General features: G+C 29.1%; 2 protein-coding genes across 2 annotated transcripts; one reads left to right on the forward strand and one right to left on the reverse strand.

Annotated features, from left to right (window-relative positions):
• Window positions 1-15,504: 15,504 nt before the first annotated feature.
• Window positions 15,505-18,521, reverse strand: LOC135954335 (uncharacterized). Its single transcript, XM_065504457.1, has 3 exons — window positions 17,639-18,521; window positions 17,281-17,562; window positions 15,505-16,928 (listed from the first exon to the last, which is right to left on the reverse strand). The coding sequence occupies exons 1-3, from the start codon at window positions 18,519-18,521 to the stop codon at window positions 15,505-15,507; spliced, it is 2,589 nt and encodes an 862-aa protein (XP_065360529.1).
• Window positions 18,522-45,451: 26,930 nt separating this feature from the next.
• On the forward strand, window positions 45,452-48,010 carry sit (stuck in traffic). Its single transcript, XM_065512770.1, has 5 exons — window positions 45,452-45,593; window positions 46,307-46,497; window positions 47,134-47,208; window positions 47,285-47,584; window positions 47,653-48,010. Exons 1-5 carry the CDS (start codon window positions 45,533-45,535, stop codon window positions 47,908-47,910), a joined length of 885 nt encoding a protein of 294 aa, XP_065368842.1. The 5' UTR covers window positions 45,452-45,532; the 3' UTR covers window positions 47,911-48,010.
• The last annotated feature ends 24,079 nt before the right edge of the window (window positions 48,011-72,089 follow it).

The following is a 72,089-nucleotide window of genomic DNA, read 5'->3' on the forward strand; positions in this document are numbered from 1 at the left end:
ATTTTTTTTTAAATATTTCTTTTTATGAAAAATTTTTTGTTTTAAATAAGTTTAACTTTTTATAAGGAGTTGCACAATATAAATTTTGATAATAATATTTTGAAAGTTTTTCCTAAATTGCATTTTTTTAGGGGGTATGTATAGTTTTCTGTTGCGACTGTATATGTATACCAACATAGAGTCGAAAGTCTTTGATGCTAGTACTCATTACTCTTTATTAGTTTTTATAATTTAATTATAATTATTAATTTTAAAAATAAATAAAATATGTTTTTACTGAATGAAAAATTTACCACGCCCAAGAAAAGGAGCTCGGTATGTGATCACCAAGGTTGCCAACTCTTCAGCTCAGAAAATGGCTAGATTTTGAATTAAAAATGGCTAGAAATGGCTAAAACCCAAAAATAACTGAATACAAATTCATAAATATTACATTTCTTGCCCCCATTACCACGGAGTCTGGTTATGTGTTAACTAATAGTTATACTGACAGTTTTGAAAAATAATTTTTACCGACTTCGTAGTAATGGAGTTTAGTAGATTAACCCCCACTTTTTCAATCTCCGGTTATCGTTTTTCGTAACGATGATATACTTCCAATTAATAGAATTTTTGTATGAGAACTGTCAGTATATCAGTCACGATGAAAAATAACCAGAGATTGAGAAAATGCGGATAAATATTGTAATATCAATATTTTGTTTTCCTTTTTGATAAATTAAACATATTTCTGGGCACTTACATTCAAAATCGGATCCATTGAAGAAATGTAAAATAGATTTTTGAATATGCCTCATGTGTTTGCTTTGGAAACAATTTCGAAGCCTGTTTTCATAAAACTAATAATATTCTCATCAAATCATCAACAGACGAATTTGTTTAAAAATACTGTTTCTTTGTCATTTGATAAAAAATAATGTCTTATTTTTAAAAAATTCCAAAAATGCTCAAGATAAGTATAAAATAAGAAAGGCTAAGACAAAATAAAATGGCTAGATCTTCCGGCTAGATTAATTCTAGCCATTTTTTTATGGCTAAATGAAAATAAAATCGCTAGATCTAGCCGGAAAATGGCTTAATTGGCAACCTTGGTGATCACCAGGGAAACCAAAATATGTAAATGCATGTTTTTTCTGGTGAGTCTAATGAGCACAAGGTTCGCAAAAATAAATCCTCTCACCAATACACTTACTCTCACCAACACATTCAATTCTTTATTTTATTCAGTGCACCTACAAACACACAAATACAAAAACTGAAAAAATAAAGAAAAAGTCATACACCAGTGCTCATGCGTATTCCTAGTTGTCTCGTTGAGTGGACAACGACTAATAAATTGTAAGAGCATAAGAATACGTGTGATTTTATTTTCCACAATTGTGGCAAGGCGAATTTATACAAGGTGCTATCAGTTCTACAAATACAACAATTGGTCTTAACAAATGTCAAAAAACAAAAATGAAAAAATAAACAAATATGTATTAAAACTTAATGTAATGTAGATAATTGTATAGTGAGGGCTTTACTTATTTATGTAAAAAATAAATATTTTGTTAATACGATTAGAATATGTAGATATTTAAATATAAAAACAAGCTTTGACAACTGTTAAAACCAAAAAGCGAAAAAAAAAATTATCAGCTGTTTGACTGACTCCACCTTGTATAAATTCGCCTTGAATTGTGGTATGGGCTGTTCATTACTGCTATAGAGTCTATAGTATAGACCAGTGATGTTCATCCCATACAACAATTGTTTAAAAAATGTAAACACATTTGTTACGCTCTTTTAAAGAGCGTAACAAATGTCTCATTTTTTAAAGAAATTCATTTAGCATTGTTGTTGGTTGGTTTTTGGATGAAGCATAGCAAATACACGCGTTTCAATTACAATTGAACACAAAAAAGACAAAGTCAAAAATAAATAAACAATTTGAGAGAATTTAGTCCGTATAATGTATTTTCTTTCATATCCTTACAATTTATATTACATTCATTTAATAAATTGGTTATATCTGGCAAAAATTCTAAATCTAAACATTCTTTCTTTTGTTCTTATTTTAAGTGTTTGACATTATGTTTGCTGGGTAGCTCTCTCACCAATACATCTTCATTTTTATTTTTGAACATCACTGGTATAGAGCAGCGAGCTGCAGTGAGCTCTCAAATGAGCTCTCTTCTTTTTATTTTCACATGTACGCAAGCACACACATTGTATAAAAACAGTCAGTCTCGCATGAGCATTGATAGAAGCAGGTTGTGTTACGCTTTTATGTTTGTTTATTTCATTATTTCAGCTATTTGTTTTTGCCACAGAATAATTCTCAACTAAAACCTGTAGTGGTGTGAGTTTGCATTTCGCTGCTATAGAGTGAATGAGAATTACAGACACTCATAGTGCATTTACACCAGTGATGTTCAAAAATAAAAATGAAGATGTATTGGTGAGAGAGCTACCCAGCAAACATAATGTCAAACACTTAAAATAAGAACAAAATAAAGAATGTTTAGATTTAGAATTTTTGCCAGATATAACCAATTTATTAAATGAATGTAATTTAAATTTTAAGGAAATAAAAGAATATACATTATACGTCCGAAATTCTCTCAAATTTTTTATTTATTTCTGACTTTGTTGTTTTGTGTTCAATTGTAATTGAAACGCGTGTGTTTGCTATGCTTCGTCCAAAAACCAACCAACAACAATGCTTAATAAATTTCTTAAAAAAATTAGACATTTGTTATGCTCTTTAAAGAGAATAAGAATATGTGTGTTGTTACTCAGCGCGAAAGCACAATGAAATGAACATCATTGATTTACACCGAAGCGAAATCTACTACATATGAGATTTCGAGCCAAATCTAGTTATTTTGACGAGATTTCCCATATGATTTCCCAAATGAAATCTACTTCGTGACTAGATTTTGGGGAAATCTCCTCAAATCTACTCAGTACCAAGTGATGCAACCGTGAATTTCTTCATAGCGGACTAAAAAATACAGCACTGTACAAGTAAAATTTGACAGATACAAATAAAAAAAATAATATAAAAAGTGCGAAACTATTTTAGCGTTTGATAAATATTTTCAATGGATGCAAATATGAATAAAAGTTAAATTTATAAATTATAATACTAAAAATTTACTTATTTACTGCGGGTTTTGTTAGTCAGCTGTTTTTGTTATTAAATGAAATCTTGCTAAATGTCAGAAAACAGCGGTGTAAACGATATAGATTTTGAACAAGATTTCAATTAAAATCCACTAGATTTCGCCTCGGTGTAAATGCACTATCAAGCTTTATTTGTAAAAATATCAAGGCTTAAACAAAACATCAACAATAAACAGTGAGTTTATCTTTTCTTACATTTTGGTTTTTATTTATGTATTTACATATATTATTGAAATATTTAAAACATTTTTAGAACACTGAAAATATTGTTAAGCGTTCTGAGCATAAGTATTTTTTATACAAGACTTTTAAAATCAACAAGTTGACAACACCGTTAGTAAATGTCACGTAGAAACGTAAAGAAATTCTGTTTTTAACAGGTTCAGACGTTACAGTTAAGTTACATTTTGTCACTATAACTGCTTTAAATACTTTACACACAATAGAAAGGAGGTTACATTACAGTCGGCTAATCCACTCTTCAGGTTTTTGACAACAGATTTAGGTTCTTTGTCTCTCAGTAACGCTTCTATGTATATTTTATTCTATGACTAAAGATTCATTGTACATATGTATTTTAAAATCAAATGTAAATCAAACATAACCAAGGACAGGACAACGTCTGTTGGGTCAGCTAGTGTCCTAATATATCACCGACTCTTAGACATTCGGCACAGGTCTCTCCCTGCTGGTTGGTTACGATAACACAATAAACATAGCATACAGAGTTGTATTATTTTAGGAATTTTTTTGCTTGAAAACCTATAAAAACCATTGTGAAATATTAAGACATTATGTCAATATGACATGATAAGAGACCTTGTTAATTGACCAAATATATATGTATATAATCATATGACAATAACCCACAATTTCCATAAACTCAAAACAATGCCGTAGTGAGAGAAATAACCAGTCTGAGAGTCAAAAAGAAATATACATGTCACTGACCTACTCTGTGGTTAAAAAGAAGTCGATCTTTAATTTTAAAATTTCTCAAAGGTTCATAGACATAGATAGGCACTGTTTCTTAGTTGCCAAGTTCAATACCAAGTACAACCAATCTTCATAACTGTATAAACTATTGAATTAGATTTCAGGTATGATCAACATCACCAAATGCGGAAATAACATTGACCACAGTTAAAATACAAGAATGGTACACTTAAGCAGCGAATGTATGTATGCATACATATGTACATACATACATATATCTAAATATGAATACATTTTGTGTTAAAATTATAAAGAAACTGCAAAACAAAATGAGAAAATAATAAAGAAGGTAAGTATGGCTGTGTGTATCTACAGTTGTGTGAAAAATAATAGAGCCACCTTATGTTCTAAAAATTTAATGTTTTTTTAACCTTGTAAAAAATATTTTTAGAAAAAGTTTTTTTTATGCATTATTAGTAAGTCTCTTTCTTATTGTAATCCCGTTATTTTTTGTGTAATTGAAGCAACATTTCTAATTATATCAGTGTTTGTATGTAAATTGAAGAAAAACAAGTGTGAAATAAAATAGAGCCAATTTTAAAGTTAAAAAAAATATTAAAGTAAAAAGCAACTTCTTTAAATTTTTTTTTTTTTGAAAAAGTGTGTAAAAAGGCAGACTATCTTATTTCTATTATAATTTTAAAAAAATATTGAAAAATTACTTAACAGAATGGGCAGAGGAAAACACTGTAGCGTGGAGGCCCGAAAATTGATAAAAAAGCTTCATCGAGAAGGTAAATCTCAAAGAAAAATAGCTAAAATTATTGAATGTTCAAAGAAAATGGTAGAAAATGCTATAAAGTATGAAGAGAAACAAGAAACAAGAGGAAGAAAAACCAAAATGCCTGAGACTTTAAAACGAAAAATACTGCGTCAAGTGAAAAGGGACCCCTTTATGACGTCATCCGCCCTTAAAAAACAATATCAACTTGATATGGGTACTTCAACAATACGGCGTATGCTCCTTAATAATGGTTTTAAAGCAAGAAGTGCACGTAAAGTGCCTTTTCTTTCAAAGCGCAACATAAAACAAAGACTTGCATTCGCAAAGGAACACATAAATTGGCCCGTATCTAAATGGCGTAATATTTTGTGGTCGGATGAGACCAAAGTAAATTTATTTAACTCGGATCGAAGTTCTCTTCAAGTTCGGAGACCCAAAAATAAAGAATTGAATCCTCAATGTACCATTAAAACCGTTAAACATGGAGGGGGTAATATTATGGTATGGGGATGCTTTTCATATTGTGGAGTCGGACCCTTATATCGCATTCAGGATATAATGGATGCAAAATTTTACACAAACATTTTAAGAGAAGTCATGATGCCTTATGCTGAGTGGGAAATGCCGCTTGAATGGATATTCCAACAGGACAATGATCCTAAACATTCATCGAAGTTGGCAAAGGCATGGTTCAGGGACAATCATGTGAAGGTTTTGGGATGGCCTTCACAGTCACCAGACCTAAATCCCATCGAAAACTTGTGAGGCGAGGTTAAAAGATGTCTCAGAGGAAAGAATCCATCAAATAAAGATGAGCTGTGGACAATGGTTGAGTCTGCATGGAAGAATATTTCAGTAACGACTTGTCAAAAGTTAGTCGACTCTATGCCGAAGCGATGCTTCGCAGTAATAAAAAATAAAGGCAGTTCTACAAAGTACTGAGGTAGTATAAGCAGTTACGTAAGCAATCATTTTATTAAACATATTATTTCTTTTTTCTTTTTAGTAATTTTAGGAGGTTTGTTTAGATGGCTCTATTTTTTTTCACAGAAAAAATAAATGAATATACCGATTTTTTTTATTTTAATTTTTAGGGCAATGAATTCAAATATTTAATTTATGTTTTTTTTATACTATAATAATACCTAATAAAAAACAACAAAAAAGTTTAAAGAAAATTATTATCTGTCTAAATTTTATAAGTTTGAAATTGAGGTTTGGGGGTGGCTCTATTATTTTTCACACAACTGTATGTATATGTTAGGGTATCCATTCGATAAATGTTCGTTCGAATTATGGAACAATTTCTTACGAATAACAATTTGGCATATTTTCTTAAATTTAAAATTATAGAACTTTTATATCGTAAAATGTTAAATATTATTTTACCGATTATATCTGTAACGGTATTTTAGCGGTAACGGTAATTGCAGTTATATCGGTAATGGTAGCAAATCGATTTTAATTGTAATCACACATTAAATATTGCGATTACGATTAAAAAATATGAAGAACCCAGATTTTATTATAAACATACATTTGAAATATGTTGCACTACATTTTGACGTTTATCATGATAAAAATTTATCAAGTATAGACAGGGGGTTAAATTGTGTTCGTGGAAGTAGATGTTTAACCGTTATGTGTGTGACAGGGTCCCCCGGTAACTATTTGTAATTTAATTGCAATTTTATCCGAGGAGCTTGACACTTTCTGATAACTCATAACTTGTTGTTACATTTATTTTTTACAATGGACACTTTTATGTCTCGCCTTGGGGGAGTGGTAAATCATTTTATATTTTGCACCCTTAACAGGTGAGACCCAAAGTGGCGTGTAATTTAGCTAATTAAGCGTAAAGAGCTTTATTTACAACTTTGGTATCTTTGGTGACCCCCACTGAAATTTTCCGGCAAAAATTTTCGTAGAATATTTGAATCCTTATATGTCCTTTTTATTTATTTTTATTTTTATTTTACTTATTTATATTTATAATCAATGCCCTTATGGGCCAAATGATTAATGAAATCTCTTATACGGAAGAATTATTGAATTCTTAAATACAACAATATTAATACTATGCTGTATAACTTCAATGTTGTTAGTAACAGTAATTATTTATAATTCATCGAGAATAATTTTGAAAGGACTTTTTTGATTTCCTCAAAAAAAGGGCCATATTGACCCCTAAAGATAGGAACTAGAGGGTTAAGATCTTCCACAAAAATGATCCCCATAAAATTCCATAATATAAATCTGATCATAAGAATTCTCTCAGATAATTCGGTCAAAAAATTAAAACTGACCCACTGTAAAAAAAATTCAGACCAGATAATCAACATGCTCTTTTAGAATTATAGAGTCACTATTCTGTTCCAATCAAAAAGTCTCAATTTGTTGGACAGTGTTATTATAAACAAGTAAGAGTGCTATATTCGGCTATGCCGAATCTTATATACCCTTCACCTTTGTTGTGGATGCATTATTATTTTTTATAATTAGTATATATGTATGTACATTGCCCACTTTCAGCGTACAGCATCCTAAATTTATCAAGAACACAAAAAACAACAACAACGCCAAACGAAACAAAACACCAAAAGAAAAAACAAAATACGCAAGGCAATGAAACCAACACACATCCAAACATGCGTTTAATTGTATAAAAAACAACAACGCCAAAAGAAACAAAACACAAAAAAAAAACAAAATACGCAAAGCATGCACATCCAAACATACGTTTTGTTGCTTTTTTGTCAAAGCATGCAATACATTGTGTTTTTTGATGAAATTTTCAGAGGTTGTCTCGGATTTTTGCTCATATCTCCATTATTTATGGACGGATTTTGCTGATTTTAAATCAGGGAAAGGCAACCTATACTATTGCATTTTACGATTGTATTAGTTATACACTCTCTCCGCTCTCACCAGGAATCGGTGTTGCCAGTAAACTTTCGTCGCTTTTCCCCAATTAAAAATGTAAAATCTCATATTGTTCATCATACATCTTTAAATGTTGGGACATATTTTTTTTCACTGGCAACGCTGATTCTTAAATTGTGCGATAAAAAACGATACACAACCTGCTTGTTTGAGTTCTCAAGCTAGACTGATTAAAAGTTGTTTATTTCTCTACAACAGGGAAAGGCAACCTATACTATTGCATTTTACGATTGTATTAGTTATACACTCTCTCCGCTCTCACCAGGAATCGGTGTTGCCAGTAAACTTTCGTCGCTTTTCCCCAATTAAAAATGTAAAATCTCATATTGTTCATCATACATCTTTAAATGTTGGGACATATTTTTTTTCACTGGCAACGCTGATTCTTAAATTGTGCGATAAAAAACGATACACAACCTGCTTGTTTGAGTTCTCAAGCTAGACTGATTAAAAGTTGTTTATTTCTCTACAATGCGTGTGCACACGTACGTAAGAGAAGAGTTAATGAAAAACGCGGCGCCCATGTTTTGCCTTTCCCTGCTCTACAATGCGTGTGCACACGTACGTAAGAGAAGAGTTAATGAAAAACGCGGCGCCCATGTTTTGCCTTTCCCTGTTTTAAATAGAAAAATTCTCGAAAGTATGTCTGACAGAATTGTTGAAGATTTGGATCCCGGAGATATCTGGGGCCTTCTGAAAATTGATTTCAACAGACAGACAGACGGACATGGCTTAATAGACTCCGCTATCTATAAGGATCCAGAATATATATACTTTATAGGGCCGGAAAATTATATTGTGGAAATTACAAACGGAATGACAAACTTATATATACCCTTCTCACGAAGGTGAAGGGTATAAAAATAATAATGCATCCACAACAAAGGTGAAGATTCTGCAAAGCCGAATATAGCACTCTTACTTGTTTACCATTCACCTTCATGAGAATTTTTTTTATTCGATTCGAAATTTTCAGAAGATGGTTTGTAAAGAAAAAAATTACAAATTCCGGCTAAAACCGGATTTATTGAGTCCAGAACGGCTGGAGCGATTTGGCAGATTTTTTTTATTCGATTCGAAATTTTCTAGAGATGGTTTGTAAAAAAAAAACCAAAAAATCTGGCTAAAACTAAGTTTTTAATATATTGCTTCATTTCCACTTCTCATTTTTCATAATAAGAGACATTTTTGGAGAAACGTGAAGAACTAACACCAAAGCCTCCTTTTCACTTGTAATTTTTTTAAGTATGAGTCAATTCTAGGAAAACTCAATGAACTAAATGTGACTACCTCCTTTTCACTTCTCATTTTTCTTAGTAAGCTAAATTTTTTGGAGAAACTTGAAGAGGTAACAACACTGCCTCTTTTTCACTACTCAATTGTTTTACTTAACCCTCTAACCGGCTAATTTTATTTTGAGCGAATAAAATATACCAGGTTATTGTTTGAAAAAATAAAAAAATCGTTGGATTAAAAAAAAAACAAAAGACAAGTTCCTGTTTAACACAATAAGTAAATTGTTTGTCTCTTTACACATATTTAACGTTATAACGGGAAATATAAGCAAATAAAGAAGCATTACATACATTTAACATTCCCCGCCTAAAGGCAGACTTGCCAGTTAGAGGGTTAACCTACGCCTAAACTTTAGAAAGTTCCTAATTAGTGATACACACAGAAAAAAATTATTGTAAAAACGTCGAAAACAAGGTTGAATCAACATTTTTCAACTATGATTTTGCTTCAAATTGCTACAAATTTTCATTAAAATTTTTTCAAAAACATGAAAAATTTCTAACAATTTGTATTATTTCGTAATAGTTTTTTGCATAGTAGAAAAATAGAAGGTAGTTTCATTCTCTCTTTATTTTTTAAAATTCTACGTCTGACATGCTTAAGGATTTTGACGTTTTCGTTAAAATAGCAATACCATATTAATTAAAAATTTTCCCATATATTCTTTAAAGTTTGTGAAAAAATTAATACATAATTTTCATTAATTTGAAAAATATTAAAAAAAATATAAAAAATATTTACTATCAAATTGGGATCAAAGGTAAGATTTTCATTTTCAAATATTTCAAAACTAATTTGTGAACATTATTTTAAGATTTAACAAACATGAGTTGCATTTTCCCCAACTGCGAAAATACCAAATATTTTTGCAAAAATTCAAATGTAAATTTTTTTAAAGTCCCTACATTACCTAACAAACGACAACAGTGGCTGGATGTATGTAAAACTTGCGAAGAAGACCTGACGATAGAGGTGTGCTCCGACCATTTCCTTAAAAGCAATATTTCAGTTAATACATTAACATACAACACAACATACTTAATACATTTTTATTTAAATACTAAATTATAAATTACACATTTTTTGTAAAAAAATTCTCTAAAATAAAAATCATTTTTAGGAATGTGGCAACGCTTTTTATAATGCTCACAAAATAAGGAAACTTCAAAAAACCTTATTTGAAAAAAAAAATTTGATTGAAACTACCTTCTATATTTTTATCATGAGTTAAAGTATACTTCTGACGCTGAAGTCGACTCTAAATATAAAACTAGCTGAAGTTGTTTTTAACTCGTTTAATCGCCAAGTAAAAACGTTCGTCACAAAAGCTTAATACTCTGTTCATTAGAGTGCTCCAAGATTGTATGGACGAAAAAAACTTTCTAGGTACAGGCCGTCCCCCCCTCTAGAATTGTTCTATGTATTGTAGAAACACGTTGTGTAAAATATTAGGATGATAGGATAACGTTAACTGGTGGCGCAACGACGCTGAAGTTTTGAGGTGCATTTACAAGGGGAAAATATGCAATTTTTTCAGTTTTTGTAAAAATTTTGCATTAAATAATGACTTTTACAATTTAATTTAAAAGAATCGAAATGTGTACGTAATTGTCGTTATAATAAGATATAAAAGACTAAAATTGGTGAAAAAATGTTAAAGTTATTAAAAAATCGCCAGGCCATTAACGTGTCTCAGGCCACTAGAACAAGAAATTTATGAACAAAATTAACATATTTTGAGAAATATTAAAATAAAAGCTTATTTTTACTTAAAATATATCCATATTTACTTTTATATGAATTTTTGTCCTCGTAGGATACCGTTAACCTATTCGCAGGTATGACCAAAAAAATTAAATTTTTTTAACGGCAGTTTCAAAACTCCAATTTCAAATTTTTAAACATTTTGTTAAACAAATTTCAGAATTTTTTGATCATCAAATGGGGATTTATTGACAACATAATAGGGAATAAAAATGTGAAAAAAGTATGTCAATACCTCCCATAGTTTTTCCGTACCTGCGATATAAATTTTTCGATTTTCGAGAAAAACTAATTTTTTGGCCATATTTTGGGGAATGACCAGAATTTCCTTACTGTAATGATTTTTAAGTAAAAGCTATTCAGAATAATATAGTCCAGGTAATTTTAAATATAGTCTGAAAGTTTTACTAAAATCGGAAAACTTTAACCCTTAAATCGTGAAGGTCAAAGGTAAATTTTTTCAATATTTGGAATTTCTCATGAAAAGATAGCGAAATATTATATATTTTTGGGCCGATTTTGATGAAACTTAAGAAAAATATAAAATGAAGTCTAGTATTTACAATAACAGTACAAAAATGGAAATTAACCCTTAATAGCACTTGGGGTCCAAATGACCCTCAACTTTTAAAATCACGAAAAACACATTAATTTTGACCCCAAGTACTCTTAAGGGTTAATTTCCATTTTTGTACTGTTATTGTGAATACTAGACTTCATTTTATATTTTTCTTAAGTTTCATCAAAATCGGCCCAAAAATATATAATATTTCGCTATCTTTTCATGAGAAATTCCAAATATTGAAAAAATTTACCTTTGACCTTCACGATTTAAGGGTTAAAGTTTTCCGATTTTAGTAAAACTTTCAGACTATATTTAAAATTACCTGGACTATATTATTCTGAATAGCTTTTACTTAAAAATCATTACAGTAAGGAAATTCTGGTCATTCCCCAAAATATGGCCAAAAAATTAGTTTTTCTCGAAAATCGCAAAATTTATATCGCAGGTACGGAAAAACTATGGGAGGTATTGACATACTTTTTTCACATTTTTATTCCCTATTATGTTGTCAATAAATCCCCATGTGATGATCAAAAAATTCTGAAATTTGTTTAACAAAATTTTTAAAAATTTGAAATTGGAGTTTTGAAACTGCCGTTAAAAAAATTTAATTTTTTTGGTCATACCTGCGAATAGGTTAACGGTATCCTACGAGGACAAAAACTCATATACAAATAAATATGGTTATATTGTAAGTAAAAATTAGCTTTTATTTTAATATTTCTCAAAATATGTTAATTTTGTTCATAAATTTCTTGTTCTAGTGGCCTGAGACACGTTAATGGCCTGGCGATTTTTTAATAACTTTAACATTTTTTCACCAATTTTTGTCTTTTATATCTTATTATAACGACAATTACGTGCATATTTCGATTCTTTTAAATTAAATTGTAAAAGTCATTATTTAATGGGAAATTTTTTAGAAAAACTGAAAAAATTGCATATTTTCCCCTTGTAAATGCACCTCAAAACTTCAGCGTCGTTGCGCCACCAGTTAACGTTATCCTATCATCCTAATATTTTACACAATGTGTTTCTACAATACATAGAACAATTCTAGAGGGGGGGACGGTCAAAATTCGCAATTTTATTTTTTTGGAGCATTCTACTGTTCATATTTGCGAAAAGTTATGGTTTTTTCATGCGAAAAATTTTACATGCTGTTTGACAGCTAGCTGTTCGTGCGAAAGAAGTGCAGCGTATATTATTTCGTGTGGAAAAATAAGGTTGCCAGATGTATTTCACATGTTTTCCACAATAAAAACAGAGTACTGCTTTTGCGAAATTATTTCGCATATATTTCATTCCAACTATTTTATAAGTAGTTTGACAGCATTTCGCACGAAATTTTGAACAGAGTACCTAGCTAAAGTAAAAAATGTTTATATTAAAAGATATTGGCAAAGATTTTGCAATTATTTAACAGTTATCAATAAAATTCTTATTTTTTTAAATGCAAAAATTAAAGAATTAAAAATTCTTGATTGAAATATTTAAAAAACGAAAGAAAGACTAAAAACTTTAAAAAATATGGCAATGTTTAAAATCTTATGTTATTGCAAATAGTGTCGTTAATCAGGAATTGTTTTCGTGAGTTAGCTATTTGCAAATAAAAAATTAATTAACATTTTATATGGCTAATTTTTCTACTTTCAATATATTTATTTGCGAATAAGTCGTGCGTATAAACGTAGTATATGTCAGCTGTTCAGCGGTGCCACTTGTCTATATTTTGTTGTATATTGGATGAAAACATTTTCTACATTTGATAAATACTAAAATTCATATACAGATAGATATGAATTTTAGTATTTAGATTGTTTGCTTGTCCTAAATATTAATATTAATGGTAGAATAACCGTACAAAATGTATGGATTCTATTTCTTATTGTATCACATATAATAGATATATATCACTACTCCCATTATTCCCGCAAATATTTAAAAAGCGGCGGAATTGCTCATGCTAAATTTGTGGACTATAGCTATTATAGTTTCCTAATGCCCGTAATTTCAACAAATAGATATCTATTAGTGCTTAGTTACTTATGGAGTAAAAATATTTGGTAATTTTAACCCGTAGATATTGATTTGAAATCAATGTCAAGTTACCGTTTAGGTAAATTTATCTACTGGTTATTTTACACCATAGATACCTATTATATATTTGTCTATAGATCCTATACTAATAATAATAATCATACATTCACATTGTAACGACTCTTTTGCTGTCTCTGCGGAAATGGGACGCTGGTGTTTTGCTACGGCATTAGCTCGCAGGATATATGTGTTCTTTTCGTTTCCGTGAGTTCGTTACATTATAAAAATCCGTGCCATATTTAATAAAAATAGTTTCCGTTTAAAACAAGTAAGAAAGTATGGTCGGTCAAGCCCGACCATATAATACCCTACACTAAATAAAAGAGCAAAAACATTTTTCTTTTAAAATTTCAATAATTTATATTTTTGAGTGATTTTCGGAAGTGGGCCTAACATGGGAGCTATGACCAATTATGGACCGATCACCATGTAATTATGTCGTGTTATTTATGTCTATATTAAAGTTAGCTATGTTGAATTTTGTGTGTATACCAAAATTTTTAAGCGATTTATGCACGTTAAAGTGGTTTTCGGAAGGGTATATATGGGAGCTATGACTAATTATGGACCGATCGTAACAAAATTTGGTGACATGAATTTTGTATATACAAAACTTATTTGGAGCGGAATTTGTGTAGATACATATATAAATTCAACATTTATGACCGATTCCAATTTCGGAAGGACATTTGTATGGGAGCTAGGTGAAATAATGGACCGATTTCAGTCAATTTCAATAGGCTTGGTCCTTGGGCCGAAAAAATTATATGTACCAAATATGATTGAAATATCTTCAAAATTGCGACCTGTACTCTGCGCACAAGGTTTACATGGACAGCCAGCCAGCCAGCCGACCAGACGGACATCGTTTAATCGACTCAGAAAGTGATTCGATCGGTATACTTTAAGGTGTTAGACTAATATTTTTGTGCGTTACAAACATCTGCACAAACGCATAATACCCTCCCTGTTTATACCAATTATGGACTGTATATGGACTGTAATATTCATAAATTAAACACTCTTCCCTTAATATTTTTAAGTAATTCATTTATTCAACAATAACAAACACTTGTCAAGCAGACAAACAAAAAAACACTAGAATAGCAAAACTAAAAGGAGAACAAAAACATAAATTCATTATACATTGTTGCAATAAAATGTTAGTAAATAAATCAAAGGGACAAAAGGGATACATCATGTATATTTTATTAATAGTTAGTTATGATGACTCCAACATTCCGGCCCACGTTGAAAGGGTCAGCTTTCAAGAATCTAAAAAAAGTGGACAAAGTTTGGATATTGGACGTTTCAGCGACCCGTTCTTAATCCTAATAGTTACAACTCGGACCAAACCGTCATTGCCAGGATGTGTCAAAAGTATTCTGCCCATCAGCCATTGTGCGGGGGGCATGTTGTCCTCTCTTATTAACACCATGTACCAACTTGAAGATTTTTAGAATTTTGGACCCATTTTGGTTTCCTTTGTAGTTGACACAGATACTCTTTCGACCATTTTGACCAGAACTGTTGAACAAGATGCTGCATATATTGCCATCTAGTAAGGCGATTAACGTTCACATTCATCAAGTTTTCTTCTGGTATTGATACCATCGGGCGAAGAATCAAGAAATGTCCGGGAGTGAGTGGATCTTCATCGCCTGCAAACTTCAAGCACAAGGGACGTGAATTTAAACAACATTCTATTTGACATAGAAGTGTAGATAGCTCTTCGTAAGTTGCACTAGTTTCAGGTGAAATTTCACTGATTTAACGCCTGCCTCCCAAATGCCGCCAAACGTTGGACCTGAGGGCGGAGTAAAGTGCCATTGAATTTCTTGAAAGGAAAGCTCCTGATTAATATTCTCAAAGTTATCATTCAGAAATTCATATAATTCCTTTAGTTCCTGGTTACATCCCACAAAATTTGTACCGTTGTCTAGGCTTACCACGTCTTGATACAAACCGTCGTTGCCATAAATGCTGCTGCAGAAAGCTCCGTCACTGCTTCTAGATGAATTGCCTTAGAACTTAGGCAAACAAATAGGGCAATCCAACATTTATAATTCTTGGAACCGCGACCTTTCCAGGATTTTACCAATGTTGGTCCGGCAAAATCAACTCCCACTCGTTCAAAAGTTGGACACGGTTGTACACGATAGATTTGCCTAAACCTCATGCAAGTGGTACATTTATAAACTGTTCCTTTGATAAAATAAATGACGTCTGGTATCCAATATTTTAAACTTAACAAGTACTGTAACTGCCTAGTGCCGGCATGAAGATGATGTAGGTGATAGTGTCTTACGATAAGAGAAGCTAAAGGATCATTTGCATGAAGTATGAATGGATGTTTTTGGTCGTAGTTTATTCGGGCATTTTCGAGACGGCCTCCTACACGCAATATACCTTGAGGGTCCAAAAAAGGTGTAAGCTCAGCTAGTTTATTTGTTCTTGAAATATATCCTTGGGTAGCCAAAATACGTTTTTCATTATAAAAGAAATTATCTTGAGACAATTTTACCAATGATAAGTGAACAGCTTGAAGTTCTGCCGTAGTTATGAACCCTCGAATTCGTTTAGAGGTGTCGTCTTTAATTTTACAGTTGTTAATAAAACATAGAACCAGAGCCATGATTCTAAGTAGGTTATTGAAATTCGAATAACGATCGGTAATATTAAATTCGTCAGCATTGTGAACAATTGCTGTAGAAATGTTCTTTCTTCGTTTCAAATCTGTATCATCATCCATTTCAACTGTTGATTGACAAGGAAGCGTAGGATTTTGAAGAATAGGTGGGCCTTGCCACCATAATCTATTATCCATAATATCGGAAGATGAAACGCCTCTAGTGGCCAAATCCGCTGGGTTAAATTGTGGTGAAATGTGTCGCCATTGAGTTGCGGGTAATTTGTCGATAATGTATGATGTACGATTCGCAATAAAAGTCTTCCATCTAACAGGATGATCACTGATCCATGCCAGAACTACTGTTGAATCAGTCCAACCATAGGTTGGCACGTCGTGGAATCCAAATGTATTCTTTATCTTGGCCATAAGCTTTACCATAAGATGCGCAGCGCAAAGTTCCAAACGTGGTAAACTTATCTGTTTTATAGGAGTTACTCTAGTTTTTGATGACAGCAAACAAGTCGATATAGTACCATTATGTTTAATTATACGTATGTATATAGAAGCTGCATACGCCAGTTGTGAAGAATCAGCAAACCCGTGGAGTTCTATAATATCTCCCATCTGAAAGTTGAACCATCTAGGTATTTTTAAATCTTTGATGTGCTGCATATCATTCTGTAGATTAAGCCATTCATTCTTTAGAGGACTGGGCAAATCCTGATCCCAACTTACGCCTTTAAGCCAGAGTTTTTGCATGAATATTTTCAACTTTATTATCACTGGTGATAGCCACCCAATGGGATCATAAACCTTAGAAATGTCAGGAAGTACCCGTCTTTTGGTTATATATATTCACAGGTTAAAACCTGCACTTGACAATACGGAACACAGATTCCTACGCATTGAGTTCGCCGTTTCAATGTCTGGGGCACAGGACATATAATCGTCAACGTAAAAATTGTTGTCAATTTCATATGAAACATCTGGATGTGTTGTAGAGTTATCAATTGCAACCTGTTTCAAGGTACGTGTTGCCAAGAATTGTGCTGCGGCAGTTCCTTGACAATACGGAACACAGATTCCTACGCATTGAGTTCGCCGTTTCAATGTCTGGGGCACAGGACATATAATCGTCAACGTAAAAATTGTTGTCAATTTCATATGAAACATCTGGATGTGTTGTAGAGTTATCAATTGCAACCTGTTTCAAGGTACGTGTTGCCAAGAATTGTGCTGCGGCAGTTCCATAAGTAATAGTTCGAAGCTTGTATGTTTCAGGTTCTTCAAATGGTGACTTTCGCCATAAGATGCATTGGTATGGCCTGTCTTCCGGGTGTATCAACACCTGTCGATACATTTTCTCGACATCTGCAATAAATCCAATTTCGAATTTCCGAAATTTTAGTAAAATCATAAATAGATCATTTTGAATGGTAGATCCAACTAACAGTCAAATCGTTTGAGCTCTTGCACGAAGCATCAAACACAACACGTAGCTTGGTGGTAGTGTTTGTTGGCTTTAGGACGGCGTGATGAGGCATATAATAAGCTGCTTTGACGTCATTTGATGTAGCTTCCATATGGTTCAGCTCCTTGTACTCGTCCATGAACTTTAGAAATTCAACTTTTAGATCTTCATTCTTCATAAACTTCCGTTCCATAGATTGAAGTCTCTTTATTGCCGCAAGTTTAGATTCCCCAAGTTCTATAGAATCGTTTTTAAATGGTAGCCTCACCATATATCTTCCATCATCTAGTCGTTGAACAGTATCCACGTAATGTTTTTCGGCTTTTTCCTCATCAGGGCTAACAATCTTACCTTGAAGAATACATTCCTCAGTCTCCCAAAATTTCTGTAGATGAATGTCCAAACTTGGATACACATGAGCCACAAATGTCGATCGTACCGGCTGTTCAATTATATCTCCCATAACAATCCATCCAAAAATTGTGTTCACAGCAATGGGAGATCCACTTGGGTGTGTATGTTGCCCGTCTAAAATGCAATGTGGAAATACGTTTGCTCCCAAAATGATGTCAATACGATTCCTTTGATGAAATGCTGGATCCGCGAGAGGAAGATTTCGGAAATAATCCAAACTTTTGCCCCTGATAGTATCAGTAGGAAGGTATTGGGTCAGATTTTGCAAACAATAAGTTTTAACCAAAAGTGTCCTGTTGTGCTTTTCAGCAAATATTTCCAGTTGAACCTTTCCCTTAGTATAATTTGGTTTTTCTCCACCAACACCGTACAGTACGGTATTATCATGCGATTTCGGTAGCTGCAATCTCTGAACACAAGCACTGAGTCTATGAGAGGCCGACATGGTTGAAGGTTGTTATATTTATCGCGTACCATCACAATTGCCGTTGGTAAAAGTGTTGTCCCATGATTAACCTGTTGGCTTACGTTACCGATTGTTGACCGATTTCGGAGCTAGGAGGTTGTCAACCATATGAAGTAGTGTGTTGTGTTTTATACCACACACTTTACAAGGACCTGATTTACATTCCCTCGAGATGTGCTTACCCTAGAGGCAGTTAAAACAAAGTTTGTTCTTAAAAATAACTTCCTTACGCTTATCAACATCCAACGCTTTGAATTGTGAACAATTGTATAAGAAATGGTCGTCATTACAAATTGTACACGACTGATTTGCAGTAGCAACATTTGCGATCTTACTTTTACGTTGGAATTTCATTGATGCATTAGCCTTCTGTTATTTCTCCACTTCAACTACACGATTTCTCAAAAATTTCAATAATTGCGGAAACGTTTGTATTTCGCCCTCTTTGCGCTGTCTGCGCCAAAGTGTAATTGTTTCTGTGTCCAATTTCTTCTTCATGTGAAACATCAAAACATAATCCCATGAATCAAGAGAGCCCTTTAGAGTCTTCAAAGCATTGTACGCCTCAACTGTATTGTGATAGAATTTCTTAAAATCTGAAGCCGTTGCATTCTTAACATGCTTTTGATCAAAAAGGAGTTCCAAATACTTTTCCACAATCATCTCGGAGTTGTCGTAATTTTCATTTAGAAGCTCCCATGTAACGTTGTAATTGTCATTCGTAGGCGTTAGATGTTTTATGACCGTAGAAGTTTCACCCTTCAACTTCATTTGTAGATATTCAAGCTTCTGAACATTCGATATATTAGTCCTCGAATCTACCATAGACACGAATAAATCCCTAAAGCGTATCCAATTTGGGAGATTCCCATCAAAATCTGGTATTTCTATTGGAGGTAAACGTAGCTCGGACTGATTAGTGCTTGACAGTTGAACATTTTGAGCTGTAGAATTTAAACGCATATCAGTTACGGCCGAGAGTGTTGCCGACATTGTCTCCAGTAAAGATGTCGTAGTCGACTGCTGCTGAACAATCGCCTGTATTGTCACGTCATTGTTGTTTGGGCTGCTGGAAGCTGCACCCTCAATAACTGTTCTATCCAACGTTTCATTTGACTGGGTAGACCAAATAGTTCTTATTGCAAAATAAATATCCTCAATCTGTGTTCTGTATTGATCCTCTTTAATCTGCTCATCATCATTCTCACACAAGGAATCAATTTCATCTTGGCAAATCTCATAGCATTTATAAATTTCCTCAAGTTTATCAATACGTACTTTTATTTCATTTTCAAACCATAGCAAACGATTATTAATGTCCGTTAATTTATCTATCAAAGTCACAAACCACTTCAAATCAAATGCAAGTTTAAAGTTCACTGCTCTTCCAAATATAGTAATAGATGCACTGCTTTATTTTCATCTTTAGCAACACTAGTTTTCGGTCTTCAAATTAAAGACTTTAATTTTTCTTTTCTCTTTAGCACACTGTTGCTATGTTTTCCCGTACTGTTACTTTTCTTCAATTCTAATGATCTTCATTCACATTTATGTGTGTTTATATGTAACTACAAAACTTTCATATTGTATTATTGCCCTTATTTACTTTGTCTTATGTTTTTCTTTTATACATTCAACAATAAACAGCACAAACTACCGACGCGACGGCGAGAATGTATACATTGTCTCATTAGAACGACAATTGCGTACACATTTCTATTATTTTAAATTAAATTGGAAAAGTAATTTTTTAATGGCAAAATTTTTACAAAAACTGAAAAAAATGCATTTTTTCCCCTTGTAAATGCATCTCAAAACTTCAGAGGGCTTGCGGCACGTCTTATCCCCAACCGATTTACCTAAAATTTTTTCAGGATGATTTTTTTACTAATGTTCACCAATCTGGAGGGTGAGAATGGCCAAAATCCAACTTTCGTTTATTAAGGGCCACCCTAATGTACACAAGTATGTATATCTTCTTATTACGATCGCAAACAATAAAAAACCACGACGTACCGGCGACGCGTATGTATGTCTTTTACTACGATTTGTTCGTTCGAAACTTCACCGATATTATCCGGTTCTGAGGACCAAATGTTTATACCAAACCGGTTATGGACTGTAATATTCATAAATTAAACACTCTTCCATTAATATTTTTAAGTAATTCATTTATTCAACAATAACAAACACTTGTCAAGCTGACAAACAAAAAATCACTAGAATAGCAAAACTAAAAGGAGAACAAAAACATAAATTCATTATACAGAGTTGCAATAAAATGTGAGTAAATAAATCAAAGGGATAAAAGGGATAAATCATGTATATTTTATTAAAGTTAGTTATGATGACTCCAACACTCCCCACTATGGTGGTGTAGGGTAAAAATTGGGTTGTCTAGCGAAAACAGCTCGACCTTTGATGGAACGTTCTGTTTTTTTTTATATTTTGTTATGACTCAGGAGAACTGATTCCGGGACTTAGGTATTTCAGACAAGCTGCCCACCCCTATTGGCTTGTTTCAACCAACCATGATATCCTATTATAGCCTATACTGTTGTTAGGATATCCCCTATTTTATTCCTCACCACACTTTCTTTTCTACATCGCTACTCTTTCCAGTCTTAAGGAATGAATTTAAAACATTTTAAACATCATTATCTACTGTCAACAAACATATATATTTACAATAATTGATATTAACAAAAAAATTAGGGTACATAAAGTAAGTATAATAGCATATTTATAAATTTGTTTTAATTTGTTCTCATAAAAAAATTAGTTTTAATTTAGTTAAATCTAGTTTTTTTTATGTAGTTTTGTTTTATTATTGTTTTAGGTTATTATATTAATATTGATTATTAGTTTTATTTATTAATAGGTTTTTTTTTTTTTTTATAATCAATATTTATATTATTTTTAATTATCGATATGATTATTTTTTTTATTTGTATATTTATTTATATTTATCAATATTTATATATTTATATCAATATTTACATATATATATTTATATCAATTTTTACATGTATATATTTATATACATTTTTATACTATTTTTTTTTTTTTGATATATCATTATTATAATCGGTTATGATTATTATCATTAACAATTATAAGTTAATATATAAATATATATATATATTGTTTTGCTAATTTTTTTTTTACTTATTCTAAATATTTATTCTCTTATTAATAATTATTACAAAATATTAATATGTGTTATACAACAACCATAGCTTTGTATTTTGCGCCGTGTGCTTGGGGTCGTTGTCTTGTGTAAATATAAAGTTATCGGAAATACCCATTTTTTGCACGCTGGGATGAAGATTTGTTTTTAAAATATCAATATATTTCTTGTGATCCATTATTCCATCAATTATCTGCAAATTTCCAACTCCAGCGGCGCTCATACATCCCCATACTAGTACCGAACCACCTCCATGTTTAAATGTTGGACATACATTTTTTTCTTTAAACTCCTCATTCGGCTTTCTCAATACTCTACATCTCCCATCGTTTCCATACAAATTATATTTGCTCTCATCCGTAAAAACCACTCTGTTCCAAAAGTCGTTAGACTTATTTCGGTGTTTTTTGGCGTAATTAAGTCGCTTGGTCTTGTTTACCTTGCTTATGTATGGTTTTTTTACGGGGAACACGACTGCTATACCCGGCCTCATGAAGCATTTTTCGTACTGTATTTGGACATACGCTTTTGTTGGAGTTGTTGTTGATGGTTTTAGTTATTTCTGTTGCCGGGATCTTAGGATTTTAGGAGCATGAGGACGTCCACATCTTGGCATATTCACAATTTTCTTCGTTTTGTTATACTTGTCCACAATCTTTTTTATAGTAGAATAAGGTCTTTTCCCTATTTCGCCAATTTTCCGCAGCGAGTTATTCGATTTTCGCAAATTTATTATGATTTTACGTTCCGATTCAGTAGTTTCTTTACGTTTTGGTGACATGTTTAAACTTTTTAAAAAATCTCAACTTTTTCTGAAAAAATAAAATGATTTGACGTCTTTTGCTGTAGCTTTTGTGGAATTTCTGATTTTTTGTTTTTGCAAAATGTTATTTGTTTTCAAATCAATGCTTGTTAGTGATGAGCACTCACTTTTTGAATTAAAACAAGTAAGAGTGCTATATTCGGCTGTGCCGAATCTTATATACCCTTCACCAAATTATACTTCAAAATTTTAAATATTTTTAGGTAAACAAAATTTAATTTTTTTTTCAGTTGTTTTTTGAATTTTTTGGAAAAAAATTTTTTTCGATTGTTATTTTAATTTTTTTTTTTAAATTTAAATTTTTTTTTTTTAAATTTAAAAATTTTTTTTTTTAAATTTTAAAATTTTTTTTTTTTTTAAATTTTAAAATTTTTTTTTTTTAAATTTTAAAATTTTTTTTTGTTTTTTCAATTTTTTTTTTTTTTTAAAAAAATTCGGGTTCAAAATTTTTTTCCCGATTTTGACCCATTGTAGGTCCAACTTAATATGGTCTTATATACGTCGTTGCAAATGTCTTTGAAATATCTATCATTAGATATCCATATTGTCTATATTAATGTCTTAGTAATCCAGATATAGGTAAAAAAATAGGTAAAAAATCGAGGTTGTCTTGGTTTTTTCCTCATATCTCAGCCATTTGTGGACCGATTTTGCTGATTTTAAATAGCAAAATTCTCGAAAGCATGTCTGACAGAACTATTGAAGATTTGGATTCTGAAGATATCTGGGGTCTTCAGAAAACTGATTTCAACAGACAGACAGACAGACAGACGGACAGACAGACAGACAGACGGACATGGCTTAATCGACTCTGCTATCTATAAGGATCCAGAATATATATACTTTATAGGGTCGGAAATGAAAAATGTAGAAATTACAAACGGAATGACAAACTTATATATACCCTTCTCACGAAGCTGAAGGGTATAAAAAAGTACTAAATTAGTTTTTTGTGCTAAAATTATTCGGATTAACTGCAAATTAAAATTTTAGGTTAGTAATTTTAATAAGGATTCATGAAGGTATTTAATGACCAGAAATGGCATCTTAAAATATGTGAGGTTGAGCACTCACTTTCTGAGTCAACTGTATTTAGAGTCGACTTCAAGGTCAGAACTATACTTTAACTTGTCTATGATAGACCTAAAGTCCAATCTTAAGTAAAGTCGAGTTTAATTCTCTTAAAATGTACTTTATTTTTGACTATGATTATGGGCCATTGTATTTAAATCTGATTTTAGTATAATTTATTACTTTTTTTTTATTAAACTAAAAAATATATATGAACTCTACAATATATAATATTACGATATATATTTTCATATTCACTCGCTATAATTATAAAACTTTAATTCGCTATAACTTTTCTATATATGAAATTTATCGAAACTATAAAGCAACAAGTAAGAGTGCTATATTCGGCTGTGCCGAATCTTATATACCCTTCACCAAATTATACTTCAAAATTTTAAATATTTTTTGGTAAACAAAATTTAATTTTTTTTCCAGTTGTTTTTTTCATTTTTTGGAAAACAAATTTTTTCGATTGTTTTTTAAATTTAAATTTTTTTTTTTTCAAATTTAAAATTTTTTTTTTTGTTTTTTAATTTTTTTTTGTGAAAAAAAAATTCGGGTTAAATTTTTTTTCCGATTTTGACCCATTGTATGTCCATCTTACTACGGTCGGAAATGAAAAATGTAGAAATTACAAACGGAATGACAAACTTATATATACCCTTTTCACGAAGGTGAAGGGTATAAAAATCTATAGATTACACCCCCCCGCTAATAGCTAAATAATATTTTTATACCCTACACCTTCGTGAGAAGGGTATATATAAGTTTGTCATTCCGTTTGTAATTTCTACATTTTTCATTTCCGACCCTATAGAGTATATATATTCTGGATCCCTATATATAGTGGAGTCGATTAAGCCATGTCCGTCTGTCTGTCTGTTGAAAACAATTTTCTGAACACCCCAGATATCTTCGGGATCCAAATCTTCAATAATTCTGTCAGACATGCTTTCGAGAAGTTTGCTATTTAAAATCAGCAAAATCGGTCCATAAATAACGGAGGTATGAGCAAAAAACCGGGACAACATAGATTTTTGACCTATTTTTGATCTATATGGATTACTAAGTCATTAATATAGACAATATGGATATCTAATGATAGATATTTCAAAGTCCATTGCAACGATGTAGATAAGGCTATAGTAAGTCAAAATCGGGAAAAATATTTTTTTACCCGAATTTTTTTTATCAAAAAATTTTTTTGTCATAAATTTTTTTTAAAAAAAAAAATTAAAAAAACTTTTTTTTAAAAAAAATTAAAAAACAATTTCGAAACAAAACTTTGTAAAACAATTCAAAAAAAAAATTAAATTATGTTTACCTAAAATTATTTAAAAAAATTTATTTTAAAGTATAATTTGGTGAAGGGTATATAAGATTCGGCAAAGCCGAATATAGATCTCTTACTTCCAATAAAATCGTTAGATTTGACGACTAAATAAATAAATTGGCAACAGTGTGCAATTTGTTTTTTATTTTTTTTTCGAAAGATTGAAGAAATAGCTGTCTAAAATATGTGGGACACATAGGTAATAAGTATGAGGCGGATTTTCATGCATTTATTATTGGAAAATATGCGCCAAAAATATGTTTTAAAAATACCAAAATATGACCTACAAATTTTAAAAATATGCACTTATATTTTTGTGCAGAAACATAAAATTAACTATGGATTGCGCAATGTTCAAAAAATACACAACAGTGTTCGCAGCATTTAGGACTTTTTAAATTTAAGCAGGAATTAAATAGTTACAGTTTTAAAATTATAATTGTTCTTCTGAGAAAACGATGGATATATTGATTATAAGATCTTGGTATGAATACTTGTTTAAAGCCATAATCTTTAAGGCATCTATCTAGTGACTTGCCTTTCAAAATTATCCATATTTTGATCGTTCTGTAAAGTAGCATCCAATCTTAATTTTCATCTCCTAATGACCCAGTAATTAAGCAAGTAGTAAATGTATCCTTTATAAACAGTAAATATCTATAATGTTTGATAACTTGGATGACTCCATATGACACGTATTTGCTATTTGTAGTGCAGAGAGAAGTCAATTGGTTACTTTAAAGACAATTGTCACATAAGTGTATCTAAGTAATCTATAGTGTAGTTACTTTAAAAGTTAATTGTGTAGTACATCTGTCTCTAAGTAATCCAAAGGGTCAACTGATTCTCTGCTTAGGACTTGCACGTGTTAAAATAACTACTCACGTAGCATTTTATGTAACTAGTTGTCACCCTAAATGATACGTAAAATCACCAGTTCATGACAGTCTCCTGAAGCAGTAACTGTGTATGTGAAGCTACAAAATATTTCGATAACGAAATCTCTAAATCGAAATTGAAAAGAAAATAAATATGAATGTTTTTGACACATTTAATAAATTTTTGATACATAAAAAAACTCTAAACTTTTTTGAAGCTAAGTGATTTGAAATGATAATTTTCAATTGCTGATGGAGAAATGAAGAAGACTTAGGCCCTAATTTTGTAAATCACTTCACAAAGTGATATTTATATGGAAAGCAAAAACAAAATTTCAAAAATTTTAAAAATTTGTTTTTGTTTTATATACAAATTCTTAACAGAACAAACGCACCAAAATTCAAACGTTGATTTGCCTTTCATAATTTGAAAATATTGTATATAAAACAAAAACAAATTTTTAAAATTTTTGAAATTTTGTTTTTGCTTTCCATATAAATATCACTTTGGTGACGTGATTTACAAAATTAGGGCCTTAATGCCAGTTTATTAATGTCGAAAGATGTTAGTTGATAACATTTAATGCTATTTCTATAACAAATTCGACAAAAAACTTTTTGTACAGACAATATGTCATTGACGACATAAAATATTAAAAATTTCTGTAATATGCATATAAATATGCATTTTGAAGTTAAATATAACCAAATATGCATTATCAATAAAATATGCAAAAAAATATGCCCTAACAAATCGATGCCATTTTACTGCAAGATATGTGATTCGGATAGATAATTAGTCCACATTGTATTTGGACGTTCGAAAAAAAACATACATTTGCATATAAATCCGCCCCTAGTAATAAGTTACATGGAAGAGAAAAACACCTGCTTGTCCAAAATGTCAAATTTTGACTCCCTCTAACTCAGAGAGTTCTCCACCGAAAAAATTCTCTGTTGAAAAATCGTATCTGAATTACTATCCAATAGAACCTTGGTGCAAATTTCACCCCGATCGGAATACAGTAGTTTCTGCTTAATTGTCCCCCGCTTTATTGATTTGCCCGCTTATTTGATCAAGAAAAAACGCTAAAATTAAATTCCATACAATATATTCAATAAACTTTTCGTTTAATTGAGTTCGTTTATTTGCGTTACCCTCTTAATTGACTTCTGTATTAAGAATTTATTTTTGAAAACAATACAAAAAAATCCGAAAAATTATCAAAAAAAAAAGTCGATTGCAAAACAGAAAAGTTGACTTGTAATCCAGTCATTGAGCAAAACAGGTGAAAATTGGTAAAAATTTTAATTTTTGCGTTTTTTAATGCATTGTCGGGTAGGTATATTCTGCCTTTTTTTCTCCTATTCAATATGTACCACTTTGCTTAAAATATAGAAAAAGTAATAAAAATCCACCTTGAGCAAAAAAAATTCGCATGGACATTAAATTATTACGGCAGCCAACTTAACAAAACTAATGATGCAGAAGAGAGTCGTAATTCAGCTCTGGGTGGAGAAAGAGTTCGCGCGTCATTGCCATTATCGCTTAAGGGTAATCAGGCCGTCCCTTTTTCGCTGCCTTCGAGAGTTTTGCGGCTCGCTCCCGCATTGGTTAATGTTTGGCGTCGTGTGACTGTACAGCGTTACGGTTTATCGGGGTTTTTGCATTGACCACATGCATTAATTTTGGTTGGTTGGTTTACGTGGTAGTTCACTACGTGCGAACAATCAAGTAGAGTCGAAGGGACCCCGTTTTGATGAGACCACACCACTCGTCAGATGTATTGTCGTTTACATCGCAATGTAACTAAAAAGTTAGCTAGACCCAACCTGTAGCTGTGAGATATCTTAGTAGGTCATTAAGTTTAGACCCGGCTACCTCACCAAGGTTGGTCAATGTATAGTTGCCCATGAATTTATGTCTCTTGACACTCAGAGCTGGACATTCGCAGAGAAGGTGGAAAGTCGTTTCCTCCTTTTCCCTATCCTTACAACTGCGGCAATGGTCGTTAAAGGGGAGTCCCAGGCGATTTGCGTACTTGCCTAACGCCCAGTGTCCCGTTAATACTGCCATCAACCTAGATATATCCCTTCTATTCCGGGTTATCAGTTACATAGTGCGTTTTTCGTTAAAAGATGGCCACATCAACTTGGCTACCCTACATGTGTCTAAATTACGCCATCTAGTCTCAGCCTTTGTAAGAAAATGTCTGAAGATGATACCTTTAATAGTCCCCAGTGGAATTGCTACTGAGACCGCATTGGAGATATCTAAGGCAGATCCCACTCTGGCTAGTTCGTCTGCCTGTTCATTACCGTAGTGGTCCCTGTGCGCAGGTACCCAAACCAATGTAATATCAGATAGACGACCTAGCCTTGACAGAGAGTTCTTACATTGCCTAACTAGTGAAGATGAATTTGTGTAGGCATTCAGCGAGAGAAGTGCCGTCTGACTGTCGACAAAAATACCTATATTGCCGCGGGTGTTATGATCAAGTAGTATATTGCAAGCTGCCATGATTGCAAAAATTTCCGCCTGGAAAACACTACACTCATTCGGAAGACGATACGAAATACCTATCTCGGGTTCATCACAGAAGACGCCAGAACCAACACCACAGCTCATTTTCGAACCGTCTGTATATATCCTAGTGTCATATTTGTACACGAGATTACCCATACCCCACTCACTCCTAGAGGGGATTAAGACCTTGAATACCCTATTAAAATCTGTAGATGGAGTAATATAGTCAGATGGTTGGAGAACGATCGAAGGCAACTGGCTAAAAATCCCCGCGTGCCCATATGTTCTCGATCTCCAACAGCCAGATGCTCGAAGCCTCACTGCGCTACAGGCAGAGGTGGCCATTATGTGAAGGTCTATTGGCACAAGGTGCAATATAGTGTTCATTGCCTCTGAAGGACTAGTTCTTAGTGCGCCGGTTATACCAATGCATGTTGATCTCTGGACTTTGTATAGTTGGTCTACGACATACTTCCTTTTAGTTGCAGTCCACCATACAAGAGATCCGTAAGTAAGAATTGGACGTACTATAGCCGTATACATCCATTTAACTATGCTGGGACTACCTAGATATTTTGCATTATTTGAAAGGGGGATTTCGCAGTTTTTCAACCGTGGAAGTTTGAAGCTTGGAATATTGGTCTTTGTTGTGAAAAGTACGAGTTCCGTTTTGCTTGGATTCACCCCAAGACCACTTGCCGTGGCCCAGTTATCGAGCAACCCTAAAGCAGTGGACATAATATCACTGATCACGTTCGGAAACAGACCTGATACGAGTATCACCACATCGTCCGCATAAGCGACAACTTTTATCCCCAAATTGTAGCTAATTTTGGTTACGATTAAATGAATTAATATAACTCATATGGAATTACTGGTGGAGTACCAAACAAAGACCATAGAACTCAGGAGTGGAGTTCAGTAAGGCCGGCTTCCTATACGAAGTTATAGCTATTTCTTCAATCTTTCGAAAAAAAATATTTAAAAAAAAAATAATAAATTTATAATATTTTTTCCCGAAATCAAAAACTTTTTTCACTTTTTTTTTTTTCAATATGGGACCTTTTTTGTTTTTTCTTAAAATAAAGCTTAGATATTTTCCTTGAATACCTATTTGGTCGCTTAGTGGTATGCGAGTTTGATATCTATCAAAAAAATGTTTTGTAACTCAAAACATGCAATTTTTGACTTTTTTTTGCAAAATCAAAAACTTTGTTGACTTATTTTTTCAAAATGGACCCTTTTTTAATTTTTTTTTGCTCAAAAGAAAGCTTGAACATTTTCCTTTTTATTTGGTGGCTTAGTGGGATGCGAGTGGGATATCTTTCAAAATAAATGTTTTGTAACTCAAAACATGCAATTTTTTTTTTTTTTCAAAATCGAACTTTTTTTCCAAAATGGGCCCTTTTTTAAATTTTTTTTTGCTCAAAAGAAAGCTTGGGTCTAGTCCTTTAAGATCTATTTGGTCGCTTAGTGGGATTCGAGTGGGATATATAGCAAAATAAATGTTTTGTAACTCAAGATATACAATTTTTGATTTTTTTTTTTGGCAAAATCTAAGTTTTTTTCATCCCACTAAGCGATCAAACAGGTCTTCAAGGAAAATATCTAAGCTTTATTTTAAGAAAAAAAGGGCCCATTTTGACAAAAAAAAGTTAAAAAAGTTTTTGATTTCGGAAAAAAAATATTAAAATTTTTTTATTTTTTTTTTAAATATTTTTTTTCGAAAGATTTAAGAAATAGCTATCTAAACTACTTGGAACACATTTTGCTAAGAACAATAGGTAATAAGTTACATGGATGAGAAAAATCACATGTTTGGCCAAAATGTCAAATTATGACCCCCTCTAACTCAGAGAGTTCTGGACCGATCTTGTTGAAAAATTTTGAACATCGAATGAAGACATCGATTTTAAAAGTTGGTTCACTTGACGTGAAATCCCCCATATACATAAGTATGTAGATCTCATTTTTATGTAAAGTTAATTTAATTTTTTCCTTTTACCTTTTATTTACTTTTTGTTATTGTTTATTTTAAGAAGTTATTGTTCTAAACATTGTTTCTAATAAATGAATTAAAACAAAATTGGGGTAATGTAAAATAATGCATTTTATTTCTATATTAATATATGAACGTTTAATTGATGCATTGGAGCAATTAAACGGTGTCTTTTAATTGAGTTGCTGAATCAATTAACAGAATATCGGGTAAATTTTTTTTCGGATAATTGCAGCAAAAACTTAAAACTTTTTTGAAAATCAATTAAGCGAAAACTACTGTACATCGATTTCAAAAGTTGGTTCCCCCATATATAAAACAAAAAAAGTTTCTACCTACCTATGTTCGTTCATTAGAACGGATTTAGTCACCTAAAACACTGCATTGCTTTTCGGTTCACCGAAAAAAAATTCAAAATTTTTCGGGACTAGTCACAATGTATCAAATTGATATCAATAAAAAATGTCGCGTTTGAAAATAATCTCTTCACTTTTTATTAAATGCAATGTATTTAAAAGAGTAATACCAAAGAATGTATATCCACATATTTTCTTTGGTAATACAAAAAAAAATTGCAGTAAAAATATTATTTTATCAAAAAATAAAATTTAGGGATTTTAAAAAAATGTTTGCCTGTATCAACCAGATCAGTTGCGAGTAACGGAGGGTTAAATAGTATAAGCAAGGCTTGAAGATTGAGAGGAAACCACCTCCTACACCGAGATTATGATTATAAACAGTTTTCTTTTAAAATTTATATCGGAGCTATGACAATCGTTAAAAAATTTGGTAACATGACTTTTGAATATATACATATAACTTATTTCTATTGAATTTTATTGGAATACTAAAATTTTTTAGAGATGTATGCTAGTTAAAGTGATTTTCGGAAGTGGGCTTTACATGTGAGCTATGACTAATTATGGACCGATCGTCACAAAGTTCGGCTTATATAAAACTTATGTGTGCTGAATATGGTTTAGATATCTATGTAACTAAGATATTTATGAGAGCTTAACTATTTCCAGATAGTCCAATCGTTTAAGGCATGAAACTCTTAAAAAAGAGTTTTAAATACCCGTCATAAAAAAAACTCATTTGAGGACTTTTATTTTTTCCGTCATAAAATAAAAGTCATTTGATAAGTTTTACTTTTCCCGTCAGAAAATAAAACTCCCTTCGATCAAAAAATTAAAACTTTGACCCACTTTAAAAAAAAAATTCACACCAGCTGGACTATGAGTTTATTCTACATAAATGTCCTTTCAGAATTATACGGCGCTATTCTGTTCCAATAAAAAAGTCTCAACTTGTTGGACAGTGATATTAAACATGTTACAGTTTAGTTTATTTTTTAGTAATAAACCGATATCATTTGGTTTCTACATACAAATTATTAAATTGTTATAATAGTAATGAAGAAGAGCATCGAACCACCAAATGATTAAGAAAAATATTTCGCAAAAAAAACTATTTGATTCTTGACACCTATAACTTAATTGCTCAAGACTACGTTAAGAAAGAAGCATGGTCAAAAGAATGATTGTCAAAGAATCTAATCAACAAAAGGTAAACCCTATGAAACATTAAAAAACACACATCCATGCATACATCCATACATAAATACATACATACATTCACCCATACAAACGCACCTGACATTTATTTTTCGAATCTAGCTGTGTTTGATCATTTCAGCCACCATGCGATTGAATACTTAGTAGAGTAGATTTTTGACGGAAAGCTCAGTTTGTGAAGAGATTTTGTTGGAAGCGGATGCCAAAGGTTTCGAGTGTAGTAGACAAGAAAAAAAAAAACATAGAACAAAACTCATTTCAAAGGTGAGCACATATAACTCGACATTTAGATCAAGGATTCGGTTAAAATATAAAAAAATTAGATCAAGGATTCGGTTAAAATATAAAAAAATTTGTGTTTGAAGAAAATAAAATGTGTTGGATTGATTATACATACTATGTATGTATGTACATCAAATTTAAAGTGAAGTTATTCAATATCGAGCCAAGTGAAACAAATTGAATAACTTCAAAACGACAGTGATAAAATAGTTTAAAATAAAGAAATAAATCTATAAATAATGTTTAAAATTACATGAACAAATAAATATCAATTGATCGTAATTCTATTCTACATTCATATGAACATACATACCTGTACATTAACATAAATACTCGTATGTATGTATGTACCTCTCTACGCACATGTTTTGGGAATTTGTGGTTTTTGTCTTAAATTAATTTACAAAAGTGAATACCAAAAATTATAAATTCTTACTTAAGATTAGCCATCGAACCGTAAGCAATAAAATTATTAATGTTTGAACACCACTAGACAGCAGATTCACAAAGCAACAAGTAGTTCCATTAGAGCTTGCATGTGTGACTAGTATCTATGTGACAATCAATGACTTGACTATTCTTTTACCATATTTTGTATGTATAGATGTGTGTATCTGTGTATCTACAAATATGGCTTTTATACGTCGCTATAGATACAAGGTCATTCCGTACAAGTTATGAACTAATTTTCATTAGATATTTAAGCTGCAAAGAAATATTAATTAATGTACATACGTACACATTGTATGTATATGTATATACATATGTACATATAGATATATTGATTTTCGGCAGTTTATTCTACATTTTTTTTTTCATATAAAATTCATTTATTCAAACATGTAATTATTACAAAAATTGTATTGCCTCAGCGTTCATAGGACATTATTGAGGACTACAAACTTAAGAATTTATAAAAAATAAAAAAATATAATAGATAATAATCATTATTACAATAGAAGTACATACATATTTCTAAATTATTAAATAAATATTATTTAACTTTTTTTCTAAATCGAAATTCGTTGGATATTTTTTATAGCTTCCGGTAACTTGTTATATTAGAAAATACCCATATGTTCTACTCTTTCTTTTGTTTTTTTCTAAACGGCAATTAACTACTCTTAAATTACTTGCATTTCTTGTATTAAAGGCATATTTTGATTTCATGAGAATATAATAGTATGATGATGAATATTATGTATAGGTTTACAGTAGAAGTTGCGTTTTATTTAAACGAAAAAAGACATTGGAAGATTAAGTACTGTTTTCAATGCTTTATTCTGAGATCTCTTCAGCGATTTCAGCTCTCTACTTCATATATATACATACATACATATTTATTATTCGAGTGATCGATTAACTTTTAAAATTTCCTTGATTATTCGAACGAATAACGACTAACAAAATAAAGAATAAAATCAAACATTTTTCAATAATTTGTTTCTTAACAATGAATAAATTACAAAAATAATATATGGATGTAGAAAATAATAAATTATAAAATATTTCAGTAAAATAGATTTTAAATTATATATAAATTGTTTATTATTAATTGGAAAATCATTCTAACTAAATTGCAGACACTTTGACCTATGCTGGGTTTTCGTTATTAAATTAGGTTTCATTTCGATTAATCGACAATTGTTGACCGAATTAATTTTAAAAAATGTTATTCATTCGAAAAAAGAAAATAAATTTTTATTCGAATAACAACTAGGGTTTTTAATTTCCCGACCGGGAAATTTTTCTGTACATTCCCGGGTACCCGGCTATTCCCGAAATATATAATAATACTGTAAATTAGGAATATTATAGCCAAATTTCATATAAAAACTTAGTGTTATAATTTATTAAATATCAGAGCTTCGAATTAATTAATAAAATTTGAGCTTAATTCGCTAAAATCCTAATCCGTAATTAAGGAATGTCAGCCTTTTATTCCTTAAATGCATTCCTAATATTTAATTTTTTAGATTCATTCCAAAGCCTTTGTTTAAACTGAATTAATTTTGAAGTTAAAAGAATTTATTCAAACTTTGAATGATTAAATTTTTGTTAAATCAAATCATTTACAAAATTAATTGAAAAAATTGACTTAAGAAGAAAAATTTAATAAATTTATGAAGCTATTTTGTTATGGATTTGAAGAAGAAATTTTAAGAAATTATAATGATTCAATAAGAAATAAATTCTATAAATAATGAATTCACTTTTTAAATTTTCTTACGAAAAACCCCAAATAAATAATAATAATAAGCGGTCTATTATTATTGCCAAGATATAAGCAATAAACTGTAAAAACTTTCCACTGTTTTTTGGTGAAAAAATAGAGTTATAACTTGTTTGCTATGTATTTTCGTCAGTTTTTAATTCCCGGGATTCCCGACTAAAAATCCCGGGAATCGAGTAGTGAAAAATTGGCAAAATTCCCGGGAAATTTGTACAGGGAATTCCCGGGATAAAAACCCTAATAACAACCCTAAAATGTATCAAACATTTTCATAAAAAAATTATTTTGATGATATGAAATTGCGTATTACATATGTTCATTTTCATTTATAAAATTTCCAATCTTTCACACATTTTTAAACAATTTAGTTGCAAAATAGGTACATAACGGTTTTAATCAATAATTGGTGTGTACGTACAAATTAAGCTTAATAACAACGTATATTTTTGTTCTTTTGAATTCTTTAAAATACTTAAAAAACCTAACACAAACATTTATTTGTACCTCTATTAACAATAAAAATTTCACTTAATTAAAAGTTAACCAAAATTATTTTTGTGGTTTAATTTAACTGGAAAACTTAATGGTAGCAAACACAATGTGACATATTTCAGTAAGTGCTAATTTTAATTTAAGTTTTAATTGAGGGGCCGCAGAACAAAAGCTACTTCTTCAAATTTTTAAACAAATTGATTTTTATGTATTTTTATAATACTAGTATATCCCGGTGCACTTCGCTACCCCTATCCTAGTAAAATTAAACTACTTACAATGGTATGAAAATTACACATGCAAAATATTGAGAATCTCTCAATTACTGTTTACTTGATATTCAAACATTAACTAATTTGGAATGGGAGATACTACTTCACTGTTCTGATCCAACCCATTTGTATGTATTTTATGTAAAAAAATTGTCTCATATTAAGCTTCACTTTAACTTTCCTTTATATGGGAGGCGTCATTCCAACTAAGCCGATCATGTTTAGCTAAACTTTGTAAAAGGATCAAGAATAAATTCGTTTTTAATATGGAAATAAATTGATTGATATACATTTTAAATACTTTTAGAATTATAGTTCTCCAGATATTCGAAATTAATTATTTATTTTGTATGAGAGGTGTCACCACTAATGCAATCCCGAACATTTTCAGCCAATCTCTTTAAAATGGTAATAACAAAGTTTGAAGAATCATGTAATTATAACTTTGTATGGGAGGTGACTCACATCCTTTTCCGACCCTCCCATTTTGGTTCCCCAGACATTCGAAATTAACGAATTAATTAAAGCTAACTCCGCACAGTAATAAGAAATTAATTCTTTTATACTTTATAATTGTAATAGTTCTCCAGATATTCCAAATTAAATAGTTACTTTGTATAGGATGTGCCACGCCCACTATTTCAATCTCGAAAAATTTCAGCGAAACTATGTAAAATGATAAAAGAGCCATATAGACAAATTTAGAAAAATCTTGAAATTATAGTTCACAAAATATTTAAAAATAACTATTTACTTTGTATGGGAGGTGACTCGCCACCATAAGCGTAGCTATACTATTATTCTGGGGTGGGCAAATGCCCTTCCCGAATAGTAAAAATAAACAATTTTTTTTATAAAAAAAATAATTTTTTATTAAAACAAAACTAAAATATCACAAAAATTCAGTTTGCTAACATAACTATTTCATTTTCAATATTTAAAACTGCTAATTTATTTTATAAAATATTTTTATAATTTTTTTTATATTTAAATGGGGTTTTTTTAATTTACCTCTTGATCTAAACTGTTATGTTATGTTCCTTATTATATTAGTTAGACAAAATAATATTTTTGAGTTTAAACATAATATTTTTGAGTTTAGATATAAATCTAAACTCTCTATATTTAAAAATGGAATATTGTATACATATATGTATATTAGAGTTCAAAAATAATGGCGTCCTTTTTTTTGGAAAATTTTCACTCCTTGTGGTGGTTCAACACATCTAAAAACGCGGATTTTAAGCACATTTTTCTGTAGAGCAAAAACGGTTGAATATATTGCAAATCTGATTTCACCAATGGATTCTGCATCAAAAATTAATACAATTGTAATTTTATAAATAAAGAATTGAATTGAAAAAAAAATGCTAAATTTGAAAATCGTTCCTGAAGCATTGCACTACGTAACCATTATTTTATTCTACGCATAGCTGAGAAACTTCTTTCGCAACTAGCAGAACTATTAGTAACATTATTATTATAATAGTTCAGCTAGTTGCGTTAAGAATGTTTGCTATGATAAGAAGATATTTTTGAACACGAATCCACAATAACTAAGTTTAGCGTGTCGTATAAGCAATGAACCAAAATGGCTTGCGGATTTTACTACTTAAATATTAACTTGTAAAAACAAAACATTACATGTGCTCCGTTGTACGATTGGCATTGGAATATTTTTTAACTTTTTGGTTCCAAAAACCCCATGATAAATGTTCTAGGGCACAGGAATCTCTTAACGGAAAAATCTACAAATCCAAAAAAATCTTTTTGCGACTTTCCAAATTTTTATCTGGGGTGGGCAGACGCAAGTCTGGGATGGTTTAGCCCACCCCAGCACCCCCCTATCTACGCCAATGCTCGCCACCTATTCCGATCCATCTCATTTTTGGTTAAACTTCATGCAGTGATAATAAATTGATTCGTATAATGTTAAAGCCCGTCACAATTATAGTTCTGCAGATATTATAAAATAACTATTTACTCACAATTACATATTGAGAAAATAAAAAAAACCTTCAAAATATTTCTTTCAAGCGACTTTAAATTATTAAAATATTCTTCATTGTTTTCTATAATAACTCTCACTTAAAACAGAGCGAAATCAATACTGTTTAATTGTTTCTCTTCTTTATTTACAACAGCGTTGCTTTGTTTACTTTTTAGCTTAAGGTTCACATGTTCACGTTTTTGCATATGTGTTAGTAACATTTTTAAACGCGTATAACTCCTAAAAAACTAAACCGATTTCAATACAATATATATTCTGCACTTCTGTGAATAAATCCCTTTAAAATGGTATATTTCTTTCCCAAATTGAATGTATAATGTGAGCGTAAAAGGGGTCTAAAGAAATCGACTTGCCTATTAATATTATGATTTGGGTTGAAATCTTCTAGAATAAATCAATTTCCAAAATTTATTAATTTTCGAAAAAGTATCTACTTTTTGTTCTGCGGCTCCTCAGTTGTTAATGGGCCCTTATTTAAAAATTATCTTTTGAAGTATGTCCACAGTTATTATAAGAATAAAATATGTATGTATATTGTATTTCAAAATAATTGAAAATATTTCATGAAGAATTTTATTGCGTTTGGTGAGTGAACTTTTTTAACAACCGCGAAAAAATAATACCGTGGTTTTTCATATTTTTTAATGCTCTATTCGACTATGCAGTGAGCCTCAAAAGTGAGTATACACCAAAAAATATTTGATTTTTTTTAAGATAATGAAAATCATAAAATTTATTCATCGTTTAAAATTGTAATGTTTCGGTTTGTTGGAGATTGAGTTGAATAATAGATTCGGTTGTAAAAAAAATTTAAGTCGGACTATAATGATTTTCATGATCCTAAAAAAAATCAAAAAATTCGCTGGTGTTTACTCACTTTTGATGCTGTGTATGTATGTATGTATGTATGTATGTATGTATGTATGTATGTATGTATGTATGTATGTATGTATGTATGTATGTATGTATGTATGTATGTATGTATGTATGTATGTATGTATGTATGTATGTATGTATGTATGTATGTATGTATGTATGTATGTATGTATGTATGTATGTATGTATGTATGTATGTATGTATGTATGTATGTATGTATGTATGTATGTATGTATGTATGTATGTATGTATGTATGTATGTATGTATGTATGTATGTATGTATGTATGTATGTATGTATGTATGTATGTATGTATGTATGTATGTATGTATGTATGTATGTATGTATGTATGTATGTATGTATGTATGTATGTATGTATGTATGTATGTATGTATGTATGTATGTATGTATGTATGTATGTATGTATGTATGTATGTATGTATGTATGTATGTATGTATGTATGTATGTATGTATGTATGTATGTATGTATGTATGTATGTATGTATGTATGTATGTATGTATGTATGTATGTATGTATGTATGTATGTATGTATGTATGTATGTATGTATGTATGTATGTATGTATGTATGTATGTATGTATGTATGTATGTATGTATGTATGTATGTATGTATGTATGTATGTATGTATGTATGTATGTATGTATGTATGTATGTATGTATGTATGTATGTATGTATGTATGTATGTATGTATGTATGTATGTATGTATGTATGTATGTATGTATGTATGTATGTATGTATGTATGTATGTATGTATGTATGTATGTATGTATGTATGTATGTATGTATGTATGTATGTATGTATGTATGTATGTATGTATGTATGTATGTATGTATGTATGTATGTATGTATGTATGTATGTACGTACGTACGTACAGTATCGGACAAAACTATTTTATAATTAGCTCACATAAAACACACGGGGTAATCAAATTCAAATGTTTATATTACTTATAAATTACGAATAATTAGTAAACTTGTCTTTTATACAAAATAATTTTACAGCTAAATGAAAGTGAGATTTTATACCAATAAACTACGAATTGGAACAAAACAAAAGCAAAAATAACGGTTTTTTTTAAACATTAACAACAAAAACTGTAAGAGTTGCAATTGTCTTGACGGATAAAAATAATAGGTTGATTCACATACTATACTGCAAAAATAGAACCTAGCTATAACTGAACCTAAAAAATGTATTAAGTTATTACTGGCATAATAAGAAACTTGAACTCACAAAATCAAGTTTAAATACTGGAAAGATTTTAATTTTACGAAACAAAACTATAGTTTTGTTTTAATTTTACGAAACAAAACTAGTATTTTCAATGTTAGTTGCAAATGTTTTGTCCGATACTGTATGTATGTTCTTTCAATTGATTTCCGGTACGGGCTATCATTATCCAAATCTAGCATCAGTTAGTTTTACATGCTAATTAACAATATCAGACCCATCTAAAGCAGATCTATTTTTAAAAGGGCAGGTCTAATTTTCGTACATATACAAACACACATTTGGAAGACAAAACAAATTCCATTGTGACCGTTTTTTTGTAATTTTTTTTGGTAATAAAATAATAACTACCACGATTAAATATTGTTGTTGTACGTGTATGTATCCCATTGTTGTTTGTTATTTAAAACTCATCACATAACTAAACATCACTGACATGATCATTAGTATTGTGTGTGTAGTTGGACCAATCCGCTCTATGATATTGTCGTGTAACAGAAATTTATGATTATAATTTGTATACAAAACTTGACCATTTGTACGTAGAAGAGTAAACAAATTATATTAATAAATAAAAAAGTAACGGTCCACATGTGATCTAAAGGTATTTCACAATGATTTCAAGATGATTGTAACTATTTATTTTTAAGATGTTTAGACAATAAATATTAAAATACGAGTATGTAGGTCTAGGTGATATTTGTTTTTACATTAAATAACAACCATAAGTACGAGTTAGAGTATCCAAAATGGAAATCCAAAACTGGTTAACAGGCTTTTTCATTGTTGTAAACCGAACCGGTTTCGGTTTTCTTTAAATTTTTAATTTTTTTGACAAACCGATTTCTTAAGTTTTAACGAAATATATATTCTAATGTTTAATTTGAACATAATTATGAAAAACTTTGATATAAAAATTTTGTATGTATGTATGTATGTCAAATTATAGAAAAACATATTTTATGAAAAAGTACCAAAAATAAACACAATTTTTATCCCTTAAGGGTTCGAATTTCCAAAAAGTAACAAACTTATATTTTTTATTTTTTGATAAGTAAAGAATACGATTTAAAATTTGTTTCTATGTTTATTTGTTTAAAAAATACATAGGGTGCCAAAATAGTACCAAAATACAGTTTTTACCCGTTTTCTCTCCTAAAAGGTTCGAATTTAGAAAAAGTACGAAACACCTGTTAGCTTATTTTTTAATTGGAGTAACATGCAATTTTAATATAAAAAATATTAAAATTTTCATTTATATTTTTATGTTGCTTAAAAATGTTTGAAATTTTTCTTGGAAAATTTGTTATGTACATATTGTTACGTTTTAACTGCATTTTTGGAAGAAGATGAAATAAATGCTTTAATGTTAATGGATGTTTTTGTGATAGTTTTTATGTTTCAGATTTTGTTGATTAATCAGATGAGATTGGCCAATATAGGCCAATTATACAAAAATATTTGAACCAATTCATTGCGTAATGCAATTGTAATGCTATTTATTATAAAATATTAAAAAATGTATGTGAAAAAAGCAAAAATATGCGTCATGGAAAATTTTATAATATTTATGAACATGTTCTTATTTTGAATGAAAATAGTTTATGAAAAAAAAGTCATGTTCGATTAATAATATTTATTTAAAAATTCATTCCAATTATGTATTTCTTTTTTCTGTGTATGTACAGTGGTCGACATAAGTCTACGTATGACCACAATTTTTGCCACTTTATTAGAGAAAACCCGGTAAATAAAAAAATAATAATGAAGTTTTGTTTGAAATCTATTTTTATTGCTATGCATACGGTGACCAGACGTTCTGTATTATAGAGAACAGTACTGTATTTTAGAGCCCTGTTCTGTATAAATTATTCTTTGCTAAAAAACGTGAAAATGTTCTGTATTTTATTTAGTGTATTTGTTCAGTATTTCGTTATTTTTTCAGTTTTACATAAAAAACGCATTGAAAAACACATAAGAAATATATAAATATACAAAAATTCTGACACAACATTTACTAATACTGATAAGTAGTGTCGATATCAACTGTCATTTAAAATAACGTAGCTGATGAAAATTGCAACAAAATCAACAATGACATTTGGCTTACTTACTGATTTAAATAAAACAAGTAAGAGTGCTATATTCGGCTATGCCGAATCTTATTTTTTATAATTAGTATATATCATAGTTGGGGGTAGTGCACTAAATGTTGATTGAAATCAGCATTGCACTATCACTCACTAAAATTGGAAAAAATTTAGTTTGCACTATTTTTTATCAGCTTTAGTGATAATGCTTATTTCTTAACTAGCACTAACAAAAAAAATAGTGATAGTGATAATTGTTTAACTATCACTAAACGAAGATTTAGTGTAAAAATCTGCACTACAATTAATTAGTGCAAACTTTTAACCTGCAATCAAAAAAAGCTGCATTAAACATACTATCACTAAATTTTCAAAAATGAGTAGTCATGAAATTGTTGACTCCAAATTCGAAAAATAAAAATTTTAAATATTTTTTGTTATTTTTAATGAAATATTAGTCTTAAGTTTTAAATTAGTGTTCAGAAATAAACTTAAACCATTTTGAACTTAAAAATTTAGTGCACAATTTGAAGTTGCACTCAAATTAGTGCATACAAAAAAGTTGCAATAAACTGATGATTGCATTTTTTTAAATCAACTAATTTAATTTTGAGTGCAACATTTTTTAACTCACTATCACTAATGTTTAGTGAGGCTGCTAATTTTCAACTCATCACTAACTATGAACTATGAATGATTGCACTAATTTTGCACTATCACTAAGTATTAGTGCAAACTGCAAAATTAGTGCACTAGCCCCATCTATGGTATATATATATGTACATTGCCCACTTTCAGTGTACAGCATCCTAAATTTATCAAGAACACAAAAAACAACAACAACGCCAAACGAAACAAACACCAAAAGAAAAAACAAAAACAAAATACGCAAGGCAATGAAACCAACACACATCCAAACATACGTTTAATTGTATAAAAAACAACAACAACGCCAAAAGAAACAAAACACATACATATCTCCGTTATTTATGGACGGATTTTGCTGATTTTAAATAGCAAAATTCTCGAAAGTATGTCCGACAGAATTGTTGAAGATTTGGATCCCGGAGATATCTCGGGCCTTCAGAAAATTGATTTCAACAGACAGACATACAGACGGACATGGCTTAATCGACTCCGCTATCTATAAGGATCCAGAATATATATATTTTATAGGGTTGGAAAATTATATTGTGGAAATTACAAACGGAATAATAAACTTATATATACCCTTCTCACGAAGGTGAAGTGTATAAAAATACTTGCCATATGTGCAGATAACACAAATTGTAACTTTGGTGGAGCTGCAAGACGAGGACAAAATAATGTTTTTAAAAAAGTACACTCATCTACTGGAAATGTTCTTATTGGAGTCAATTGTGCTGCACATGTATTAAATAATTGTCTTCAAACGGGTACTGAATGTCTTCCGGTAGATATTGAAGTTATGTTGTCAAAATTTATTCATATTTTTATATTTATACCGTTCGTGTTGAACAATTTAAATTAATTTGTGATACAGTAGACGTAGAATATAAAAAATTACTTGGATATAGCAAGACAAGGTTGCTTACTCTTAAACCGTCCATTGAAAGAATGTTAGAACTTTTGAAACCCTTAAAGGATATACATATATTTTTTATCTCAAACAAAGTGCCCATCTGTTTTAAAAACATTTTTTGGCAATCCTTCTTCTGAAGCCAAGCCATTTTATTTCACAATTATATAAAGCAGATTGAGTCGCAAAAAATTAGCATGTTGGAAGTTTCTCTTATTATAAATGAGCTTAAGTTTAAAGTTACACAACGAAGGGCTGAAATATTTTTACCTTTAGCAGTAAAAAACAAGTAAGAAAGTATGGTCGGTCAAGCCCGACCATATAATACCCTACACCAAGTAAATGAGTAAAAATATTTTTCTTTTAAAATATCAATAATTTATATTCGTGAGTGATTTTCGGAAGTGGGCCTTATATGGGAGCTATGACCAATTATGGACCGATCACCATAAAATTAGGTCGTGTGATTTATGTCTATATGAAAGTTATTTATGTTGAATTTTGTGTATATACCAACATTTTTAAGTGATTTAAGCACGTTAAAGTGATTTTCGGAAGCGGGTCTATATGGGAGCTATGACTAATTATGGACCGTAACAAAATTTGGTGACATGAATTCTTTATATATAAAACTTATTTGGAGCGAAATTTGAGTAGATACATAGATACATATATAAATTAAACATTTATGACCGATAAAGTCCAATTTCGAGAGGACATTTGTATGAGGGCTAGGTGAAATAATGGACCGATTTCAATCATTTTCAATAGGCTTCCTTGGGCCGAAAAAATTATATGTACCAAATTTTATTGAAATATCTTCAAAATTGCGACCTGTACTCTGCGCACAAGGTTTACATGGACAGCCAGCCAGCCAGCCAGCCAGCCAGCCAGCCAGCCAGCCAGCCAGCCAACCAGCCAGACGGACGGACATCGTTCAGAAAGTGATTCTAAGTCGATCGGTATACTTTAAGGTGGGTGTTAGACCAATATTTTTGGGCGTTACACACATCTGCACAAACGCATAATACCCTCCCCACTATATAAAAAATCGTGTCATTAAATTTTGTTACGATCGGTCCATAATTAATCATAGCTCCCATATAGTCCCGCTTCCGAAAATCACTTTAACGTCACTTAAAAATGCTATATATACACAAAATTCAACATAAATAACTTTCATATAGACATAAATCACACGACCTAATTTTATGGTGATCGGTCCATAATTGGTCATAGCTTCCATATAAGGCCCACTTCCGAAAATCACTCACGAATATAAATTATTGATATTTTAAAAGAAGAATATTTTTACTCATTTACTTGGTGTAGGGTATTATATGGTCGGGCTTGACCGACCATACTTTCTTACTTGTTGTATATATAAAAGTTATTTGGAGAGAAATTTGTGTAGATACATATATAAATTAAACATTTATGACCGAAAACGTCCAATTTCGAGAGGACATTTGTATGGGGGCTAAGTGAAATAATATACCGATTTTAGCCAGTTTCAATAGGCTTCGTCCTATGTACCAAATTTTATCTTAAGAATTGCGACCTGTACTCTGCGCACAAGGTTTACATGGACAGCCAACCAACCAACCAACCAACCAGCCAGCCAGCCAGACGGACATCGTTTAATCGACTCAGAGAAGCTTCCAGAAGAATGTCAAAATATAAAGGCCACAGAACTGGAAAATTTAGTTAGTTTGATGCCCAGACGCTTGTAGCTGCCCGTGGTGGCCCAACGAAATATTGAATTTAATGAAAATTTGTATTCGCTAAAAAATGTTTATTTAGTGTACAGATCGTATGTAGACTTTTGTCAACATATTTTTTTAATTTTTTGTGAATAATAGTTTAAATTAATTATAAATTCAGCGATATTTTTTTGCTATATTACTAAAAATGCATTTGAAATAAAACTGCATCATTACTATTACTTATTATGGTTTAGAAGACCGCGAGTTACTAAAATAATGGTCGTACGTAGACTTTTGTCAGTCACTGTATATCAATGTTTTAGAAATTTATTTTGAAGATACTAGCTCGGTTTGAACTCATGTTCATATCGTAAAAATAAAATAATTTTCAAGCTGTCATTGTGTAAGTTATACATAATTTTTTAAGAAATCATATTCTTAAAATGTACTTTTTTTATTCTGTATAAAATCAGTATCGCTTATATAAATCGATGTAAAATTGTTAATTTTGCTTTAAGTTGACAGAACAACTAAAGTGGAATTTTAAATTTTTCAAAAAAAAACTGTTGCATTGATCGATAATTACATAGTACATAGTTACTCAGTTAAAGAGGAAATGAAAATGAATACCTGTATGTGCTATTTGATTTATGTGGAGGAGGACTACATATCTACATAGGTATATTTGAACTGTTTATAATTTTAGTTTTTCTTCTTTTTCAGATTTTTTCTAAATTCGTTTAGACATCGAAACCTTTGAATTATATATCGGATAGTAAATATTCTTGGCAAATTTTTAATATATTAAAAATGGCGGGAATGAATGCTACCAAGATTGATTATTGGAATTTCCTTTTTATTGAACTGGCTGGTAAGTACCTTGGTTGATGGATGATAGCTACATATGTATGTACGTATGTATGTTAAATATTGTGATGTTTAGATTAAAACTAATAACATTGAACATATGTATGTATGTATGTATGTATGTATGTATGTATGTATGTATGTATGTATGTATGTATGTATGTATGTATGTATGTATGTATGTATGTATGTATGTATGTATGTATGTATGTATGTATGTATGTATGTATGTATGTATGTATGTATGTATGTATGTATGTATGTATGTATGTATGTATGTATGTATGTATGTATGTATGTATGTATGTATGTATGTATGTATGTATGTATGTATGTATGTATGTATGTATGTATGTATGTATGTATGTATGTATGTATGTATGTATGTATGTATGTATGTATGTATGTATGTATGTATGTATGTATGTATGTATGTATGTATGTATGTATGTATGTATGTATGTATGTATGTATGTATGTATGTATGTATGTATGTATGTATGTATGTATGTATGTATGTATGTATGTATGTATGTATGTATGTATGTATGTATGTATGTATGTATGTATGTATGTATGTATGTATGTATGTATGTATGTATGTATGTATGTATGTATGTATGTATGTATGTATGTATGTATGTATGTATGTATGTACATCGATACAATAATATATATGTACATATATTTTTAATATATTTTTTTTTTTAATTCAAGATCCTCGCACAAATGATTGGTTTTTGATTAAGTCCCCAGTGCCAACTTTGACAATACTTTCCATTTACTTGTATTTCGTTCTATCATGGGGTCCGAAATTCATGAAGGATCGTAAGCCATTTAAGTTGGAGAAAACATTAATGGTTTACAATCTATTTCAAGTTATAATTAGCGTATGGATGGTCTATGAGGTATAATTACAAAATTGTTAATAATAATTATATTAAATACTACGTACTCTACTAATTGCGCTGTCTAACAGTGAAAATATTATACGTAATACATACTTGCAAAACAGCTTAGTATAGATTATCGGCCGTATCGGTCTTAGCTAAATAAAAGCGTCGAGCGTTACGTTTACCGCCGCGTTATTTCAAGTTATATGCACATTAATTTTTTGGCAAATAAACAACTCTCAACGCTTTTATTTTGGTACATCAGTTATTAAACATTTCAGAGATTGTGTAACTCTGTTGTAGTTTAGTCGGTCATTCATTTAAAAATAATAGTGAATCTTTGCATAAAAGTTTGATTGTTACTTCCGTAAAGTTTTACGTTCTATATAATATGAGTTCCTCTAATTCACATTTGGTGGAAAAAAAGGCTTCAGATAATTTTATAACGCCTAAAAATTAATGAGTTATACATTCTTAAGTAACCAAACCTCAAAGAGTTTTTTCAAAATAACTAAAGATTTTGAGGGTATTTCAGAACTTTTAAAATTTGTTATAAAATGTCCTCAGTAATACCTAAAATTTACCGATTTTCAAGTATGTTAATGTTATAGTGCTATTTTATACCAATGTGTTCTTTATTATTTACTATAGGGCTTTGTGATCTGGCAAAATTACAGTTGGCGCTGCCAACCTGTGGATCGCTCAAGGACCCCTATGGCGTACAGAGTAAGTTGTTGGAGTCGGCGTAGATGATGATTTTAGTACTATTTTGAGAAATGTTTTTTTTTTTTTCATTTTGTAGGAGGCACGTGGAGTTTATGTTTATTATTTAGCAAAAATCACCGAACTCTTGGATACTGTATTTTTCGTTTTGCGTAAAAATGAACGCCAAGTTACATTTCTACACGTATATCATCACAGTGTTATGCCAATGATCTCTTGGGGAACTACTAAATACTTCCCTGGGGGACATGGTACTTTTATTGGCTGGATTAATTCATTTGTCCATATAATCATGTATAGCTATTATTTCTTATCGGCTTTCGGACCAAAAATGCAAAAATATTTATGGTGGAAGAAGTACATCACAAACTTACAAATGGTATGTTTTTTAGAATTGACAAACATTTACAAAAATAATTCTAATTGCTTTTATTATCAAAAACTTAGATTCAATTCTGTATGGTATTCATTCACCAAACCCAACTACTATACACCGATTGCAATTATCCACGCTGGTCCGTGTGTTTCACCCTTCCCAATGCTATATTCTTTTATTTCCTCTTCAACGACTTCTACAAGAAATCATACAAAAAGAAAAACTTCGACAACGAAATGCAATCTGTTCTTTATGCAAACAACAACAATGACTCTATGGCCAAAAATCGTAATGATCCAATACCTGTGGAAGCTAAGAAGTCTCTTTAATATTTATCATCATTCAAAAGAACTGTAAATACCTCAAAGATAGTACTAATTATTTTCTAATTAAGTACAACTAAGAAAAATTTTGTTATTTTCTTCAATCTTGTCCAAAATATGTACGTTACTGTTATCTATGATAATTTGTTAGTAGTAGAATTTTAAAAGCTTCTTAAACTAGCGTATTAATGGTAATTTTGATCAGTGTTATTTTGAACACATAGTCTTTGTTCATCTTAGTTTTAAGTTTAATTGTACAAAAATTTATTTAGGTTAATTTGTTAACAATTTAAAATTTAAGATTTACATATATGTATGTATGTACGTACGTACGTACATATGTACCAATAAGCCAATAAATGCTTTGTTTAAAATAAAGTTTGAATTACAAATTCAAATCTGTGTTCTTACTAACAGCATAAATGTTTGAAAAATTAAAGGTAGGTACATGATGCACTAAGTAAGGTGAAATCAACAACACAGCTGATTTTTATTTATCTATGAAAATGGAAAAATAAAAACAAATTTTGAAATTTGTTATCAAGTATTCCGCAATTCCCAAAAAAGTCTTGAAAAATCCCAAAAATGTAATTTTTCCGTTTTTTGGCTATAATATCCATACCAGGGCGGGGTTATTGGAACCAGAGTATGAAAATAAACGAAACATTTCGCAAACGTTTGCAAAATGTACAAAACAAATCAAAATTTTTATATTGTATTGTACATGAGCAAAAACAAAACAAAAACTTTTCAAGTGACAAAGAGAGAAAACGAAACTATTAGCTTTTCACTCATCTGCATTATTTGATTTATCGTTACATTTGAGTAAAAAACAGATAGAGAAACGTATTTTTTATTCGTTTTTTTTTTTTTTTGTACTGTGTTCTCTATTATAATGAGTAAATCAATTACCAAACGTTTGTTAAACGTTTTTTATCAGAATGTTTCAAATTGAAACTTTCAATATTGTTCTTAAGGTAGGATCACACGATTGCCGCAATGCACCAATTATTGGTCTATTTTATACGTCAATCGTGTGATTTCACAACTTATTGGCTCATATGTCAAACCACAACAATATTGTGCTTATTTGGCCCAATCAAATGCAACCCTGGTACGGCAATCATGTGAATGCTTGATAGGCAACATGCTCCAATAAAAAAGTTAAAAATACACCAATATTAATTGTGTTCTAGTAAATGAAATGAAATATTGTTTTTGTGAGCCACTCTCTGACCCACATGCATCTTTTAACATTTCTTTATTAATTTTTTTATATGATAATTAAGGCCGACGCAATTTTCTTTTTTTATTTAACAAATATTTTTTTCAAAAATAGATTGGTTTTACATTTATGTAAACAAAACAAAATTTAACATCTAGCACAACAGCTGTTTCTCTGAGTTGCCGTAAACTAGAACAATCGTGTGACTGAAATGCGACAATTATTGCCACTAAATCGCTTTGCGCCAATTTACGACAATCAAATTTATATAAAATGAAGCAATCATGTGACTGCAGAGAATTTGATTGGGACAATTTCTTTATTGGGCCCCAATTCAGCACAATAAAATTTGTATTAAATTGGTTCATTGCGGCAATCGTGTGATCCTACCTTTACTCTTTTCTTTTCTAGCTGCGTACGTTTCTATTAATGTACAGTTTGAGCTCATGAGCAAAAACAATACGAAACAAAATGGGACAATCATTCTCAACGTTTATGTTTGGTTTTTGTGTTAATCACAGCAAAAAACAAAACAGAACGATAGCAAACGTTTCGATTTGTTTATTTCCGTACTCTGATTGGAACCCTTTACAAAATAATTAAGAACATATTGGGCCATCTAAAATAGGTTACTATATTTTGATATCGACCATGCGATTTGAGAATTTTTGCCCTAAAGTTGAATTTTATACAAAAATAGGGATTTTTGAATGGATTAGATGTTTTTTAGATAACTTAAAAAAAATAAAAGAACTATTTTCCCCAAAAAATTGCGAAAAATCGAAAAAATCTTTCTTTATTTGATATATACATCTGGTGTTAGTCCTATGAAAGAAAAATGGAGAAAATTGGGAAATATTTGGAACCGCGGACATCAAAAAACTGGAGTAGGGTGGGTAAAAATTTTGCAAATGTAATTTTCAAATGCGAATCTCTCCTAATCTATAAAAGATAATTGATAGCTACGACAAGGTTTTATGTGCTCGATGAGAAGATTCTATATGTGTAATTTTTTTGAAATCGGAACACGAACGAAGAAATAGGATCATTTTTAAAATAGAACATACCCGAAGTGTCCTACTTTGGAGACCCCTGGCCCTGCTCCTGGTGGGCTCATGAGGTAAAAATTCAAATCTAAAACTCGTCAACACTTCCTCTTTGCACATGTGAAATTTCATTCAAATCTGACTAAGGGTTTAGAATATACATATATTTCAGCATCAATTTTGTCGCTTTGAAAATCTAAGTTAAGCCTATTCATTTAATTTAATATTGGAGACATAAATTTAAGTATAGTCTTACCCCCATATGCATAAACAGTTTATAAATTTATCAAAGGTTTATAAAACAAAATTTCCATACAAAATCTGTTTCATAAACCTTTGATAAATTTATAAACTGTGTATGCATATGGGGGTTAGTTCTGTATACATAAATTAAATAGAACAATTCCGTAAATACGAAAAGTATAACATAAAAATAAAAAGTAAAATAAAAATCAGCAAAAAGATTCCAAAATTCCCCAAAACATACAATATTTCTCCAACTGTTCCCCATCTCCCTAAACACAATTATTTATCCCCATTTACAAAATAAAATCCCCAATTTGGGGTAAAATCCCTTTTTTGGTACAATTTGATTTTAAAAAGTACAATGGTACACCAATGACTCATTTGGAACAATTTTAAAATTTATTTCACAGTTACCCCATTTTCTCAATATCTGATTATTGTTTTTCGTAACGATAAACCTCCAATTAACATTTTTTTTGTATGAGAACTGTCAGTTTATCGTCACGATAAAAAATAACCAGAGATTGAGAATATGGGGGTTAATATATTAAAACCAATTTACGAATTTATGTTCTCTATCAATTATACCAATATATTAACCATACAATTTTTAAAATTATACTTATGAGTTTTTGAAATAATGAAACTAGTCTTGTCACACTCGTAATTTTAAGTGTTTTTCAAACCAAAGAGTATATAAAAAAATTTAGGCAATTATTATTGCCATTATCTGTTGAATATGAATATTAGGGTGGGTCAAAATTTTTATTTCTAAAATTTTTGAAAGGCTCAGAAAAATGTGCTTTATATGTATCTAACATTTTATTGCATTGTTTTAAGTTTTACTGCCTCCGGATCGCAATTGAATTTTTGGAAAGAGTAAATTTTTTACATCACATTAATAATACATTTTTATTCGAAATAATATTAACTACTGATGCCAATATAAAATTTTACCATTCAAATCCGCATTCTTACTGTTACATTTCAGCAGAACACGTATTTACTAGGGTATTCAAACGATTAACCGTTAATCGGTTAACCGATTAATTTTTGTCGGTTAACTGTTCGAATAATTCAAAAATGACGATTTTCAAATAACAAATAAACCGATTAATTTGTGTAGGTTAACCGATTAACCGAAATTTCTTATTTTTGCAGTTTAACATACTTTTTTTTGATTTATTTTTCCGTTTTAATTTAAATGTAAAATTTCATATTTTTTCGAACATCCAAGAAACATTTTTAGTGAGTATAACAACTGACATATTTAATTTGTATGTATTTGACGGATGAGAACATGATAATAGACGAAACGGGAAACACTACTGAAACGAGTCTTTTACCAGAACTTATCGAAATTAGTAAAAGTATTAAAAATCTAAAAAATTCAAAAAGGACTCCAATGGTGAAATCAATTTCCTGAAGACCCCAGATATCTTCGGGATCCAAATCTTCAATAATTCTGTCAGACATGCTTTCAAGAAGTTTCCTATTTAAAATCAGCAAAATCGGTCCACAAATGGCTGAGATATGAGGAAAAAAATAGGACAACCTCGATTTTTGACATATATCTGGATTACTAAGTCATTAATATAGACAATATGGATATCTAATGATAGATATCCCAAAGACCTTTGCAACGACGGATATAAGACCATAGTAAGTTGGACCTACAATGGGTCAAAATCGGTAAAAAATATTTTTTAACCCGAATTTTTTTTTCACCAAAAAATTTAAAAACTAATTTTTTTTTTAAATTTTAGAAAAAATTAAAAAAAACGACTTATATACACTACACCAAATTTTATTTTAAAATACAAATTTTAAATATTTTTAGGTAAACAAAATTTTTTTTTCCAAAGTCGTTTTTTTTAATTTTTTTTAAAATAATAAGATTCGGCACAGCCGAGTATAGCTCTTTTGATAAAAAATAGGTCAATTTCCAAAGGGCGTAGGGCTGACATATTCGAAAAATATGACATGTTTTTTATACCAAAATGTTCTCCGTAAAGAAACTTTATAGAAAAACATAAAATTATTATATGTTCTTAAAGAAAGTTGTTTTTTAATAAAAAAAGAGTTAAGTCACCTTTTTATACCCTTCAGCTTCGTGAGAAGGGTATATATAAGTTTGTCATTCCGTTTGTAATTTCTACATTTTTCATTTCCGACCCTATAAAGTATATATATTCTGGATCCTTATAGATATCGGAGTCGATTAAGCCATGTCCGTCTGTCTGTCTGTCTGTCTGTCTGTCTGTCTGTCTGTCTGTCTGTCTGTCTGTCTGTCTGTCTGTCTGTCTGTCTGTCTGTCTGTCTGTCTGTCTGTCTGTCTGTCTGTCTGTCTGTCTGTCTGTCTGTCTGTCTGTCTGTCTGTCTGTCTGTCTGTCTGTCTGTCTGTCTGTCTGTCTGTCTGTCTGTCTGTCTGTCTGTCTGTCTGTCTGTCTGTCTGAAATCAATTTTCTGAAGGCCCCAGATATCTCCGGGATCCAAATCTTCAACAATTCTGTCAGACATACTTTCGAGAATTTTGCTATTTAAAATCAGCAAAATCCGTCCATAAATAACGGAGATATGAGCAAAAATCCGAGACAACCTCTGAAAATTTCATCAAAAAACACAATGTATTGCATGCTTTGACAAAAAAACAACAAAACGTATGCTTGGGTGTGCAAGCTTTGTGTATTTGGATTTTTTTTTGTTTTTTGTTTCTTTTGGCGTTGTTGTTGTTTTTTATACAACTAAACGTTTGTTTGGTTGTGTGTTGGTTTTTTAGACAAAAAAGCAACAAAACGTATGTTTTTGGATGTGCATGCTTTGCGTATTTTGTTTTTTTTTGTGTTTTGTTTCTTTTGGCGTTGTTGTTGTTTTTTATACAACTAAACGTTTGTTTGGTTGTGTGTTGGTTTTTTTGACAAAAAATCAACAAATCGTATGTTTGAATGTGCATGCTTTGCGTATTTTGTTTCTTTTGGCGTTGTTGTTGTTTTTTATACAATTAAACGTATGTTTGGATGTGTGTTGGTTTCATTGCCTTGCGTATTTTGTTTTTTCTTTTGGTGTTTTGTTTCGTTTGGCGTTGTTGTTGTTTTTTGTGTTCTTGATAAATTTAGGATGCTGTACGCTGAAAGTGGGCAATGTACATACATATATGGGGCATTTCATGTCAAGTGAACCAACTTTTGAAATCGATGTCTTCCGATCGGGATGAAATTTGCACCAAGGTTAGCTCTATTGGATAGTAACTCAGACACAATTTTTCAACAACATCGGTCGAGAACTCTCTGAGTTATAGGGGGTAAAATTTTGACAATTTGGTCAAACAGGGGTTTTTTCTTATCCATGTAACTTATTACCTATTGTTCTTAGCAAAATGTGTCCCAAATAGTATAGATAGCTATTTCTTCGATCTTTCGAAAAAAAATATTTAAAAAAAAAAATAAAAAATTTTTAATATTTTTTTTCCGAAATCAAAAACTTTTTTGACTTTTTTTTAAAATGGGTCCTTTTTTTTTTTTTTTTTTTTTTTTTTCTTCAAATAAAGTTTAGATATTTTCCTTGAACACCACCTACTTGGTCGCTTAGTGGGATGCGAGTGGGATATCTATCAAAATAAATATTTTGTAACTCAAAACATAAAATTTTTGACTTTTTTTTCAAAATCAAAAACTTTGTTGACTTTTTTTTTTCAAAATGGACCCTTTTTTAATCTTTTTTTTTAGGTCAAACAAAAGCTTAGATATTATCCTTGAAGACCCTTTTGGTCGCTTAGTGGGATGCGAGTGGGATATCTATCAAAATAAATATTTTTTAACTCAAGACTTACAATTTTTGACTTAACATTCACAATGATCGTAATAACAGCTGGCATCAATTCATACGAAGGTTACCACCTGGCAGCAAAAAATTCTGGAAGTTAACTAAAGCCATGAAAGGGAAAAATCATCGTTAGGGAGTTTGTTCATAGATGGCGCTGAAATATGTAATAACAAAGAAAAAGCTAATGTTATTGCTGAAGTTTTTGAAAACTACCACAAAACTACCCACAATTTAGTCTCGCCAATTGATGATAAGGTTAAAAGGCATATTAAATGGCTTAAAAATCAAGAAATACCTAACACCACCCAACAGTTTTTAACAACGGTTGATGAAATACGATATTATGTAAAAACTTTAAAAAATTCAAAAGCCCCAGGATTAGATGGGATACACCCAATTATTTTAAAGAATATGTCTGATGACTTCTTCGCTCATTTAATGAAAATATTTAACTGGTGCTTGGAAAATGGATATTTTCCAAAACTCTTCAAAACAGCTAAAGTTATACCGATTTTAAAACCAGGCAAAAACAATAAATCGCCAAATAGTTATCGCCCAATCAGTATGCTAAACTGCCTTGACAAGGTTTTTGAAAAAATCATATTATGCAGACTTAATGAGTTCACGGAAGACAACAATGTTTTACAAAAAGAACAATTTGGTTTCCGGAGGGACCACTCTACAGTTCACCAAATCCGAAGAATTGTCAACATTATAGCTAAAAATAAAGTAGAGCGTAAAAGTACGGGAATTGTCTGTGTGGACATAGAGAAAGCCTTTGACTCTATATGGCATGATGGCCTTGTTTATAAACTAAATATGTTAGGCTATCCAATTTATCTCCAAAAGATTATTCAAAGCTTTTTGAGCGAAAGACTCTTTGTGGTACATATTGGAAACGAACAATCAAGTGAACGTAATATTCTTGCTGGCGTACCTCAAGGATCTGTTTTGTCACCCACATTGTATTCTATATATATTTCAGACTTGAAAACTCAAAAGGATCAATCCGCAGCATTGTATGCAGATGATACGGCAATTATAATCAGAGGAAAACTTTCAAATGCTATAGTCAAAAGAATGAGAAACGCTCTCTTACATGTTCAAAACTACTTTATTAAATGGAAAATCAAAATTAACCAAACAAAAACACAGACTATAATATTTCCCTTCAACAAATCCCCTAAGAGAATACCTAGCATTCCTCTTACTATAGATGGTGTAGAAATTCCTATTTTAGAAACGATAAAGTATTTAGGCATTTTCCTTGACAAAAAATTAACATTTCGACATCATATTCTCCAGTCATGCGATAAAGCGATTAAATGTGGGAGGGCATTGTTTCCCCTGCTAAATCATAAATCAACATTGAACCACAAAAACAAAATATTGCTTTACAAAATGTGTATTCGTCCAATAATGACCTATGGGTGTCAAGTTTGGTCCGAAAAATGTGCTAAAACATATCTTAAGAAAATGCAAATAATTCAAAATAAAAATCTAAAAATTATATTTAACTTGCCCAGGCGGTTTTCAACTAATAGACTTCATACAAAATTTAAACAGGATATGTTTATAACAGTTATTAGTAAATTAACTAAAAAATTTGAAGATCGAAACAGATCTTCAAATTATGATATAATAAGAAACCTTTAACATTAACACCTTTTTTAACTTTAGAAATAAAGTTAAAGTAAGGTTTATTGTTGAGCGTTTCTTAAAGATTAAAGGTTTTCTCTATCTTTTTCCCTTACATTGTAAATAACATATAAACAAGTTGTGTATTTTTGTCATTAAATTAAGCTAATATTTGTTGCAATACTTTTAAGTAAAAACTCAAAAGATGTATTTAATAATATTTATATATTTTTAATGTAATGATGATAGTAAACTAAATAAATAAAAAATAAAAAAATTTCAAACTTGAGGGGTGTTCAAGTAAGAAAAGGGAAATTGGTACTTTTCTCCTAATGGTACTTTTTTAAAATTTAAATTATTTGAGTTATCGACATTAAAGTTAGCTGATATGTATTTGAGTGAAGTTAGTGTTAGGAATAGGGGATAATATTTAGGTACCAAAATGTGTGAATTGTACTATAGGTACTTTTTTGTTCATCTAATGGTACTTTTTTGAAATTTCTATAATAATGGACTTAGAAACATGAAATTAAACATATATGGTCCTAAGTGAGTGAGAATTCTAGGGGGAGACTTTTTGGTACTTTTTCTTTATTGGAATGGTACTTTTTGTAATTTCTTCACCAATGAACCTAGAAACATGAAATAAAGCTTATATATAAACCGAGTGAGTGGGAAACCACAAGTGTTGGTTTTTTGGTACTTTTTCTATATTCTAATGGTACTTTTTTGAATTTTCTATAACTATGGACTTAGAAACATGAAATTAAGCATATATGGTCATAAGTGAGTGAGAATTCTAGGGGGAGATTTTTTGGTACTTTTTCTTTATTCTAATGGTACTTTTTGAAATTTCTATAACTATGGACTTAGAAACATGAAATTAAGCATATATGGTCCTAAGTAAGTGATAATTCTAGGGGGAGACTTTTTGGTACTTTTTCTTTATTCGAATGGTACTTTTTGTAATTTCTTCACCAATGAACCTTGAAATATGAAATAAAGGTTATATGGACCAGAGTGAGTGGGAATCCGCAAGTGGATGCTTTTTGGTACTTTTTCTATATTCTAATGGTACTTTTTTGAATTTTCTATAACAATGAACTTAGAAACATGAAATTAAGCATATATGGTCCTAAGTGAGTGAGAATTCTAGGGGGAGACTTTTTGGTACTTTTTCTTTATTCGAATGGTACTTTTTGTAATTTCTTCACCAATGAACCTAAAAACATGAAATTAAGACCGGAGTGAGTGGGAATTTACAAGTGACTGCTTTTTGGTACTTTTTCTATATTCGAATGGTACTTTTTGAATTTTTTGTAATAATGGACATAGAAATATGAAGTTAAGCATATATGGTCCTAAGTGAGTACTTTTTTGAATTTTCTATAACAATGAACTTAGAAACATGAAATTAAGCATATATGGTCCTAAGTAAGTGAGAATTCTATGGGGAGACTTTGTGGTCCTTTTTATACCCTTCAGCTTCGTGAGAAGGGTATATATAAGTTTGTCATTCCGTTTGTAATTTCTACATTTTTCATTTCCGACCCTATAAAGTATATATATTCTGGATCCTTATAGATAGCGGAGTCGATTAAGCCATGTCCGTCTGTCTGTCCGTCTGTCTGTCTGTCTGTCTGTCTGTCCGTCTGTCTGTCTGTCTGTCTGTCTGTCTGTCTGTCTGTTGAAATCAATTTTCTGAAGGCCCCAGATATCTCCGGGATCCAAATCTTCAACAATTCTGTCAGACATACTTTCGAGAATTTTGCTATTTAAAATCAGCAAAATCCGTCCATAAATAACGGAGATATGAGCAAAAATCCGAGACAACCTCTGAAAATTTCATCAAAAAACACAATGTATTGCATGCTTTGACAAAAAAACAACAAAACGTATGCTTGGGTGTGCAAGCTTTGTGTATTTGGTTTTTTTTTTGTTTTTTGTTTCTTTTGGCGTTGTTGTTGTTTTTTATACAACTAAACGTTTGTTTGGTTGTGTGTTGGTTTTTTTGACAAAAAAGCAACAAAACGTATGTTTTTGGATGTGCATGCTTTGCGTATTTTGTTTTTTTTTGTGTTTTGTTTCTTTTGGCGTTGTTGTTGTTTTTTATACAACTAAACGTTTGTTTGGTTGTGTGTTGGTTTTTTTGACAAAAAATCAACAAATCGTATGTTTGAATGTGCATGCTTTGCGTATTTTGTTTCTTTTGGCGTTGTTGTTGTTTTTTATACAATTAAACGTATGTTTGGATGTGTGTTGGTTTCATTGCCTTGCGTATTTTGTTTTTTCTTTTGGTGTTTTGTTTCGTTTGGCGTTGTTGTTGTTTTTTGTGTTCTTGATAAATTTAGGATGCTGTACGCTGAAAGTGGGCAATGTACATACATATATACTAATTATAAAAAATAATAATGCATCCACAACAAAGGTGAAGGGTATATAAGATTCGGCATAGCCGAATATAGCACTCTTACTTGTTCTTTATTCGATTGGTACGTTTTGTAATTTCTTCGCCAATGAACCTAGAAACATGAAATAAAGCTTATATGGAACCGAGTGAGTGGGAAACTACAAGTGGGTGCTTTTTGGTACTTTTTCTATATTCTAATGGTACTTTTTGAATTTTCTATAATATAATGGACCTAGAAATATGAAATTAAGCGTATATGGTCCTAAGTGATTGAAAATTCAAGCGGATACTTCATGGTACATTTTGTTTATTCTAATGATACTTTTTTTAATTTTCTATAGCAATGGACTTAAAAACATGAAATTAAGCATACATGGTCCTAAGTGAGTTAGAATTCTAGGGGGCCACTTTTTAGTACTTTTTCTTTATTCGAATGGTACTTTTTGTAATTTCTTCACCAATGAACCTAGAATCATGAAATAAAGCTTATATGAACCCGAGTGACGGGAAAACCACAAGTGTATACTTTTTAGTACTTTTTCTATATTCTAATGGTACTTTTTGAATTTTCTATAATATAATGGACTTAAAAACATGAAATTAAGCATACTACATGGTCCTAAGTGAGTTAGAATTCTAGGGGAGACTTTTTGGTACTTTTTCTTTATTCGAATGGTACTTTTTGTAATTTCTTCACCAATGAACCTTGAAATATGAAATAAAGGTTATATGGACCAGAGTGAGTGGGAATCCGCAAGTGGATGCTTTTTGGTACTTTTTCTATATTCTAATGGTACTTTTTTGAATTTTCTATAACAATGAACTTAGAAACACGAAATTAAACATATATGGTCCTAAGTGAGTGAGAAGTCTAGGGGGAGACTTTTTGGTACTTATTCTTTATTCAAATGGTACTTTTTGTAATTTCTTCACCAATGAACCTAGAAACATTAAATAAAGGATATACGGACCCGAGTGGGTGAGCAACTACAAGTGGGTGCTTTTTGGTACTTTTTCTATATTCTAATGTTACTTTTTGAATTTTCTATAACATAATGGACCTAGAAATATGAAATTGAGCGTATATGGTCCTAAGTGATTGAAAATTCAAGCGGATACCTCATGGTACCTTTTGTTTATTCTAATGGTACTTTTTTTTAATTTTCTATAGCAATGGACTTAAAAACATGAAATTAAGCATACTAAATGGTCCTAAGTGAGTTAGAATTCTAGGGAAGACCTTTTGGTACTTTTTCTTTATTCGAATGGTACTTTTTGTAATTTCTACACCAATGAACCTTGAAACATGAAATAAAGGTTATATGGACCAGAGTGAGTGGGAAACCACAAGTGGGGGATTTTTGGTACTTTTTATATATTCTAAAGGTACTTTTTTGAATTTCCTATAATAACGGACCTAGAGTTTCCAAAAAATCGAAGAATTTCAAAACCGCGGTTTCGGTTGTAAAAAATTAAAAACCGATCGGTTTCGGTTTTGTGATAATTTATTAAATCTTAAGTATTATAGAAACAAAATTAGTTGATAATATAGGAAATGATATACAAATCTAAAATTCAAACTTGACGGGTTATGGTTTAGTGAATGCGAATTTAAAAGTGATAATCAATGGTACTATTTCCTTATTGCAATGGTACTTTTTGAATATTTTATAATAATAAACATAAAAATTTAAAATTTGGAACACATTTTGCATTTTCTATAATAATGGACCCAGAAATATGAAATTAGACATTTACAATTAGATTCACAAACGGAGACTTAATAGTACTATTTCTTTCTTCTAATTGGGGTGGCGAAGCGCACCGGGTCTGCTAGTATGTAATAAAATCTTTATTTATTAACGAAACTCAATGAAATTTTCAACGTTTTTTAAGTTTGTCATTTTAAATAACAAGGTGTAAAAAAACTTGTCCAAAGGTCAAAGGGAATCCTGCAATTCCTAAAAATTGGAGCGAAAATATTTTTTACAATTTTGGCTATACGGTCCACATTTCCTTCGGGGCTGGGAAAATACTTTGGCGATAAATGAAGAACACATCAAAGTTTCCAAAGCTGCTTTCCGTTTTCTGATCCCAGCTTTGGGATTTTAGAACATGTGGCCCAAAGTTGAAATTTTGATAAAAAATAGGTCAATTTCCAAAGGGCGTAGGGCTGACATATTCGAAAAATATGACATGTTTTTTATACCAAAATGTTCTCCGTAAAGAAACTTTATAGAAAAACATAAAATTATTATATGTTCTTAAAGAAAGTTGTTTTTTTAATAAAAAAAGAGTTAAGTCACCTTTTTGTCAAAAAAACAGCAAAAATATGCTATTTTTTGAATTTTTAAATTGAAAATCGGTTAATTTTGGATTCGTAATTGATATTGCTCTGAAATCTTTTGTATGTTGTTGGTAATTTAGTTGTCTAACTAACAAAAAAATTCGATTCCATTCGGTGCAAAAGTGCGCCCTATATTTTTAAAAAAGCGCACCAAGGTATGGCAAAATTTTAAAATTTCAATTTTGAAATGCCTATAACTAGGAAATTAATAGCACACGAGCGCTTTCCAAAAATATAAAATTCTTTGAAATCGGATGGAAAACAAAAAAATGGCACGTGTTTAAAAATTTTACATGTCGAAGGTACCCTACTTTGAACCCCCATAGCGCCGCCCATGGAGCATTTTAATAACTTAAACTCGAATACTCCTTGGCTACTCCCAGTTCAAATTTTATCCCGATCAGACCGGTGGTTAGTAAACTAACCATTTCACTCCACAAAAAACCTTGGAATGGGGTGGTTTTTTCATTTTTTGATTAATTGTTTCTTATTCTTGTTTCCTGTTCTTATTTACTTGCAAATACAATATCTAAATTTGTACTACATAGGGAGCTTTTTTATTACAGTTGTCTGGACTCGAAAAAATTCCGAGTTTTACCCGGAATTTTTTTAATTTTTTTCTTTAAATCAGCCAAATCGCTTCAGCCGTTCTCACGTGATGCCATTACATACATGGATCATTTCATTTTTATATATAGTATATAGACTAACCTTGATTAACCTTCGCTTTACCAAAGGTTTTTTATGTACATGGTTTACCAATACCCACCCGGGTGACACTACACTTCTATAAATATATGCGACGAACGAAATTTTAAAAATTTAAAAAACCTTATAAAAAGTTTAAAATGGTTCTATTAAATTCTATAGAACTCTAGAATTTGTTCAGTGAGTACAAATTTCATTTAAATCGAAACAAAATTAAAAAAAATATTAAACCAATAAAATCGATGTGGTCACCCATCGTTTTGATTTTAAACTTATACACAAAAATGCGTGTCTGGCAGAGTTAAGAAAGTCTTACGTAACGATCGTTATTTAATACCAAACACGAAAACTTCCCAAGTGAATTTAAGATAATATGAATCTGTCTATGAACTTATGGAAGTTCAACAGATAGTTCCAGGGAAATTTTAGTTTATCATAAACGCTGTTAGAATTAACATCAACTGTATTACCAGTGTATTCTTGGACATTAGAAATGTGTGTATTAAAAAGTGTGACTATTTAAATTGTTGTGTAAATAAAAAGTTGTTACAAATTTTACACTACTGAACTGCTTTTATTTGCAATCAAAAGAATTAGATTTATTTAAAGGAAATAAACAATATTTTCCTTTATTAAAAAATTTTACAGAAAAATTGTAAATTAAATAAAAGTTCACAGGGAACATAGGGCGTCTACAAATTCTCTCCACTTTGCTCGATCATTAGGATCTTTGCTTGGTTTCAAGTCAGATTGCGAGATAAATATTCCTTCTTCATCATTCGAATCTAAGAATTCCGTGGCCTACCAGGATTTCTAAGGCCCTGTCGGTTCCAGCCCAGTCCAGCCCAGTGCTTGCCTTGCAATTTCATCAGGCGGTCTTCTCAAAATATGACCGATCCATGTCCATCCGCAGAATTCAGATTCAATTGGTTTGCAGTTCGCCAACATGAGCAGTTGTTCTTTGGTTACTCAGTTTGGCTAAATTCGCAGGATTTGTTTTAAGCATTTATTATAGAAGACTTTTAGGTCGCTGTATAGAAGAATTCACGCCAATGTTGCTCCTTCGTACTGGTGAGATAATTTCCATTTTCATCCTTAATTACGTCGGTAGTACGCATAAATATTAACTACTGCCGATGCATTTTGGGCATATTCGACTGTTGCAATGCGTTCCACAATTTCACGCACTTCGTCACCGAACGTCATGTCTGTCTGTTGAAATCAGTTTTCTGAAGACCCCAGATATCTTCAGGATCCAAATCTTCTATAATTCTGTCAGACATGCTTTCGAGAAGTTTCATATTTAAAATCAGCAAAATCGGTCCACAAATGGCTGAAATATGAAGAAAAAACCAGGACAACCTCGATTTTTGACCTATATCCGGATTACTAAGTCATTAATTTAGACAATATGGATATCTAATGATAGATATTTCAAAGCACATATGTGCTACGACGCACATAGGTCTGGAGTATAGTTTTTTTTTTGGCCAAAACCATATTCTTTCTTTTTTACGTTGAAAATTAATTGAATACTAATAAGTGAGAGGTTGAAATAAGTTTTAGTACTTTTTTACTAATTAAATAATTTATTATTATGTAATGTAAATTTTGCATTAAACGGGCGAGTTATGGTAAAATAAATTGATTGCAAATATTTCCCAACATATTGGATTAATTTCGATTTTTAAAATTTTTCTCAACACTTTTCAACATTTTGTTTTATTCTTAATTAAAGTCTGTATTAAAAATTAGAACCAAAAAATGTTTATGACCAAAAAAAATAAATTGTTTGAGTAATAATTTGCTTAAAAATTTTTATTCAAACTATATTTTTAGTGCAATTTTTAACAAAACGGGCAAGGTATGATAAAATAAATTTATTGCAAATATTTTCTTACATATTGGTCAAATTTTTGGTTTTTATATTTTTCTCAACACTTTTAACCATATTGTTTTATATTCATTTCTTTATAAATATTCAAAATAAATATTTTAGAAAAAGTTAGTCGTTATAAAAAGTGAAATTTTTATCAAAACGGGCAGCTATGATAAAATAAATTGATTGTAAATAATTCCCAACATATTGATCTAATTTCGGTTTTTATACTTTTCTCATCACTATTAACCATTTTGTTTTATTCTTATTTAAAGTCTATATAAAAATTTGCTTAGTGTCCATTATGAACAAAACGGGCAAGTTATGATAAAATAATTTGATTGCAAAATTTTCCCAACATATTTGCCTAATTTCGGTTTTTTTTATTTTTTTCAACAGTTTTAAACTTTTTGTTTTATTCTTAATTAAAGTCGAAGTTTTAATGATTATAAATAAAATTTTTTAAAAAAACTAAATTTTTGAAGTAAAAATAGTCTTAAGAAATTGCTATTTTTAATGAAATGGGCAAGTTATGGCAAAATATATTGATTGCAAATAATTCCTAACATATTGGTCAAAGTTCGCTTTTTGATAATTTCTTCAACACTTGTAAACATTTTGGTTTATTCTTAACTGAAGTCTGTATAAAAATAAAAAAAAATAATAATAATAATGTATAAAATATACTTCATATTCGGCACATCAGCAAATTTTTTTTAGGATTTAACTTTTGACATATAAAATATTGATCATCCACTATAATCTAAATAAGAAATATTTTCTTTATTTAACTAAAAAATTTGTTGGGTAAGCATTGTACCAACATCATAGGAATATATATATATTTTTAATTTACGAAAAATATTTTATAGGTTTTTCAAAAATCAGAACTCCAAATAAATACCAAAAATGTCATCGCAAGATTTGAGTTTTGGCCATAAATTGTGTATTTCTAGACCTATGTGCGACGTATAAAAAAAATTTAAAATTTAAAAAATATAAATTTTAAAATTTAAAAAAAAAATTTTAAAATAACAATTCGAAAATTAGTTTTTCCAAAAAATTAAAAAAAAACTGGAAAAAAATAAAAAAATAAATTTTGTTTACCTAAAAATATTTAAAATTTTTATTTTGAAGTATAATTTTTGATAGCAGAAGTTGAAAATTGTGTACACATAATGTAATATACACATGATGTAGATAATCGTAATCAATAAAAAAGTAAATTTCGAATTTTTTGATGAAACGTTATTGCGCATTTTAGGTGTCGATATGTACATATGTAGGATGTGTGTAAGTAACAATTGGTGTTCTCAAGGCCTTAACAACACAAACAGTAATAAACGGGTTGAAATTCTTAATTCTTAGATAAACCAAAGTTTATTTATATTTAACATCATATATTTTTGTGCTTGCGGAAGTATAAATAATGCACCGGTATTTATGTATATGTTATTTATCGCGTTATGTATTATATTATCTATTCATTCATTATGTATTGGATTTGCCTTACGGCCGGCCACATTTATTTATTTATGTATATTATAATAATATGCAGATGATAAACTTGTTATTAATAAAGTGTTTAACCATGATCTTGACCAAGCTACTTTGTCTTTGAAAACAAAATAGAAACAATAAAAACTTAAATCGAATATGTTTAAATGTATAAATACTTATGTATGTATGTATTTATATTGGTAGTATATTTTATAAACGAGTTTATAGATTTGGAAATTTGTATGAAAAAGGGGGAAATTAATTTTTTTTTAAATAAATTACAGTTATTGTTTAATATCTGTGGCATACATTAAAGCAATTTATTGTTGGTTTTTAGTGTAGATGGATATTTGTTATAAGACGATTTAGTTGAGTTATAGACTTATTTATAATAATATTTTATATTTCTACGTCCGCTTTTTTAAAACGTGGAAACACTTAAAATATATTTTAATATACATATGCTCATGCCATTATGTACATTTATTGGCATGAGCTTTGTACAGCGGGATTATTACTGTTTGGAGGAGGAATTGAAATTTTCTACATTATTTTAAAATTATTAGTTGAATTCTGATTCAAATTTATTCTAAACTAGCTAAAACCCGGTGTGCTTCGCTACCCGTACCGTAAAGATTTTAAATATATTTAGTCTATCTAAAATTAGTTTCTGTTTATGTGAAAAACATGGATTTTCTAGATTTAGTCCGCAGACTTGCAAAGACTGACGTTGAGCTTTATCAATTATCATTGCAAATACTAAGCAAATAGGAAACTACAATCGAATAAAATCAAATGGCATTTCCGAAGTTATAATTCCCAGTTATAAAGGTCGCTCCGATTAGATTCTTCATTAATTGCCTTACTGTAAGTCGAGTGCCATTACAAATACGCAAACAATCATACAAACAAATAAACACACATTGACTTTTATATATGGGGCATTTCACGTCAAGTGAACCAACTTTTGAAATCGATGTTTCCGATCGCGATGAAATTTGCACCAATGTTAGTTCTCTTGGATAGTAATTCGGACACCATTTTTAAACAAGATCGGCCAAGAACTCTCTGAGTTATAGGAGGTCAAAATTTGACATTTTGGCCAAGCAGGTGTTTTTTTTATCCATATAACTTATTACCTATTGTTCTTAGCAAAATGTGTCCCAAATAGTTTAGATAGCTATTTATGCAATCTTTCGAAAAAAAAATTAAAAAAATTTAATAAAATATTTTTGATTTTTTTTTTAAATCAAAAATATTTTTTATTTTTTTTTTCTAAATGGGCCCTTTTTATTTTTTATTTTTATTTTTTTTAAGAAAGCTTAGGTCTTTTCCTAAGCGACCTATATGGTCGCTTAGTGGGATGCGAGTGGGATATCTATCAAAAAAAATATTTTGTAACTCAAGATTTAAAATTTTTGAATTTTTTTGCAAAATCAAAAACTTTGTTGACTTTTTTTAAAAAAATGGACCCATTTTGTCGCTTAGTGGGATGCGAGTGGGATATCTATAAAAAAAATGTTTTGTAACTCAAGACATACAATTTTTTACTTTTTTTTGAAAAATCAAAAACCTTTTTGACTTTTTTTTCCAAAATGGACTCTTTTTTCTCAAAAGAAAGCTTAGGTCTTTTCCTTTAAAACCTTTTTGGTTGCTTAGTGGGATGCGAGTGGGATATCTATCAAAATAAATGTTTTTTAACTCAAGACAAAGGTTTTTAAATTTGCACTATTTTAATTTTTTTCATATTTGTGTGTAAACCTTAAAAATTAAACTTACGCAGAGAAACTAGACACATTAGCCTTTCCGATGGTATGTAACATACCCAACTAAAATTTCATAGCCTCGATACTGTAATACCCATAATATGTTAACCTCAGGAATAAAAATCACTTTTTTTCTATGGAAATGTTGAATAATTTAAATTTGTTATTTATTTGTAATAATAATTAATTTAATATATAATAATAATAATAATAATAATAACAATAATAATAATAATAATAATAATAATAATAATAATAATAATAATAATAATAATAATAATAATAATAATAATAATAATAATAATAATAATAATAATAATAATAATAATAATAATAATAATAATAATAATAATAATAATAATAATAATAATAATAATAATAATAATAATAATAATAATAATAATAATAATAATAATAATAATAATAATAATAATAATAATAATAATAATAATAATAATAATAATAATAATAATAATAATAATAATAATAATAATAATAATAATAATAATAATAATAATAATAATAATAATAATAATAATAATAATAATAATAATAATAATAATAATAATAATAATAATAATAATAATAATAATAATAATAATAATAATAATAATAATAATAATAATAATAATAATAATAATAATAATAATAATAATAATAATAATAATAATAATAATAATAATAATAATAATAATAATAATAATAATAATAATAATAATAATAATAATAATAATAACAATAATAATAATAATAATAATAATAATAATAATAATAATAATAATAATAATAATAATAATAATAATAATAATAATAATAATAATAATAATAATAATAATAATAATAATAATAATAATAATAATAATAATAATAATAATAATAATAATAATAATAATAATAATAATAATAATAATAATAATAATAATAATAATAATAATAATAATAATAATAATAATAATAATAATAATAATAATAATAATAATAATAATAATAATAATAATAATAATAATAATAATAATAATAATAATAATAATAATAATAATAATAATAATAATAATAATAATAATAATAATAATAATAATAATAATAATAATAATAATAATAATAATAATAATAATAATAATAATAATAATAATAATAATAATAATAATAATAATAATAATAATAATAATAATAATAATAATAATAATAATAATAATAATAATAATAATAATAATAATAATAATAATAATAATAATAATAATAATAATAATAATAATAATAATAATAATAATAATAATAATAATAATAATAATAATAATAATAATAATAATAATAATAATAATAATAATAATAATAATAATAATAATAATAATAATAATAATAATAATAATAATAATAATAATAATAATAATAATAATAATAATAATAATAATAATAATAATAATAATAATAATAATAATAATAATAATAATAATAATAATAATAATAATAATAATAATAATAATAATAATAATAATAATAATAATAATAATAATAATAATAATAATAATAATAATAATAATAATAATAATAATAATAATAATAATAATAATAATAATAATAATAATAATAATAATAATAATAATAATAATAATAATAATAATAATAATAATAATAATAATAATAATAATAATAATAATAATAATAATAATAATAATAATAATAATAATAATAATAATAATAATAATAATAATAATAATAATAATAATAATAATAATAATAATAATAATAATAATAATAATAATAATAATAATAATAATAATAATAATAATAATAATAATAATAATAATAATAATAATAATAATAATAATAATAATAATAATAATAATAATAATAATAATAATAATAATAATAATAATAATAATAATAATAATAATAATAATAATAATAATAATAATAATAATAATAATAATAATAATAATAATAATAATAATAATAATAATAATAATAATAATAATAATAATAATAATAATAATAATAATAATAATAATAATAATAATAATAATAATAATAATAATAATAATAATAATAATAATAATAATAATAATAATAATAATAATAATAATAATAATAATAATAATAATAATAATAATAATAATAATAATAATAATAATAATAATAATAATAATAATAATAATAATAATAATAATAATAATAATAATAATAATAATAATAATAATAATAATAATAATAATAATAATAATAATAATAATAATAATAATAATAATAATAATAATAATAATAATAATAATAATAATAATAATAATAATAATAATAATAATAATAACAATAATAATAATAATAATAATAATAATAATAATAATAAAAAGATGAATAATTTAATCTTAATCACAATAGATCAATTTATAATAATAATAATAATAATAATAATAATAATAATAATAATAATAATAATAATAATAATAATAATAATAATAATAATAATAATAATAATAATAATAATAATAATAATAATAATAATAATAATAATAATAATAATAATAATAATAATAATAATAATAATAATAATAATAATAATAATAATAATAATAATAATAATAATAATAATAATAATAATAATAATAATAATAATAATAATAATAATAATAATAATAATAATAATAATAATAATAATAATAATAATAATAATAATAATAATAATAATAATAATAATAATAATAATAATAATAATAATAATAATAATAATAATAATAATAATAATAATAATAATAATAATAATAATAATAATAATAATAATAATAATAATAATAATAATAATAATAATAATAATAATAATAATAATAATAATAATAATAATAATAATAATAATAATAATAATAATAATAATAATAATAATAATAATAATAATAATAATAATAATAATAATAATAATAATAATAATAATAATAATAATAATAATAATAATAATAATAATAATAATAATAATAATAATAATAATAATAATAATAATAATAATAATAATAATAATAATAATAATAATAATAATAATAATAATAATAATAATAATAATAATAATAATAATAATAATAATAATAATAATAATAATAATAATAATAATAATAATAATAATAATAATAATAATAATAATAATAATAATAATAATAATAATAATAATAATAATAATAATAATAATAATAATAATAATAATAATAATAATAATAATAATAATAATAATAATAATAATAATAATAATAATAATAATAATAATAATAATAATAATAATAATAATAATAATAATAATAATAATAATAATAATAATAATAATAATAATAATAATAATAATAATAATAATAATAATAATAATAATAATAATAATAATAATAATAATAATAATAATAATAATAATAATAATAATAATAATAATAATAATAATAATAATAATAATAATAATAATAATAATAATAATAATAATAATAATAATAATAATAATAATAATAATAATAATAATAATAATAATAATAATAATAATAATAATAATAATCCATACTTTTATAATAATAATAATAATCCATACTTTTATCCTCCTTATTTGTCACCTTTATTAGCTGCTTTTTTTTGTCAATCCTTTCTTGGCGTTATTAGATTCAGCTACTGATTTCGCTGCTGGCTTCTTTTTTGGCTTTGGAAAGAAATCGCATTGATTAGATGCAGACAACTTTTTTAATTTGAGTCTTCCATCGACAAGCGGTATGAAAGCATGGTATTGAGCAGTGCCATCGATTGTTACCGCAGCATCGAATCTGCTCTTTAGTGTTTTCAATGTTTCCTCATGATCCTCTTTGCTACTAAAAACTATTTTAGTTTCTTTACAATAATTCTTTGCCCAATGGAATAAAGCAGTCGCATCTAAGATGCGATCTTGATGAGAGCACTGGAGGCTATACTTCGCTGCATTTCTTTTGAGGTTTGCTCCAATACCATCACATGCTCCTTTACCATGAGCAGTAGGATGAAAATGCCACTCAGCTGGCATTCCAACATCTTTTTCATGAGCTGTAAGATTTGCGAAGCTACTTTTGTTTTTAAAATGTTGACGAGCTCCGTCCGAAACGTAGTATACCTTTTCTACTGTAAATTTTGATTTTAGATAATTTAGTATTATCTTCTGGTACTCATAAACTGCAACGGTGTCATGTTTTAAATCGTCGGATATGATTGCCATACTTTTGTGTTCCAGGTTTTCTTCTTTCATGTAGTAAATAACTACTGTGAATATAGTTGCTTGGTCGTTATTGAAGTGGAATGCTTGTATGGAATCCTGAAGAACATATTTATAGTTCTCTGCGAAATCAAATGAAATAATGAATTCACCAGACTTCAAATGTATTTTCAAGTCCTTGAAGAATGACCACTGCTCTTTGACTAAAAAGTCATGGGTTCTCAAATTTAGCAATCCTCTACACAGTTCTTCCACAAAATCATCCACATTTAAAATTATGGTTTTCAGTGTGCATCTTTCAGTCTGAAGCCAAGATTCAAATTTTAACTCCTCAATACATTCTCGACCAAAAGAGTTGATTAAATTTTCTTTGATGGATGTGGTTTCCGGGCAATTCGAACATTCACCTAAGTGGCAAGAAGTTGTAGCATTAGGACATTTTCATGGTAAATACAAACACATACTGTGTGAGTTCCGCTGCTTCCTGCCAAAACGCAATGTTTTGGCCTCAGTTGTGTAAATTTTGTGAATCCAATTTTGACATCCTCGTATTCAGATTGAAATGTTGCGAATAATTCATTCAGGTTACAGAGAACCATTCTCTTCTGCATTTGAACTTTCTTGCCATCGATTCGTACAGACATCCAGTCTTTCATCCCTGGCATCAGGCGACTCATATCATCTCGCTGATAAAACTGAGTTATTAGAGATTTAGTATCGCACTCCAAAGTTGTTCCCTTCTTTTTGTTTGGGAGTGTGAGAATCCCATGCTCAGCAACCAATTGTTTAGCAATTCTTGCTTTTCGTTGAGACGTTCCAAACTCAGTCATTGTTTTTGCAGAACTCCATGTTCTTGGAGCAAGCGTGAGAAGTTGAATTCTTTCAGCTTCACTCTGTGACGTTTTGTATTTCTCTTTTATTTGTTCAAGAACTTCTACTGCATCCTTATGGTATTGGTTTCGACACTCATTCATTGAATTTGAAAAGTTAGAATAACCATCATCATCAACAGTTCTGTCTTCATTCTCGGAATTACTTTTGTCTTCATCTGGAATAACTTCAACGCAAGGCTCATTACTATTCAAATTCGGTAATTCGTTCAACTTTCCGAGCTCTTTCCTGCATGATCCACAAATTTTCAATCGTTTTGACAGCGTAGGGAATTTTTTTAATAAGCCGTCGGAAATATTTCGCATATCTGATGATCTGTGCTTCATTTTGTTAAAGGGATTAAAACAAAACGACGAATAAATTTCATTTTCAACCTTAGCCTTTTTAGAAGTCGTAGACATTTTGAATTTTGTAAGTATTTATGTAAATAACACACGTCTTAACTTTAACGCTGTTTCTAAAAAACTGATTTCCGTATGTCTTCAGAATGACAATAAATAGTTTTTTAA

This window comes from Calliphora vicina, chromosome 1, assembly GCF_958450345.1.
Source record: "Calliphora vicina chromosome 1, idCalVici1.1, whole genome shotgun sequence".
Classification (NCBI taxonomy): Eukaryota; Metazoa; Arthropoda; class Insecta; order Diptera; family Calliphoridae; genus Calliphora; species Calliphora vicina.

Excerpts from the sequence above, each read along its gene's own strand:
- LOC135954335 (XM_065504457.1), bottom strand. The coding sequence starts at position 18,521 with ATGTCGGCCTCTCATAGACTCAGTGCTTGTGTTCAGAGATTGCAGCTA. Across the intron at positions 17,563-17,638 it reads CTCAAACGATTTGACTGTTA|ATGTCGAGAAAATGTATCGA; the intron begins GTTGGATCTACC and ends GATTTATTGCAG. Across the intron at positions 16,929-17,280 it reads TGAAACGGCGAACTCAATGC|GCGTAAGTTGGGATCAGGAT; the intron begins GTAGGAATCTGT and ends TCTGGCTTAAAG.
- sit (XM_065512770.1), top strand. The coding sequence starts at position 45,533 with ATGGCGGGAATGAATGCTACCAAGATTGATTATTGGAATTTCCTTTTT. Across the intron at positions 46,498-47,133 it reads GCGTATGGATGGTCTATGAG|GGCTTTGTGATCTGGCAAAA; the intron begins GTATAATTACAA and ends TATTTACTATAG. Across the intron at positions 47,209-47,284 it reads GGACCCCTATGGCGTACAGA|GAGGCACGTGGAGTTTATGT; the intron begins GTAAGTTGTTGG and ends TTCATTTTGTAG.